The sequence below is a fragment of the Neoarius graeffei genome, chromosome 21 (assembly GCF_027579695.1).
Source record: "Neoarius graeffei isolate fNeoGra1 chromosome 21, fNeoGra1.pri, whole genome shotgun sequence".
Lineage (NCBI taxonomy): Eukaryota > Metazoa > Chordata > Actinopteri > Siluriformes > Ariidae > Neoarius > Neoarius graeffei.
Genome location: NC_083589.1, coordinates 5,702,632 through 5,774,720, shown reverse-complemented (window position 1 = coordinate 5,774,720; position 72,089 = coordinate 5,702,632). Strand labels below are relative to the sequence as shown.

General features: G+C 42.1%; 2 protein-coding genes across 2 annotated transcripts in view; one reads left to right on the top strand and one right to left on the bottom strand.

Annotated features, from left to right (window-relative positions):
* The first annotated feature begins 11,791 nt into the window (after positions 1 to 11,791).
* On the top strand, positions 11,792 to 62,325 carry cd36 (CD36 molecule (thrombospondin receptor)). Its single transcript, XM_060903549.1, has 12 exons — positions 11,792 to 11,908; positions 19,736 to 19,896; positions 39,960 to 40,104; positions 46,819 to 46,965; positions 47,581 to 47,672; positions 48,646 to 48,695; positions 48,962 to 49,031; positions 55,571 to 55,755; positions 57,733 to 57,851; positions 58,003 to 58,076; positions 61,489 to 61,543; positions 62,149 to 62,325. Exons 1-12 carry the CDS (start codon positions 11,792 to 11,794, stop codon positions 62,323 to 62,325), a joined length of 1,392 nt encoding a protein of 463 aa, XP_060759532.1.
* A 9,398-nt stretch (positions 62,326 to 71,723) lies between these two features.
* sema3c (sema domain, immunoglobulin domain (Ig), short basic domain, secreted, (semaphorin) 3C) overlaps positions 71,724 to 72,089 on the bottom strand; it is a 109,203-nt gene continuing 108,837 nt past the window's right edge. The window contains exon 18 of the mRNA XM_060903815.1: positions 71,724 to 72,089. This exon is cut by the window's right edge and continues 4,879 nt beyond it. The gene's annotated coding sequence lies outside the window, so the exon portion shown is untranslated.

Below are 72,089 nucleotides of genomic sequence, written 5' to 3'. Positions count from 1 at the left end.
GCTACTGGTTGATAGAACAGTCGCCCGAGACTGTAAGAAGAGACAGACCAACCTGTGCACTGCCTGGATTGACTACAAGAAAGCCTACGACTCAATGCCACACACATGGATACTGGAATGTCTGGAACTGTATAAGATCAACAGGAACCTAAGGACCTTCATCCAGAACTCAATGGAAATGTGGAAGACAACCCTAGAGGCCAACTCAAAACCCATTGCCCAAGTCAACATCAAGTGCGGCATATACCAAGGAGATGCGCTATCACCACTGCTGTTCTGCATAGGCCTGAACCCCCTCAGTCAGATCATCACGAAGAGCGGCTACGGGTACCGATTCCGTAGTGGGGCAACAATCAGCCACCTGCTCTACATGGATGACATCAAGCTGTATGCCAGGAACGAGCGAGAAATAGACTCGCTGATCCACACCACCTGGATCTACAGCGATGACATAGGGATGTCATTCGGATTGGACAAGTGTGGCCGGATGGTCTCAAAGAGAGGCAAGATGATCCGGACTGAGGGGATTGACCTACCAGAGGGCAACATAGGTGATATCCAAGACAGCTACAAGTACCTTGGCATCCCACAGGCTAATGGAAACCATGAAGAAGCCACAAGGAAGTCAACCACAGCCAAATACCTCCAGAGAGTAAGGCAGGTCCTGAAAAGTCAGCTGAATGGTAAGAACAAGGTCCAAGCCATCAACATGTACGCACTACCAGTCATCAGATACCCCGCTGGCATCATAAACTGGCCAAAGGAGGAGATAGAAGCCACAGATATCAAGACTAGAAAGCTCCTCACCATGCATGGAGGGTTCCACCCCAAGTCCAGCGCCCTGAGACTATACACTAAGCGGAAAGAGGGAGGCCGAGGGCTAGTGAGCATCAAGACCACGGTCCAGGATGAAACATCGAAAATCCGAGAATACATCAGAAAGATGGCCCCAAAGGATGAACTGCTAAGTGAATGTCTCAGGCAGCAGAACCCTGATGAGAGTGCAGAGGAGGAGGAGGAACAGACAACCTGGAGAGACAAACCCCTACATGGTATGTACCACCGTCAGATAGAGGAAGTGGCTGATATCAAGAAATCCTACCAGTGGCTGGATAATGCAGGACTGACAGACAGCACAGAGGCACTAATCATGGCAGCACAAGAACAGGCCATAAGCACAAGAGCCATAGAGGCCAGGATCTACCAGAGTAGATCAGACCCAAGATGCAGACTGTGCAAAGAAGCCCCTGAAACAGTCCAGCACATAGTAGCAGGGTGTAAGATGCTAGCTGGATCAGCGTACATGGAGAGGCACAACCAAGTGGCTGGGATAGTATACAGGAACATCTGCAACCAGTATGGAATAGAAGTACCCAAGTCCCAATGGGCCATACCACAGAAGGTGGCTGAGAACAACAGGGCCAAGGTTCTGTGGGACTTCAGCTTCCAGACTGACAAACAGATCCTGGCTAACCAACCGGACATAGTGGTGATGGACAAAGAGCAGAAGAGGGTGGTGGTGATAGATGTGGCGATCCCAGCTGACGCCAACATCAGGAAGAAGGAACATGAGAAACTTGAGAAGTATCAAGGGTTGAAAGAGCAGCTGGAATGGATGTGGAAGGTCAAGGGTTGCGTGGTCCCCGTGGTAGTGGGGGCACTTGGGGCAGTAATCCCCAAACTGGGAGAGTGGCTCCAGCAAATCCCAGGAACAACATCTGAAGCCTCAGTCCAGAAGAGCGCAGTCCTAGGAACATCGAAGATACTGCGCAGAACCCTCAAACTCCCAGGCCTCTGGTAGAGGACCCGAGCTTGAGGATGACATGGATACCACCCCCCCCGGGGGTGAGAAGGAGATTATATATATATATGTAGGACGTTCCCTATGTGTGGGTGGAGCACAGAGGATGGCAGGACAGATATCAGGTTTATAACTTGGCTTTATTGCCACACTTTTCAGTCTAACAATATCCAGTCTAGCACAGACACACACACACAACTGGCGTCTTGTTCAGGGCTGAGCTCCTTCTGCTCTCGCGCTCCCTCCTGATATAGGGCGCGGTCACTGGGAAGACACACAAACACAGGTTAATTGCTCTCAGGTGTAGTGATTCTGACACTTACCTTCCCTGACTCCGCCCTCCTGTCACAGACCGGCGCTTGACCACGCCCCTGCTGCCACATACCCCCCCCGCCCGACTCAGGCCGGGCGGCCGTCCGGCCTGCAGCCAACTCCCCCCCCCCCCCCCTTGACGGGAGAGGAAGTCCGCCACGACCATCTGCGCCCCCGGCCTGTGGACCACCTTGAAATTAAAGGGTTGGAGCACCAGATACCAACGGGTGATCCGCGCGTTGGCATCTTTCATGCGGTGGAGCCACTGGAGGGGCTCGTGGTCCAAACAGAGGGTGAAAGGGCGCCCCAGCAGGTAGTACCGGAGGGCGAGAACCACCCACTTGATGGCCAAACACTCTTTCTCTATGGTGCTGTAGCGCCCCTCACGCACCGACAGCTTCCTGCTGATATACAGGACAGGGCGGTCCTCCCCCTCCACCTCCTGGGACAAAACCGCCCCCAGCCCTCTGTCCGACGCATCGGTCTGCAACATAAAGGGGAGAGAAAAGTCAGGGGAGTGTAGAAGTGGCCCCCCACACAGTGCAGCCTTTACCTCTGAGAAAGCCCACTGGCATTGCTCCGTCCACTGGACCGGATCTGGTGCCCCCTTTTTAGTGAGATCAGTCAGCGGGCTGGTGATGTCCGAATAATTAGGTATAAACCTCCGATAATAGCCAGCCAGCCCCAGGAACTGTCTCACCCCCTTTTTGGTCTTGGGCCTCGGGCAGGCCACAATTGCTGCCGTCTTATTAATTTGGGGACGCACCTGCCCGTTGCCCAAGTGGAAGCCCAGATACCGTACTTCCACCCGCCCAATCGCACACTTCTTTGGGTTGGCTGTGAGCCCCACTCACCTCAGCGACCTAAGGATGGCCCTCAGATGTTCGAGGTGCTGCTGCCAGTCATTACTATAGATGATGATGCCATCTAAATACGCGGCCGCATAAGTGGCGTGAGGGCGGAGGACTCTGTCCATCAGCCGCTGAAATGGAGCGGGCCCCCCAAACAGCCCAAACGGAAGGGTGACGAATTGGTGTAAACCAAACGGTGTGGAAAAGGCCATTTTTTCTCGGGATAGTGGAGTCAAGGGGATCTGCCAATATCCCTTCGTCAAATCCAGCGTCGAATAAAAGCGAGCAGTGCCGAGTCGATCGAGCAACTCATCAATACGAGGCATTGGGTACGCGTCGAATTTAGACACCACGTTGACTTTTCTATAGTCCACACAGAACCAGACCGACCCGTCGGCCTTGGGTACCAAGACCACCGGGCTGCTCCAGTCACTGTGGGACTCCTCGACGATGCCCATTTCGAGCATGGTCTGAAGTTCTTCCCGAACCACCTTTTTTTTGTGTTCGAGTAGCCTGTAAGGGCGGCTACGCACTACCACCCCCGGGGGCGTCTCTATGTGGTGCTCTATGAGGTTAGCGCGACCGAGCAGGGGCGAGAACACATCCGAAAACTCGGTTTGCAACTGGGCGACCTCCGTGAGTTGGGTCGGGGAGAGGTGGTCTCCACAGGGGACCGGAGAAGTACGTGATGCCAATGTCCCTTTTTGAACCTCTGGCCCCAGCTCCGCCTTCTCTGGAACTACCGACACCAACACCACGGGGACCTCCTCGTTCCAGAGTTTAAGCAGATCGAGGTGGTAAATCTGTAGCGCCCCACCCCTGTCTGTTCGCCTCACCTCATAGTCGACGTCCCCGACTCGCCGTGTGACCTCAAAGGGTCCTTGCCACTTGGCGATCAATTTGGAGCTCGACGAGGGCAACAGTACGAGTACCTTATCTCCCGGTGTGAACTCTCTAAGGCGCGTACCCTTGTTGTACAGGCGGGCTTGCCATTCCTGGGCCTGCCGCAAATTCTCCTGAGTTAGGTGGGTGAGCGTGTGGAGTTTTGCGCGCAGGTCCATAACGTACTGAATTTCGTTCTTACTTTGTGAAGGTCCCTCCTCCCAATTTTCCCGCAGCACGTCCAGGATGCTGCGCGGCTTACGCCCATATAATAATTTGAACGGGGAGAACCCCGTGGAGGCTTGGGGGACCTCTCGCACTGAGAACAGCAAGGGTTCGAGCCACTTATCCCAATTACGTGCGTCCTCACTTACGAATTTCTTAATAATATTTTTGAGGGTGCGGTTGAACCGTTCCACTAAACCGTCCGTTTGTGGGTGATACACGCTGGTGTGGATCGGCTTAATCCCCAATAACCCATACAGTTCGCGCAGTGTTCGTGACATAAACGTAGTGCCTTGATCAGTCAGAATCTCTTTCGGGATTCCAACTCGGGAGATGATGCGGAAGAGTGCCTCTGCAATACTGCGTGCTGAGATATTGCGTAGAGGCACTGCTTCTGGGTATCGCGTTGCATAGTCCACCAGAACTAATATAAAGCGGTACCCTCGTGCTGACCGATCTAATGGCCCGACGAGATCCATCCCAATTCTCTCAAACGGGGTCTTGATTAACAGTAGAGGGTGCAAAGGCGCTTTTGGAATGGCCACTGGATTTACTAACTGGCATTCGCGGCATGCCGTACACCACCTACGGACATCGCCGCGAATCCCCGGCCAATAGAATCGGGCTATTATTCGGGCTAGTGTTTTATCCTGCCCTAAGTGTCCAGCCATGGGATTAAAGTGAACCGCCTGGAATACCAATTCCCAGCGGCTCTTCGGAATTAAAAGCTGCGTGACTTGCTTTTTAGTTTGAGTGTCCTGCGTCACTCGGTATAATCTATCCTTCATAATCGCGAAGTAGGGGAAGGACAGGGTGGCATTCGGCAGGAGCGTTTGACCATCGATTACTCTCACTTGGTCAAACGCATGCCGCAGAGTCTCGTCTCATGACTGCTCTAATGGGAAATCCGCGAGGGATTCCCCAATAGAGAGAGGAGGAGCCGGCGGCTCCTCACTCTGACGCGGAGATGACGTAGATGGCTCTGTGACAGCTGCTCCTGCCAAAGCGACACCGGGACCTCCCCCTGTCAAATGGCAGGACCCACTCTCTACTAGGTGCGTCATTAAACCCCAAAATCCCGGCCAATCAGTCCCCAAAATTAAAGAGTGGGTAAGGCGAGGATTAACCGCCGCCTTCACTATAAATTTTTCCCCTCTGAAAATAATGTGGACTGACACCAAAGGGTAGCGGTGAACATCCCCGTGCACACACAACACCTTCACCCCTTGTGCTCCCCCCAATGCCTCGTTTTGAACCAGGCTTTGGCGAATTGAGGTCTGATTACAACCAGAATCCACCAACGCCTGATATGTAGCCCCTTGGATACTCACCGGTATGCAATACGCTCCGGCCCGATCGAGGGCGGCCTCTGGCGCGTCGGGGATCCGAACCACCTCGCCCACTTCCATTGCTGTGCACTGCTGTTGAAGGTGGCCCGGCTCCCCGCAGCGCCAGCAAACCCGCCCGGGCTTTCCCTCTGCACCAGTGATCTGGGGCTCACTCACCTGAGGTGGGGGAGAGACAGACACAGAAGGGAGAAACGGGAGGGCACAGCGGGTGCGGCGGGCCAGCTGGGGTGGTGCCGGCCCCCGCCTCCGCAGTGGGGGAATGGGGCGAGGACGGGACACAGGAGGAGGGGGAGAGAGAGAGAGAGAAGAGGAGAGAAGAGAAGATGCCATCTGCTGTCCTGCCGCCGGGACAGCCGCCAGATGATCCTCCGCCAGCTCGACTGCCTGATCCAGCGACGCCGGGCGGTGGCACTGGACCCACTCCGCGGTTCCTGCTGGTAAGCGGGCGATGAACTGTTCCAGTACCACCTGGTCGACGATTTCCTCGGCGTCGCGATCATTGGCCCTCAACCACCGCCAGCAGGCGTCCAGGAGCTGCTGGCCAAATGCGAACGGCCGGCCGACTTCCTCCAATCGCAGCGCGCAGAAGCGCTGGCGCTGTTGTTCCGGTGTGTGCCCCACGCGCTGGAGGACGGCCCGGCGGAGGTCCACGTAGGCCAGCCGGCGGTCGGCAGGGAGCTGTAGCGCGGCCAGTTGCGCCTCTCCCGTTAGCAGGGGGAGGAGGCGCGCCGCGCTCTGCTTCATCGGCCACCCCGAGGCTTCGGCGACCTGTTCAAACAACGTGAGGAATGCCTCGGGGTCGTCCTGCGGGCCCATCTTGATGACAGTGAGGGGAGACGGGCCCGCGGCCGGAGCGCTGGTGGACCCCGCCGACGCGAGGAGATGCCGGAACGCCTCGCGATCTTCCTGCTGGGCCAGCACCAGGGCTTCGAAGCGCCGCTCTTGTTCCTTTCGGAGTGTGACGAGCACCTGGTGCTGGCTTTGCTGAGCCGTGGCGAGGGCGTGGACCAGGTCGGCGAACGGGGAGGATTCCATGGGGCTGCTGGGTTGGTGCTCCACTTTCCTGGGTTTCGGCACCACTGTAGGACGTTCCCTATGTGTGGGTGGAGCACAGAGGACGGCAGGACAGAGATCAGGTTTATAACTCGGCTTTATTGCCACACTTTTCAGTCTAACAATATCCAGTCTAGCACAGACACACACACACACAACTGGCGTCTTGTTCAGGGCCGAGCTCCTTCCGCTCTCGCTCTCCCTCCTGATATAGGGCGCGGTCACTGGGAAGACACACAAACACAGGTTAATTGCTCTCAGGTGTAGTGATTCTGACGCTTACCTTCCCTGACTCCGCCCTCCTGTCACAGACCGACGCTTGACCACGCCCCCGCTGCCACAATATATATATATATATATATATATATATATATATATATATAAGCAAAAGTCGTCTCACACCAAATACTGACTTTGTTTCATTTATTATCGCTTAGTGATTACTGTTTATAGTTTTTTTTTTTTAAATGTTGAAATGCAATACAATACTGTTACAATTACCATTAGCTAACAGTTTACAGTGTTGGTTTAAATCTTATAGTACTGAATAAGCACCTACAGTTGTGTTAACTCTTAACACGCTATAAACACACATTGTTGGGTTAATTTTTACAGAAGTGAACTAAAATCTACGGAATTCTTATATTGAATACCTACATTGTTGTGTTAACTCTTGCAGTATTTAAAAAAGACCTACAGTGCTAAAGAACATCCATCTATTATCTGTAGCCACTTATCCTGTGCAGGGTTGCAGGTGAGCTGGAGCCTATCCCAGCTGACTGTGGGCGAGAGGCGGGGTACACCTTGGACAAGTCGCGAGATCATCACAGGGCTGACATGCTGAAGAACATCTTAACTCTTGTTGTTTAACGAACACCTGCAGTGTTCATTGTTTGATTAACTCTCCTTTAATGCTGAAGGAACTCTTAGTATTGAATAAACACCTATAGTGTTTATTCAAACTCTTACAGGTTTTTTTAAAGACCTACATTACTGATGAACTTCATAACTTTTAATATTTAATAAACACCTGCAGTATTGGGTTCATTCTCTCAGTACTGAATAAACACCTATAGTTCCAGGTTAACTCTTCCAGTGTTAAACAAACACCTTCAGTGCTGAAGGGACTCATATTATTGAATAAACACCTACTGTGATGGATTTACCCTTACAGTATTGAATAAACACCTACAGTGCTATCGTCATGCTTACAATATTGAATAAACAGCACTGAACAGTATTCAATCAACAAGTGCAGTGTTAGATTTATTCATTCAGTATTAAATTAACATCTACACTATCAGGTTATAGTACTGAATAGACACAGACAGTGCAGAAGGATCTCTTATTATTTAACAAACACCTACAGTGTTGAGTCGACTCTTACAGTGTTGAATAAACACCTGCAGTGGTGAGTTAATTCTTACCCTGCTAAATAAACACCTACAAACATCTACAATGTTGGGATACAGCTTGCATTACTGAATAAACACCCACAGTGATGGGGCAACTTTTAAAGTATTAAATTAACACATAAAGTGCTGAAGCAACTCTTTGTAATGAATAAACACCTAGAGTTGATTAATTCAACATCGTATTAATGGTGTTGAGCCATTAGGGTTAATTATATGGGGTGAGATTGAATTCAACACTTGTATAGTCTTGTATAGTGTTACTAAAGTGAAGTAAGTGTTGGTGTTCAGTCAACACTATTACATTATTAATTCAACAGTAGTGGTGTTAATTCAATAGTGTTGGCATTAGTTTAACATTACAAGTGTTTATTTAACATACTGTATATGATGAAAGAATTAACACCTACAGTATAATGTTCAATAATCACCAGATGTTGAATTAAAAACGTATAATGTGTTAAGAATAAACACTTACGCTGCTGACACCTACAGTGTTGTTAAATCAACACATGTAATGTTGAACTAATGCCAGCGCTGTTGATTTAACACCTCTAATTTTGAATTAGTTAAGTCATAGTGTTGACTGAACACCGACACTGTATAGGGATCACTTATACAGAATTAAGTGTTGGTGTTTAGTCACTAGAAGAGTTAATTAATTCAACCTTAGAGGTGTTAATTCCGTAGTGCTGGTGTTAGATCAGTGTTGATTTGTTTAACATCTGTAGTTGTTTATTTTTAACACACTCGACACTTGGTGTTTATTGGTTTTTATTTATCATTATACTTATTAATGGCATCATCATATACATCATAATAACATTCTAGACAAATTCCTACTGAATTGAGTGTTGGTGTTTAGTTAACACTATAAGAGTGAATTCATTCAACATTAGAAAGTGTTGATTTAATAGTGTTGGTGTTAGTTCATTATTACAAGTGTTGATTTCACAACACTGAAGATGTCAACACTAAGTGTTTATTCATAACCTATTCAACCCTTGGAGTTTGCTGGTGTTTATTTCTCATTATAGGTGTTAATTCCTTCAGCATTATATATGTCACATGGGCATTATAGATGGATTCATTAAGTATTATTGTTTAGTCAACACTATAGAGTGAATTCATTCAACATTACACGGTGTTGATTTAATAGTGTTCAGAATTACAAGTGTTGTTATAACAGCACTGAAGGTATCAAAGCTATAAGTGTTTATTCATAACCCATTCAACACTTGGTGTTTTCTGGTGCTTAGTGTTAATTCCTTCATTGCCACATATGTTTGCTAATTCACTGTTTCTGAATTAAGTGTTGGTGTTCAGTCAACACAATGAGACTATAATTTTTAAACATTACAGGTGTTATTTCAGCAGTGTTTTTGTTAGTTCAATATTAGGTATAAGTGTTGATTTCACAACATTGTGTTTATTTGTAACCTATTCAATATTTGGCATTTGTTAGTGTTTCTTCTCCATTATAAGTGTTAATTCCTTCAGCATCGTATATGTCACATGAGCATTATACGGTAGTGGGATTCACTATTACTGAATTAAGTATTGGTGTTTAGTCAACACTATAGAGTTAATTCATTTAACATTACAAGGTGTTCATTTAACAGCACTGAAGATGTCAATGCTGTAAGTGTTTATTCATAACCCATTCAATATTTGGTGCTTATTGGTGTTAATTCTTTCATCGCCAGATATGTCTGCTACACAAGTGTTGGTGTTCAGTCAAAACTATGAGTTCATTCATTAAACATTAGAGGTGTTATTTTAACAGTGTTGGCATTAGTTCAGCATTAGGTACAAGTGTTGATTTCACAACACTGTAAGTGTTTATTCATAACCCATTCAATATTTGGTGTTTGTTGGTGTTTATTCCTTATTATAGGTGTTCAATATCTTCAGCATCATACGTGCCCCATGAGCATTATTGTTGGATTACTGAATTGAGTGTTGGTGTTTATTCAACACTATAAATTTAATTCGCTCAACATTCCAAGGTGTTGATTTAATAGTGTTCAGAATTGCAAGTGTTAATTTACCATCACTGAAGGTGTTTATTCATAACCCATACAGCATTTGGTGTTTGTTGGTGTTTATTTCTCTTTATAGGTGTTAATTCCTCCATCGCCACATATGTCTGCTACACAAGGGTTGGTGTTTAGTCAACACTATGAGACTATAATTCATTCAACATTGAGGTGTTATTTCAACAGTGTTGGCGTTAGTTCAACATTTGGTACGAGTGTTGATTTCACAATGCTACAAGTGAATGAATTAACTCTTCTAGTGACTAAACACCAACACTTAATTCTGTATAAGTGATCCCTATACAGTGTTGGTGTTCAGTCAACACTATGACTTAACTAATTCAAAATTAGAGGTGTTAAATCAACAGTGTTGGCATTAGTTCAACATTACGTGTTGATTTAACAACACTGTAGGTGTCAGCAGTGTAAGTGTTTATTCATAACCCATACAACATTTGGTGTTTGTTGGTGTTAATTTCTCATTATAGGTGTTAATTCCTTCATCGCCACATATGTCTGCTATACAAGTGTTGGTATTCAGAGTAACACTATGAGACTAATTCATTCAACATTGAGGTGTTATTTCAACAGTGTTGGTATTCGTTAATCTTTTGGATTTCACAGCACTACTGGTGTTTATTCATAACCCATTCAACATCTGGCGTTTGTTGGTGTTTATTTCTCAGTATAGGTCTTATCATTAACATTATGGTCTACTTCAGCATGAAAGGTGTTAATGCACTGAATATTGCAGGTGTTTATGAGTGACATCAGTGTTGGTATTCGTTAATCTTTTTGATCTCATAAGTCTTTTTCATAACCCCTTCAACATCTGGTGTTTGTTGGTGTTTATTTCTCATTATAGGCGTTAATTCATTCATCGCCACATATATCTGCTACACAAGTGTTGGTGTTCAGAGTAACACTGTGGGACTCTAATTCATTCATCATCGAGGTGTTATTTCAACAGTGTTGGTATTCATTAATCTTTTGGATTTCACAAGTGTTTATTCATAACCCATTCAACATCTGGTGTTTGTTGGTGTTTATTTCTCAGTATAGGTCTTATCATTAACGTTTTGGTCTAGTTCAGCATGAAAGGTGTTAATGCACTGAATATTGCAGGTGTTTATGAGTGACATCAGTGTTGGTCTTTACCAATCACTGTGGATTTTCTTTTTCCCTCGTCATGTCCTGATGCTGTTCAGCTGATGTTCTTGGGCTTCTCTCTCCCTCCCTCCTCTCTCTCTCCCTCCCTCCTCTCTCTCCCTCTCCCTCCTCTCTCTCTCTCTGTCCTCTCTCTCTCCATCCTCTCTTTCTCCCTCTCTCCCTCCTCTCTTTCTCTCTCTCCCTCTCCCTCCTCTCTATCTCCCTCTATCTCTCTCTCCTTCCTCTCTCTCTCCCTCCTATTTCTCCCTCTCTCCCTCCTCCCCTCCTCTCTTTCTCCCTTTCTCCCTCCTCTCTCTCTCCCTCTCTCTTTCTCCCTCTATCTCTCTCTCCCTCCTCTCTTTCTCCCTCCTCTCTCTCCCTCCTCTCTTTCTCCCTCTATCTCTCTCTCTCCCTCCCTCCTCTCTTTCTCCCTCTATCTCTCTCTCTCCCTCCTCTCTCTCTCTCCCTCCTCTCTTTCTCCCTCTCTCTCTCTCTCTCTCTCTCACGCCCTGCTGCTGATAGCGCGCGCAGTTGATAACCGGGCGTGTGCGCGCGCACTGTCGTTAACCTTGGAACTGTATCACAGTGCCGGTTCTCTCTCTCTCTCTCTCTCTCTCTCTGTCGCGCGCGCGCCTTCAGCTCCCCCTCCCCCCAACCACCACCACTTTTAATTCATTTCATTTTTTCTCATAATTGTTATTTTTATTTCTCCTCCATCATGAGCCGTCTGAAATGCGGCTTGATCGTCGGGACCGTCGTCGGCGCGGTCGCGTGCGCGCTCGGTCTCATCCTCATTCCAGTGGGCGACAATATCATCAGCACAACTGTCAAAAAGGTGAGATTTATTGCTTTTAAAATGTTTTTAAAATAAATAAATAAATAAGTGCCCGAGTTGACCCCCTGTGTTCATGGCTGTGTCCTGGGGCCCCACTGGCACCTGCTGGTGATCAGGAATAATTCAGCCCAGAATGAAATGGGCCCCAGTTATCTCTCCACAGCAAGTGCACCAGATGTGCAGAGACATTTACAGCAGTGTGAAGTTTGCTCCTCGAGTTTTGCACTCCAGTTCTCCGGTGATGTGCGCAGCTGATGGAAATGGCATTCTCAGTCACATTTCCTGTTTTTGTTTTGAGTTAAATGACTGAGGGGTGATTTTTAATGACATGCTCATGTTTACTTCTTTTATAAAGTATGAATTTAGCTGTTGCTACAGTAAAAAAAAAAACAGAAGGATACAATAATGTCCTGTCTCTCCATCAGTATACAGTGGCATGCAAAAGTTTGGGCACCCTTACAGGAAAATGTCTGTTACTGTGAATAGTTAAGTGAGCAGAAGATGAACAGGTCACCAAAAGGCATAAAGGCAAAGACGACACGTTTTTTTTCAGCGTTTTCTGCAAGATTTGTGTATTATTTTTGTTTTGTACAATTGGAGAGGGGCGGCATGGTGGTGTAGTGGTTAGTGCTGTCACCTCACAGCAAGAAGGTCCAGGTTCGAGCCCCGTGGCCGGCGAGGGCCTTTCTGTGCGGAGTTTGCATGTTCTCCCCGTGTCCGCGTGGGTTTCCTCCGGGTGCTCCGGTTTCCCCCACAGTCCAAAGACATGCAGGTTAGGTTAACTGGTGACTCTAAATTGACCGTAGGTGTGAATGTGAGTGTGAGTGGTTGTCTGTATCTATGTGTCAGCCCTGTGATGACCTGGCGACTTGTCCAGAGTGTACCCCGCCTTTCGCCCGTAGTCAGCTGGGATAGGCTCCAGCTTGCCTGCGACCCTGTAGAACAGGATAAAGCAGCTACAGATAATGAGATGAGACAATTGGAGAGTGGGGGGGGGAGGAACACCAGGTGAAAGTTTGGGCACCCCAATATATTCGAGTTCTCAGGTAGCTTTTACCAAGGTTCCAGACCTTAATTAGCTCATTGAGCTGTGGCTTGTTCAAATTCTTCATTAGGAAAGGTCGCAGATTTCAAAGCTATATAAATTCTCTGACTCCTCAAACTTGTCCCTAAAATCAACAGCCGTGGGCTCCTCTAAGCCAGGGGTCCCCAACCTTTTCAGCACTAGGGACCGGTTTGGTTCAGCATTGTTTTGCTGCGGCCCGGTGTGTGTGTGGGGGGCGTGGTCTCACACGCGCGAGCTGGGGGGCGGGGTGTCTACGTTTAGCAGACACTGGGAGAATGCATTTAGCTGACGCTTTTACAAATTAGAATAATTGATTATTTGAATTGGAGGACAATTTTGGTGATCGTTTTGGTTCCATATCTGGTGTTGTGCATGCGTTAAAAGTAGCGAACTTCAGCTATGAACAGTAAGTAAAACTGAATCAGGAACATAAACTTGAACGACAAAATTGAACTAGGAACATGAAAACAACATGCACAACACAATAGGAATAGGTGCTGAAACAAATTAAAGGCCTAATTTTATTATGGCATAAGCCGATTAAATTTTAATGTGAGCCCTGTGCTTGTTTCCCTGCAGCTAGAATGTCCCATCTGGGGGTGATGTTGGACAGTGACACTCTTAATGTATTTGAAATATCCAATCGGTTTCTCAGTTTTGTTTTGGTCACTGTCATTGCGGAAAACCCGGCCTCACAAAGATAAGTAGTTGGGAAGGGCAGCAACGTTTTGAGCGCTTTTACGGCTATTTCCGGATATTCCCGTTTGGCGTTTACCCAGAACGCAGGCAGAGAGTTTGTTTGGTCAAATTTAGTCTTAAGACCACCGTCATTTGCCAGCTCGATCAGCTGCGCTTCCTCCTGAACGGACAGGTGGTCAGGAATTCTTGCAAATGGATTGCGGATCCATTCATTCTTATCACGCGGATCTCGGGAGGCTGGGAAGTAGCGGTCGAATTCTTTCGACAGCCCAACGAGATGGTCACGAACCAACTGTGATAGAGCTGGCGCTGGCTCCGTTTCCCCCAATAGCCCCACTAATAAATGAAACATGTCAAATACACCCTTGTCTACGCGACGCCCCCACTGATCCAGCTTTGCTTTAAATGCAGCGACTTTGTCTGCTACTTTAAAGACAGTCGTCATTCTCCCCTGAAGTGTCAGGTTGAGCTCATTAAGCAAAGCAAAAATGTCACAGAGGTAGGCGAGTTTTGACACCCAGTGTTCATCACTGAAATGCGCAGCCAGATCAGACTGTTTTCCTGCCAGAAATGCCTGCAGAGGCTCTCTCAACTCGAACACTCTGGCCAGTGACTTCCCCCTCGACAGCCACCTGACCTCTGCGTGCAAGAGAAGGCGTTTGTGCTCTGCATTCATTTCTTCACAGAGCTGCTCAAACAACCGGGTGTTGAGTGCGTGTGCTTTGATGAAGTTGACCATTTTAACGACATCGTTCAATACAGCATTCAACTCCGGTGACAATTTACGGCTGGCCAGCATTTCTCTGTGAATGACAGTGTGTTCGCAGTCAGGTGCAACCTTGCTCAGCCTCGCAGTGAAACCAGACAGCCGCCCAGTCATCGCCGCAGCCCCATCAGTACATACACCGATGCAGAAGGACCAGTCTAATTTCCCTGACACGTAACCATCCAACGCCCGAAACAACTCTGCACCTGTGGTGTTTGTTGGAAGGGAGAGCACACACAACAGATCCTCCTCAACATCCTCCTCAAAAATGTACCGCACGAAAACGAGAAGTATTGCCCTGTTTTCCACATCAGTGGACTCGTCTACCTGAATTGCAAACCACGGCGACCCTTTTAGCCTCTGCAACAACTGCGCCTCAATATCCTCCGCTATATCATTAATGCGCCTCTGCACAGTACTGGCAGAAAGAGGTACCGAGCCTATCTTTTTGGCTGCTGCCTCCCCAAGCACTTCGTCGCACATGTCTTGGGCAGAAGGCAGAATTAGCTCTTCTCCAATAGTGAATGGTTTCTTTGACTTAGCTATTTGACACGCCACTCTGTACGAGGCTCTTAGCAAAGCCACGTTCACAGAAGTAGTTGTCTTTAGCATGAGTTTTTGTGAATCTTGCTCTTGCTTTTTGCGCTCAAAGAATTCAAGAGGTTTATTTTTAAGTGTGGGGTGTTTAGTTTCAAGGCGTCGAATGAGCTTTGATGGCTTCATAGACTCATTCGACAGCTTGTCCCCGCACACCACACACAACGGATTAGGAGCATGCGAGTCACCGGTCTGTGTAAAGCCGAATTTTAGGTAGGAATCATCATATCTCCTATTGAAAGATCCCTTCTTTTTCTTTGGGTTGCTTCCGGGATCATTATTGTCATCGATGCTGGACCTCTTTTCACCCTTACCCAAACCAAAGAAACTTTCTAAGGACGTTTGCTGCTTCTTGCTCATTGTAGCTAATATACACTGTCGCTGACCGTGAGAACTGAGCTGATCTGAGGCAGCGATGGGAAAATAGGCTACGTGTTGAGGGCGGGTCAGACAGTCATCATGATTGAAAAAAATAAAATGTGCTATCGGCCTCCGAATGCAATAGGCTATGCAGCGTCCACGCATACTTATCTAACGTGAAATGAACCCATGTTTTATTTACACCTCTCTCTCTCTCTCTCTCTCTCTCTCTCTCTCTCTCTCTTTTATATATAAAAAATCCCCCCCTTTTTTTGGCATTTCCCCCCAATGTCACGACCCGGTTCGGAATGTCTCGCGGACCGGTACCGGTCCGCAGACCGGTGGTTGCGGACCGCTGCTCTAAGCAACTCTGTTGCATTCTGAATAATAAAATAATTGATGCTCAGAAAGCAGGAGAAGGCTACAAGAACGTAGCAAAGTGTTTTCAGGTAGATGTTTCCTCAGATTGTAATGTTATTAAGAAATGGCAGTTAACAGAAACAGTGGAGATCAAGGTGAGGTCTGGAAGATGAAGAAAACTTTCTGAAAGAACTGCTCGCTGGATTGCTAGAAAGGCAAATAAAAAACCCTGTTTGACTGCAAAAGACCTTCAGAAAGATTGAGCAGACCCTGGAGTGGTGGTGCACTGTTCTACTATGCAGCGACACCTGAACAAATATGACCTTCATGGAAGAGTCATCAGAAGAAAACCTTTCCTGCGTCCGAGCCACAAAATTCAGCGTCTGAAGTTTGCAAATGAACATCTAAATAAGCCTGATGCATTTTGGAAACAAGTTCTGTGGACTGATGAAATCAAAATAGAACTTTTTGGCCACAATGTGCAAAGGTATGTTTGGAGAAAAAAGGGTGCCAAATTCCAGGAAAAGAACACCTCTCCAACTCTGTAGCATGGGTGTGGATCGATCATGCTTTGGGGTTGTGTTGCAGCCAGTGGCACAGGGCACATTTCATTGGTCGAGGGAAGCATGAATTTGAATAAATACCAGCAAATTCTGGAAGCAAACATCACACCATCTGTAAAAAAGTTGAAGTTAAAAAGAGGATGGGTCCTACAATAAGACGATGATCCAAAACACACCTCAAAATCTACAATGGAATACCTCAAGAGGCCCGAGCTGAAGGTTTTGCCCGGGCCCTCACAGTCCCCTGACCTAAACATCATTGAAAATCTGTGGATAGATCTCAAAAGAGCAGCGCATGCAAGACAGCCCAAGAAACTTGTAGAACTAGAATCCTTTTGCAAGGACGAATGTGTGAAAATCCCCCACGTAAGAACTGAAAGATTATTAGCTGGCTACAAAAAGTGTTTACAAGCTGTGATACTTGCCAAAGCGGGTGTTACTAGGTACTAACCATGCAGGGTGCCCAAATTTTTGCTTCGGGCCCTTTTCCTTTTTTGACATTTTGAAAATGTAAAAGATGAAAATAAAAAATTGTTTTTGCTTAAAATATAAAGGGAATGAGTCATCTTTAACTTTATTTCTTTTGGAGATCATTTCATCTTCAACTTGCTGAACTGTTCACAGTAACAGCAGTTTTGACCAGGGGTGCCCAAACTTTTGCATACCACTGTATAGTGATGGAAGGAGTCTCCAGTGTCAGAGCTTTCTCACAGTCAGAGATAAAGCTGGAACTTTCCAACATCTTCAGAACAGAGCAGTTTACACTCGGCAGTTTTTCACGAACAAGTGGCGTTTCTTTCGTTGCTTTCGGTAAGCTCTGCTACAATTTCATCTTCAAATAAACAATTGTATAAACAGCACAGAGAAATCATAGATACATGTTTACAGCCAATGGATAATGATACTGTATGTTATGTATTATCCCAGTTATATTATTATACATTCGCTAAATTTGGAGAAGTGGCTCAAATCATGTGATGTGTGTGATAATAAAGTTCCACTTTAAAATTAAATGCATAACTTGTTTTTTCCCCTGAAAATCTTGAAATAATGTACGATGCAAACCCAAAGATGAAGCCAAACATGTTTTCACTAATCAGCTTAGTACTGTCAAAACTGGTATCATTTTTTTCCACTTTGGATATTGTATTGATTATCACATGACTCTTTATTCCATCAATGAACTACTTGTTTATCTGTAGTCCCTCTAATCTACAACATGCCATAATTTTGCATATTGCATATTGCAAAATTATATTTGAATATTGCTGAATATTACAGAAGTGATTATCAGCACATATTTGTTTATTATTTTATTGCTAAGTGCTCATATGATGTCATTATTGGTACGTCAGAATTTGTGTGTTAAAAAAAACAAGTTTTAAAGTTGGGGTTTGTAATATTTAAACATGCATCTAGATCTGTAAAAATTATCCAATTTTTAAAATAATTTACAAAAAGCCACAACTTTGCAATTACCGTATTTTCTGGACTATACGTCGCTCCGGAGTTTAAGTCGCATCAGCCAAAAAATGCATTATGAAGACGAAAAAAACATATATACGTCGCACCGGACTATAAGTCGCACTTTTTTGAAGGGTTATTCTATCCATAGAATCTGTGATTGTATCTGATAAGCGGCGCGTGGTTACTGCGCGACTGCATTGTTTATTTAATAAACGAACAGCTGAGCAGTGATAACGCACCCTTTGCCCTGTAAGTAGCCTCATCTGATTATTTTAAATATCTACTACTATCTTTAATACTATCACTATCGTTATTACTAATAGCCTATATTATTATTATTATAACTAATATTAGTAGCCTATTACTGATGCATTAATCAGTTTGCTTTTAGAATATTTTTAGCGGTAGGGCTTATTATCGCCCCATGGCTCTTTCATCTGTGTTATTAAAGCTGTAGTCATCATCGAGGAGTGTCATTCTTCATTTTTGTCGAATTTTATTTCATTAAATCAGAGGTCAAGTAGGCTATAGGTATATCATCTCCAAAGACAACCGTCTAGTGAAAAAAAAACAACCGCTTTTAAATCCCCTACTTAAATCCTTAAAAAGAGTAATTTAACTCATGTCTTGTGTGATCTGATCTCCAATGGTGAAATAAACCGGTTGTGATATGAGTAGTCTGTTATTTTAGAAGATAAATTTAATATATAATTTAATATGTAGCCTAATAAAAATAATATTTTATAACATATCACGACATATTACTGTCTGTAACTGTTCGTCACTAAAGCGTTTTCTAAGATCATAATGTCTGATATTATTATTATTTTTTTACACACACAATAAGCGCGTGTGCGTAAAGTTATAGTAAACCATCCCCCACCTTTTTTTTTTTTGAGTCACCGGACCCACCCACCTCCTGCGTTCCGGGACCTCCCACTTCACAAATTAAGCACTGCCTAAAATCATTACATAACTTATTTAAATAACTATAGCCCTGTCATTAATAATAAAACACAGGTCAATCAAGTTGATCAAGCTGGCGATTTCACTCCAAATCAGCAAATCCATTGAATTCCTCATCCTCGGTGTCGCTTCTGAACAACTCTGCCAACTCCAGCGGCAGACGAAGCGCCGTTTCCTCTTCTTCTGCGTGGCTGTCGTCAGACTCAGCATCAGCTCGTTATTCCGCGGTGAAAAAAAAAAAACATATATACGTCGCAACGGAGTATAAGTCGCATGGCTAGCCGAACCATGAAAAAAAGTGCGACTTATAGTCCGAAAAATACGGTAATTTTACTGAAGTTGCTAGGGTTTTTGTTTGTTTGTTTGTTTTTTGGCTGATTTTTTTTAATTTTTTTATTTTTCTGGCCCTGAAATTAGCTTCACTTCCAGCAGGATAAAAGCTGTTCAGCTTATTTTCCCTTAAAAGGCGAAGTACAAGGCATTTGTATTTGTAACAGAAGGGGAGAGTCATTTTATTGTTTGCTTGTTTATTCATTTATTTATATATATTTTTTGAAATTGTAATTTGCCTCACAACCAATAGAGGGCTCTGAACATTCCTTACTGCTCCTTTAATGTTAAGAAGCGACTGATAGGTGACGTAGTATAAAAATGTGAATTTGTGATTGTATATTTGAACATTCTGATGGAAAAACAAAGGAATAACCTTTACTGCTAATTATCTTGCTACCGAAGAGGCTACCAGGTAGGTACTGACATGGCTACGATTTGTTACACACTCTTTCATGTTTTGTCATCTTTTTTATTAGAGCGAATGCTAAGAAGTGGGTCTTTGTTAAACCCTGGCGTTGGGACACAGCCCAGAATCACAGTTGGCTAAACACTTGGTCTTACGTGTATGATTCAGCTCATCGGGTTCTGTTTTTTCTTGCAAAATAAGTCCAAAAATAACATGAAGCTATGATAACGTTGTGCTTTGACAGGAAGCTGTCCTGGAGGAAGGAACCACGGCGTACGAGAACTGGATCTCGGCCGGCGCGCCGGTGTACAGGCAGTTCTGGCTGTTTGAAGTGCAAAATCCAGATGAGGTGGTGAAAAACGGCAGCGTTCCTCAGGTCCAACAAAAAGGACCGTACACGTACAGGTGAGGCTGGAGATCAGTGTGGTGTGTTCGTGTTACTTGACGGTGAACCGGCCTCAGTTATGCCAGTCTCAGAGAACCGTCCCTCAGATGTCTGTAATGAACAGAAGGAGAGAACAAGAAACCATCTGACATCAGTCTGATGCAACCAACAGCAAATGTTCCCTCTCCCCCTTTCCTCTCCCCCTTTCCCCCAGTCTCAGTGCTGTTAAATTCTGGATTCTAATTGGTCACAAGGTGTTGATTAATTTTCTCTCAAGTCAAGTAGCTGTAAATCACAGGTTTACGTTAATCTACTCGTTCCCTCTTATATGCCATCATTTGCATAGTAACAGCTCGTTCACAGGGACTTGTTCAGCGTATGATGTGTTTATTACATGCTGATGGATGGAGTCTTCAATGTCAGAGCTTTCTCATAGCCAGACGTAAAGCTGTAATTTGCAGTTTGCAGTTTCTTGGTAACATGACAGTCGGCGGGGGCGGTTTTTTGTTTGTCTTATTAACTTCGATATTCTATAATGTACTGTAAATGAGAACAGGAACTAACTTGTTTCACTGAACATTAAATGTAACTAGCCTTTTGTTAGTAGTTTACCAACACATTTGAGGTAAATGTTGACATTTCTGATAGTTTTGGCCCATTTCCATTGTCACGGTGTCTGTAAATTTTCTGTATAGAAGAATTATCCGCTACATGCTAGCTAGATACATCCTAATTTTAGCCGTGTTATGTATTTTCTTTATAACTTACCAACACATTTGAGGTAAATATTGACATTTCTGATAGTTTTGGCCCATTTCCATTGTCACGGTGTCTGTAAATTTTCTGTATAGAAGAATTATCCGCTACATGCTAGCTAGATACATCCTAATTTTAGACGTGTTATGTATTTTCTTTATAACTTACCAACACATTTGAGGTAAATGTTGATATTTCTGATAGTTTTGGCCCATTTCCATTGTCACGGTGTCTGTAAATTTTCTGTATAGAAGAATTATCCGCTACATGCTAGCTAGATACATGCTAATTTTAGCCGTGTTATGTATTTTCTTTATAACTTACCAACACATTTGAGGTAAATGTTGACATTTCTGATAGTTTTGGCCCATTTCCATTGTCACGGTGTCTGTAAATTTTGTCATTCTGTATAGAAGAACTATCCGCTACATGCTAGCTAGATACATCCTAATTTTAGCCGTGTTATGTATTTTCTTTATAACTTACCAACACATTTGAGGTAAATATTGACATTTCTGATAGTTTTGGCCCATTTCCATTGTCACGGTGTCTGTAAATTTTCTGTATAGAAGAATTATCCACTACATGCTTGCTAGATACATCCTAATTTTAGCCGTATTATGTATTTTCTTTATAACTTACCAACACATTTGAGGTAAATGTTGACATTCCAGATAGTTTTCTTATTTCTACCATCACTGAGCCTTTACACTGTCTGTATATAAGAATTAACAGCTACATGCAGGCTAGACAAATCCAAATTTTAGCCATATTGTGTATTTTCTTTTTAATTTACCAACACATCTGAGGTAAATGCTGGTATTCTGGATAGTTTTGTCTCATTTCTACTGTCACTGTCCCTTTACATTCTCTGCATATAAGAATTAACAGATGCATGCTAGCTAGATATATCCAAATTTTCACCATATTATGTATTTTCTTTATAAATTGCCAACACTTCTGAGGTAAATGTTGGCATTCCAAATAGTTTTGTCTCATTTCTTCTATCACTATTCCTTTATAGTCTCTGAATATAAGAATTAACAGCTACATGGTAGGTAGTTGAATCATAATTTTAGCCAAATACAAAGTTTTCTTTGTAATTTAACAGCACATCTGAGGTAAATGTTGGTATTCCTGATAGTTTTGTCTCATTCTTGCAGTCATTGTGCCTTTACACTGTCTGTACTAAATACTTAGCAGCTGAATGCTAGCTAGATAAGTCCAAATTTTAGCAGTATTCCATATTTCCTTAATAATCCTGACTCATTTACCAACACATCTGAGGTAAATGTAGATATTCTAGATAGTTTTGCCTCATTTTTTCTATCACTATCCCTTTACATTCTCTGTATAAAAGAATTAACAGCTGAATGCTGGCTAGATGAATCCTAATTTTAGCCGTATTATGTATTTTCTTTATAATTTACCAACACATTTGAGGTAATTGTTGGTATTCCAGATAGTTTTGTCTCATTTCTACTGTCACTGTCCCTTTACAGTCTCTGTATAAAAGAAATAACAGTGACACGGTAGCTCGATAAATCCTAATTTTAACCATATCATGTATTTTCCATATAATTTGCTAACACTTATTCTGAATAATTTTGTTTCATTTCTATTGTACCCTCTCTTAAAAATAATTATAGGTACATGCTAGCTAGATAAATCCAAAACATAACCACACAGAGGGTTTTATTAGTAATTTACTAGCATATCTGAGGGAATGTAGTGCTGAGTGCTTGCTACAAAGCACTGACACTGGAGACTCCTTCCATAAATGTTTCTGAGCAGCAGAATCTCATCTCATCTCATTATCTGTAGCCACTTTATCCTGTTCTACAGGGTCGCAGGCAAGCTGGAGCCTATCCCAGCTGACTACGGGCGAAAGGCGGGGTACACCCTGGACAAGTCGCCAGGTCATCACAGGGCTGACACATAGACACAGACAACCATTCACACTCACATTCACACCTACGGTCAATTTAGAGTCACCAGTTAACCTAACCTGCATGTCTTTGGACTGTGGGGGAAACCGGAGCACCCAGAGGAAACCCACGTGGACACGGGGAGAACATGCAAACTCCGCACAGAAAGGCCCTCGCCGGCCACGGGGCTCGAACCCGGACCTTCTTGCTGTGAGGCGACAGTGCTAACCACTACACCACCGTGCCGCCCGAGCAGCAGAATAGTTTTACAAAATATTTTCTGTTTATCGCAGTCATAATAAAAAGAGTGAACAATCCAAACTGTCTCTTCCCATCAAATACATCATACAGTATCAAGTTATTGTTTAATCACTCCAATAATCTGACCTGATTATCTTTATATTCTCAGGCGGGTTCAAAAGTCTCCGTCAGGCATCATGAACAGTATTTATTTCACTGGTTATCAAAGACCAAGATAATTTTGTTGAATTGCACTTCTCAGACACCCCTCTCAAGGGGTTTTCTGATTGGTTGAGAGCAGGTGGAACGATAATTATAACACGCAGAAGAGTGTAATAACCGCGTGTGTAAAATAAAATCATGTTTTGAGGTAAAATTAATCAGGGTCTGGGACAGGAATCAGAATGAATGATGTTTTTTCTTAAAGGTCTTTGGGAGATATCATCCCTTTACGTCAGTTACAGGTTTTGGTGTCATTAATTCATAAACAATTAATTTTTTTAATCTTAAATTGTAGTATTAAGATCTTTTACCAATCATCCTTATTGTGGTTGCTTGTTTAGCTTTTAGGTTTTTTTCTTTATATATTTTTTTAATTTAAAAAAATATATATGTTATTTACCAGCTGGGAGGTCCGTATCGTGAAATACCGTGACCGAGGTCTTGAAAGTACTGAGCGAGGCCCTCTGGGCCGAGGTCAGTGTTCAAGGCCAAGGTCACAGTATTTCACCATATGGACCGACCTTAAGCTGGAAAATAATTGTAACAGTTCTAACGAAGGGTGGAGCACAGAGGACGGCAGGACAGAGATCAGGTTTGCAAAACACGGCTTTTATTGCCACACTTTTCAATGAAACATTATTGGCTAACACAGACACACACACAACTGGCATCTGGTTCGGGGATGAGCTACTCTGCTCTCTGCTCTCCCTCCTTATATAGGGCGCAGTCACTGGGAAGACACACACAAACACAGGTTAATTGACATCAGGTGTAGTGATTCTGCCACTTACCTTCCCTGACTCCGCCCCCCTGTCACAGACCGGCACTTGACCATGCCCCCGCTGCCACAATAATATATTTATTTTTTTCTTGACCAAATTAACAGAAAATGAGAGCACCCAAAAGGGAAAACTGAGCCAAGCCGCCATTTTGAATCCTCATTCACGGCTGTAATGCAAATGGCTTCCTCCTCAGTATACAAGTGCACTTCCATGGCAGAAAAAAACTACATTTTGCCGCCTATGTAGTTCCCTATTTATACAAATAGGAGTCATTCAGGATTCAGCCATGTTTTTGCTCGGCGTTAGCAACAGTTAGAGGTTTTTAGCTTTCTCCTGAAATGTTTTCTTTTATTTCTTCTTCCTCAGGGTAGTAAAACTCGCTTTCGCTGTAAAGACTGTCGTTATCACTAGCCATGCTGTAAAATTAATGCTATTCTCCTGAGAAATGCTGGCAAAAATTTATAAGATTTTTGATAATCTTATAAATAAATCTTATTAAAAAAAGATAAATGTTGACAACAAATTCTACTGAGTTTGTTGTTGTTGTGAACAAACGAATCGCCAGAGGTCCATAACCAGGGTCCTTAACTGGGGTCCGTATTGTAAGATACGGACCCGCTCGCCAGCCAGTCAGAGCGCAGGATTTGATGGAAACCGCACCGCAAAAAAAAAAAAATTATTTATTTACTTACTTACTTACTTGTTTGCTTACTTATTTCATTTCCTTGTCTGATTTTTATTTTTATGGAAAGTACTTGGAGATTTTTAATCAAAATCTAAAAAAAGTGCTATTATTATTATTATTATTATTATTATTATTATCAGTAGTAGTTGTAGTCGTGTCTGATGTCAGTATTGTCTAATGTCCATACTCATAGACAGTGGCTGTTTAGCACTGCAGTACACAGTCACCGGCCACTTTAATAAGAACTTGTTCTTGACTCTAAGATCCTTGTTCTTGGCTGCAGGAGTGGAACCCAATGTGTTCTTCTGCTGTTGCATGCTGAGATGCTTTTCTGCTCACCGCAGTTGTAAAGAGTGATTATATGAGTTACTATATCCTTCCTGGCAGCTCGAACCAATCTGTCCATTTTCCTCTGACCCTCTCTTATCAGCAAGGTGTTTGTTTCCACCCACAGAACTGTCGCTCACTCAATGTTTTTTGGTTTTTGCACCATTCTGTGTAAACTCTAGAGACTGATGTGTGTGAAAACCCCAGGAGATCAGCAGGTTCTGAAATACTCAAACCAGTCCATCTGGCTCAAACCAACACCCATACCACAGTGAAAGAAAGTCACACTTTGAGATCACAATTTTTCCCATTCTGATGTTTGAAGTGAACATTAACTGAAGCACTTGATTTGGATCTGCATGATTTGATGCATCGTGCTGCTGTCAAGGGATCGGCTGATTAGAGAACTGCATAAAACAGCAGGTGGAGGTGTGGGTGTTCTTAATAGAGTGACTGGTGAGTGTATTTCAGTTCATAAAATGAAGTGAATTTTTATTTATTTTTTTTGTAGAAAATGCTGAAACATTCACCACAAGCTGACTATTTAAACATTCTAGCTAGCTAATGTTAGCCAAGCTCTCACTAAAAGTTGCTAACTTTCATATAGTTTTTATTTCCAGTTCACAATACTTAAAAAGCTTCTTTATTATTTATTGTTTTTGGAATATTTTGAATCTGTATCACCAGAACATGGTATGTATAACTGACTATCCTGCTAATCTACCATTAGCTAGCTACACTCTTCTCAAGCAGCTACACTCAGGAGCAGTGTTGTTTTTGTTAACGATGACGATGACGAAATGATTTCGTCAACGCACCTTCTTTTATGACTAAAACAAGACAGTGACGAGCTAAACATAACTCTTTGATCACGAAAATATGACGAGACGTATCTGTTGTTTTCGTTGACGAGACGAAAATGTTAGTGGGTTGGCTGTAGGACTATCAAAATGCATGGCATTTCCTCCAACGGTGCGTGCAACCTGTCTACCAAATGCTGAAAATATCAGCAATGCACTGCATCCCGTCCTTGTTTGGCCACGCCCACCAGGCACAGTGCACACAGTTCATGGACCATGGCAGCTGCAACGCCAGCACAAGGGCTTGGTGGGCGGAAAAGACATGATGATTTATGGACATACTTTACACATAATCCAGCAGAAATAAAATGGAATGCCTTATAGTGGGAGACAGAGGTACACGCTGTCAGGCCCGCTGACAGGGGGGGACAAATGGGTATGTTGTCCCGGGCCCAGGAATGGGGGGGGGCCCAGAACTGGGCTCTCATGAAGTTGCGATTATTTTATTTCATTTCAAAATGTGTTGATTTGGGGGAGAAATGTGCTATATTTGCATTCAATAAATAATTTCTAGATCTTTTGCCTTTATTCTCTTTGAAAAAGGTGTCAAGAACCCCCTACCACCCCAATGCAAAAATGGTTTGGTCTGACTCTTTCAGCCCGTCCCTTCTGCGTGTGTGTGAGAGAGCGAGCAGCCCCTCCCCCAACCCGCGCGCTGCGAGCAGAGTGTCACAGAATTTTCTCAGAGCGCTCCCTCCAAACAACGGGGATTTACACGAAAACGGAAGGAGATATTCACAATATTCTTTCACAGTGAGCGCCACAAGGCTCTCCTGAACACACTGATGTAATTTATTTTGTCTGTAGTGTAAAAAATGAGGTCACTAGAGCGAGTTAAAAATGAGTGACTTTTCTGCCAAGTTTATAATGGCAGTCTATGGGGCTGCGTGCCTGTCCTCTCCTCACTTTCAGGCTTCTCATTCAAAAACTGCAAGTCCTATTGTGTAGGTAGACACATTGTGTGAATCAGGACAAGTGTGGCTACTACTTTTGAGAAAATTGTGTGTGTGGAGTGAAAATTGGGGCTGAAAACACAGTTTAAATGAGAAAGTTTGAGCTATTTTTCCAAGCTCTCTACACTCTGCTCCACTGGTGTGTAACGCAATAGACACCCATTATAAAGGCTGACTTTCTCAGGCTTTATAAGGGGGAGGAGGGGTGGAGACGCGGGGGTTGGGAGCATGGCGAGGGCGGGCATGTTTCTTTTCAAAATATGGCTTGCAGAACCGTTATTCCAAAATCTCGTACTCCACCTTTAAGGGGAAAAAAACGACATCGATCGGTCATAGCGCTTCGACAATCAGCATGCGTGCCATTTGCCAACATGCACAAGTCAGGAGCACAGAAAAGAGAAAAAGAGAGGAAGAAACCAAGAGACTCAGGGGCTCACTGCATAAATATTTTAAAAAAGATTCGGATGATGCAGCAGGTACTAGCAAAGGCAGTGGGGCAGCTGAGCCAGGTAAGACACAGCCAACTTTTTCCAGCCCCGTAAAGTAACCCCAACCAAGGCACACGCGGCACGCAATTCATGTTACAAACGAGGGGAGAGCAAGTCACACTGAACACCATATCAAACGCACAGGGCATTGAATCATTTCATAACCACAACGGCTTAATAACATTGTGTTTCATATATCTGATTGAAGCTAAGAATATTCACATTAGCCCGCAATCATATCCCGCCATTTCTCGAGCGGTGTGTTCTTCTCTGCTTTTCACACTGGACAGTACACACGCACAGTATACTATAGTGTGTATACATATATATATATATATATATATATATATATATATATATATATATATATATATATAGTGGTGCTTGAAAGTTTGTGAACCCTTTAGAATTTTCTATATTTCTGCATAAATATGACCTAAAACAACATCAGATTTTCACACAAGTCCTAAAAGTAGATAAAGAGAACCCAGTTAAACAAATGAGACAAAAATAATATACTTGGTCATTTATTTATTGAGGAAAATGATCAAATATTACATATCTGTGAGTGGCAAAAGTATGTGAACCTTAAGGATTAACAGTTAATTTGAAGGTGAAATTAGAGTCAGGTGTTTCCAATCAATGGGATGACAATCAGGTGTGAGTGGACACCCTGTTTTATTTAAAGAACAGGGGTCGATCAAAATCTGATCTTCACAACACATGTTTGTGGAAGTGTATCATGGCACAAACAAAGGAGATTTCTGAGGACCTCAGAAAAAGCATTGATGAAGCTCCTCAGGCTGGAAAAGGTTACAAAACCATCTCTAAAGAGTTTGGACTCCACCAATCCACAGTCAGACAGATTGTGTACAAATGGAGGAAATTCAAGACCAATATTACCCTCCCCAGGAGTGGTCGACCAACAAAGATCACTCCAAGAGCAAGGCGTGTAATAGTCGGCGAGGTCACAAAGGACCCCAGGGTAACTTCTAAGCAACTGAAGGCCTCTCTCACATTGGCTAATGTTAATGTTCATGAGTCCACCATCAGGAAAACACTGAACAACAATGGTGTGCATGGCAGGGTTTCAAGGAGAAAGCCACTGCTCTCCAAAAAGAACATTGCTGCTCATCTGCAGTTTGCTAAAGATCACGTGGACAAGCCAGAAGGCTATTGGAAAAATATTTTGTGGAAGGATGAGACCAAAATAGAACTTTTTGGTTTAAATGAGAAGCGTTATGTTTGGAGAAAGGAAAACACTGCATTCCAGCATAAGAACCTTATCCCATCTGTGAAACATGGTGGTGGTAGTATCATGGTTTGGGCCTGTTTTGCTGCATCTGGGCCAGGATGGCTTGCCATCATTGATGGAACAATGAATTCTGAATTATACCAGTGAATTCTAAAGGAAAATGTCAGGACATCTGTCCATGAACTGAATCTCAAGAGAAGGTGGGTCATGCAGCAAGACAACGACCTTAAGCACACAAGTCGTTCTACCAAAGAATGGTTAAAGAAGAAGAAAGTTAATGTTTTGGAATGGCCAAGTCAAAGTCCTGACCTTAATCCAATCAAAATGTTGTGGAAGGACCTGAAGCGAGCAGTTCATGTGAGGAAACCCACCAACATCTTAGAGTTGAAGCTGTTCTGTATGGAAGAATGGGCTAAAATTCCTCCAAGCCAGTGTGCAGGACTGATCAACAGTTACCGGAAATGTTTAGTTGCAGTTATTGCTGCACAAGGGGATCACACCAGATACTGAAAGCAAAGGTTCACATACTTTTGCCACTCACAGATATGTAATTTTGGATCATTTTCCTCAATAAATAAATGACCAAATCTAATATTTTTGTCTCATTTGTTTAACTGGGTTCTCTTCATCTACTTTTAGGACTTGTGTGAAAATCTGATGATGTTTTAGGTCATATTTATGCAGAAATATAGAAAATGTTAAAGGGTTCACAAACTTTCAGGCACCACTGTGTATATATATATATATATATATATATATATATATATATATATATATATATATATATATATATACCCACACATACAGTATACATATATGTTCGCCCCCAGCCCTGCCCGAAATCCCCCGTCCATCGCTGCTCCTTCAAAAGCACCCCAATCGCGTGAGTAGAGACTAGGATAAGAGAGGTGTGTGTGTATGTGTGTGGGTTGACCCGGGGGGGGGGGCCCATTCAGAGCATTTTGTCCCGGGCCCAGCCAAAGCTGTCAGCGGCCCTGCACGCTGTGGCTGTAAACTACGTGGCAAAAATATGGCTGACCTCAAGAGTCATCTAAAGGCTCACCATGCTGCTATTTCTGCGACGGTAAGTTAACGTTACAAGAAGTCCTGTTAACGGATCATGCATACGTTTGCTAGCTTTGGTTAAGGTCACTCAACAATCAGGCTGTGATGAATTTCCTATGAAGTTTTCCAAAACACTGTGACCTGGTGAAAATGAATGGGACCGCTAGCTTCATGCTAAAGTTGGCTTGGTTAAGCTAACTTAAATTCAATTAACATGTCATGAGTAAAACTTGTCCTGCAGGGATTATTGGTGGGACAGCAACTGAATGCTTTGTCATATATTGACCCATATTTGAGTTACTGTGAAACATACGGGGGAAATGTAGCTTTTCAAACCTGTTGCTGTGCCTTAATATATTGCGACATGTTAAACGGACGCAGAAACACGAGTCTGTGAACAATGGAGCATGCGCACTAGCAGACATCCCAGCCTGCAGAAACTCATTTCAGGGAGGTGTCGTGACGCATGACTTTTTTCCCATCAGCAAGGGGGGTGTCATGACACCTCCCTGAAATGAGTTTGGTAAACCAATCAGGATGCTCTTTGTTGTAAGTACAACAGCACCACAGTCTCTTTAAGAACTACAACTCCCATCAACTAACTTCCGCGTTGACCTACGTCACGCCTGGGCAGGATCACCTACGTCACGTCCTCCATGACGTCACTTCCTCCCTGAAGGCATACGTAACGGAACAAAGCTTCCGTCTCTCTCTCTCTCTCGTCATGGATGTCAAGCCATCTGGACACAAAGAGATACCCTGCACCAGAAAACCCAAGAAAAGACGTCTTTCTGGCAAGAAACAAAATTTAGCGCTTTTCTTTCATACCCTTGGCCAAGGTAGACTCCAGAATCGCGCGATTTTTAACTCAGTCGAGTTACAACCGTTTTTTATTCATTATAAGTATGTACAAAACTGCAGCCCAAAGCAGTTTAATTTAAAGTTAAGAAGTGGCCGGATCCCTTCTAACTAAAGTGCTGTGCACATTGTTTAATCAGAGATTTTCTTCCCACGAACTACGAAGCGTCGGACCAAGAAATTCTCTGTGCTTCACGGAGGTCTCCACAACGGTGAAACTCCAAAAGTCTCGGAACACCTCTATAATCTTGCACTGGAAGCGAGATACTAAGTAAGACTGGTAATTTTGGGCATAAAGACTAGTCTTAGGAATTAGCTTTATTGAAGTAGTGTGAATTTAAACTCAGGAATGGTTTAATTGTTTACACTGTAGACACGCAGCATGTTGAATTGATTGTTCTATTTTGCTTTGATCTCTCAATTGCTTAATAGATAGGCTTTTGCATGCTGTCCTCTATTCCTTTCTAACCCTTAATTTCATTATTACACATATTTTGACCTCATCAAGATTTCACTGGATTTACAGTAGTAGTGTTATAAGCTAGCTTAGCTAGCAACACATGGCTAATTAAGCTAGGCTAACCTCTTGTTTAGGCCACAAGGCCTACACCACGTCGTCACAAGACCTCACACCCACGAACACACCTTAGTTAGCAACAGAGCTAATCCTTTGTTCTACTTAGATAACATTCCTTTGTCTTAGCTAGCAACCAAGCTAGGCCTCCACCACGTGGACACCCACACACAAACACATCTTAGCTAGCAACTAAAGCTAACTCTTTTGTTCTACTTAGAAACATGTGGTCACCTCCCCCTACACTCTCACACACACACACACACACACACACACACACACACACACACACACACGCTCATCAAGTATATGTCATATTTGTATATATTTCAACTGCCATTATTCATTTTTCTTTGTTATAATAAATTCAATTATTATTGAAACTGTGTGTTTATTTGTTGTGCCTAATATTTTTGTAGCCCAATCTCAAAAGAATTCCAAGGTGCATATGAGTTATGTAATACGGTAAGTGATCATAATAATTTGGAATATATCATTTAGCTGTTTGGTAATTTATTATTAAGCACCAAAATTAATGGTATTGATTAATGAGACCGATTCAATGAGACTAATTTAATGAGATTATCAATGAGACTGATTTAATGAGATTATTAATGAGACTGATTTAATTAGATTGATCACTTAAAACTAATTGCACCTACATTGTCTAGCATGAGCTACATGAACAGTCTCTCTCGCTCTCCCTTGCGCACTCCGTCATATGCGCGATGCAGACATTAATGTTTTGCGTGCACGCTCTTGCTCGCTTGCTCTAGATTCCGGGAGATATTCTCCAATTTGTGGGCATCAGGGAGCCACTATCAATATGCAGGAGACTCCCGGAACTTCCGGGAGACTTGGGATGTCTGCACTAGACAGTGTTTATGGAGAGAGCATGTGCACTTCAATCAATCAATCAATCAATCAATCAATCAATCAATCAATCAATCAATCAATCAATCAATCAATCAATCAATCAATCAATCAATCAATCAATCAATCAATCAATCAATCAATCAATCAATCAATCAATCAAGGCAAGGCAAGGCAAGGCAAGGCAAGGCAAGGCAAGTTTATTTATATAGCACATTTCATACACAATGGCAGTTCAATGTGCTTTACAGAAGTAAAAACAAAAACAGTAAACAATAGAGAAATAAAATTACATAAAATAATTTTATCTTTATTCTAAAATAATTAATTAAAAGAATTAAAAGAAAATAATAAGAATTAAACAATAGTAGAAATAAAATATTAAAATGCCAAAAAGAAAAAGAAAGAAAGAAAGAAAGAAAGAAAGAAAGAAAGAAAGAAAAAGAAACTAGCAGAATAAAATAGAAGTTAAAGTAAATTTAAAACATGCAGAGAAAGTAAAGATTATAAAAAATGTAAAAATATTAATTATTTAACAGAAAGCATCTGAAAACAGCTTGGTCTTTAACCTAGATTTAAAACTGCTAACAGCAGGAGCATTTTTAATGTCCTCTGGCAGTTGGTTCCATAGCTGTACTGCATAGTAGCTAAAAGCTGCTTCACCACACTTTGTTTTAACAACTGGTTTTAATAGTAAATTTTGCTGCTGCGATCTGGTAGATCTGATTGGGTTAGGCCGCTGCAACATATCAGAGAGGTAATTGGGCCCTGTACCATTTAGAGATTTGTACACCAGCAGCAATACTTTAAAGTCAATTCTGTAGCTTACTGGAAGCCAGTAAAGGGACCTTAGAATTGGAGTAATGCGCTCTGTTCTTTTTGTTCGTGTGAGAACCCTAGCCGCTGCATTTTGCACCAGCTGAAGTCGTTTGATGGTCTTTTTTGGCAGGCCTGTGAAAAGGCCATTGCAGTAATCAACCCTACTAGAGATGAAGGCATGTATTAGTTTTTCCAGATCATGTTTTGACATAAGTCCTCTTAGTTTGGAAATGTTTTTTAGGTGATAAAATGCCGTTTTAGTGATTGCTTTCATGTGACTGTCAAAGTTTAGCTCGCTGTCAATGAAAACACCAAGATTTTTAACCATTTCTTTAGTTTTAATCCCTTTTGTGTCAAGAATAGTGGTAATCCTGAGTCTTTCATCTTTTTTTCCAAATAGAATTACTTCTGTTTTATCTGTGTTCAGCTGAAGAAAATTTTGTGACATCCAGCTATTGATTTGATCGATACACTGGTAGAGACATTCAAGGGGGGCATAATCATTTGGTGATAGAGCAAAAATAAATTTGGGTATCATCTGCATAGCAGTGATACAAAATTGAATTTTTATTGATAATTTGCCCAAGTGGGAGCATATAAAGGTTGAAAAGTAATGGTCCAAGAATCGACCCCTGGGGGACACCACAGGTCAAGGGCATTGACGTTGAGGAACAATTTCCCAGGGTAACAAAGAAGCTTCTATCTTTTAAGTATGATTTTAACCAATTGATAACTTTACCAGTCAATCCAACCCAGTGTTCAAGTCGATATAGCAGTATGTTGTGATCAACAGTATCAAAAGCTGCACTGAGGTCCAGTAATACCAGGACCAATGTTTTGCCTGCATCAGTATTAAGACATATGTCATTTATAACTTTAATCAGCGCTGTTTCAGTGCTATGATTGGCACAAAATCCTGACTGAAAATTATCAAAACGGCTGTTTGATATCAAGAAGGCAGTTAATTGATTGAAGACAATTTTTTCAAGGATTTTCCCGATGAATGGTAGATTTGATATTGGCCTGTAATTATTTAACACTGAAGGATCCAGATTATTTTTTTTTAAGAAGGGGCTTTACAACAGCTTTTTTTAGGGACACAGGAACAACACCAGTCTCCAAGGATGTATTTATAATTTGAAGCACATCTGTAATTATAAGATGAAGAACAGACTTAAAAAAGTTGGTGGGCAGAATGTCCAGATTCAGATGTTGAGGAACTGAGATTTTGTACAGTTTTTTCAAGAGTCTCATAATCAATTAAACAAAATTCTGACATTGTGTTAAAGTTATCTATCTGTGTCATTGGTGATTGCAGTTTTTCAATTTTTTGCAACTGAGATATATTATGAGAAATATTCTGCCGCATTTTATCAATTTTACCTTTGAAGAAAGATGCAAACTCATTGCATTTATTAACTGAGAGAAGTTCAGGTGCTAATTGTGGTGGGGCATTAGTTAGCTTCTCTACTGTTGAAAATAGCACACGGGCATTGTTCATATTCCTGCTGATGATATTGGAGAAGAAAGACTGTCTTGCTTTACGAATTTCATAATTATAATTACAAAGCATCTCTTTATGGATTTGATAATGGATGTGAAGTTTAGATTTGCGCCATTTTCTTTCAGTCTTTCTACATTCTCTCTTTAGCAGTTTAACAGCCGGGTACTGCTTCCATGGTGCTTTCTGCTTATCATTGACTCTTTTTATTTTGAATGGAGCAATATCATCCATAATTTGGGTCATATTTAAATTAAAAAATTCCAGTAAATCATCTACAGAGTCTGACATTTTGGTTGAGTTCTGAGAGAGAGCTTGCTTAAAAAGAGCACATGTGTTGTCGTTTATGACTCTCCTGCCTATAGTCGTTGAGCTATTCTGAATGTGAGGAGACATAGAAACTTCGAAGAAAACACAGAAATGATCAGATAAGGCCAGGTCAACAACAGTATAAGAAACAGTAAGACCCTTTGTGATGACGAGGTCAAGAGTATGACCACGAGAGTGGGTCAGTCCCTGTACATGTTGTACTAGGTTAAAGTTATCAATAATTGCAAATAGTTCTTTGGCATAAATGTTATCAGTATTATCTACATGCAAGTTAAAATCCCCAGATATAATAAGACAATCAAACTCTAAGCAAATGACTGATAACAATTCACCAAACTCTTCAAGAAAGACTTTGGCTGAATGTCTCGGAGGCCTGTAAATAGTTAATAATAATATGTTAGGAGAGCATGTAACAAGTGCACATAAGTGTTCAAAGGACATAAAATCACCAAGTGAGGATTGTTTACATTGAAAAGAGACTTTGAATATATTTGCGATCCCTCCACCTTTCCTTTGTCGGGTAACATTCAAAAAATTAAAATTTGGGGGAGCTGCTTCGATAAGGGTGGTAGCACTATTTGCTTGATCCAGCCAGGTTTCAGTTAGAAGCAAAAAATCAAGATTGTGTTTACAAATAAGATCATTAATTAAAAAATGACTTGTTTAAAAGTGATCTAATGTTCAGAAGGGCTAGTTTTACAGTAATATTTGGTTGTGCACTCTGATGCTGTTTTAAAACAGGAAGGAGATTAGATTGGTTCACCCCCAGGGTTAAATGTGCTCTATGTTTTCTGTTTCTTATCAACACAGGAATAGTGTCAACATCGGGTCCCAGCTTTTTTCTACATCCATTTGCAGGGACCCAGAGTACATCAAACAAGACTTTCTAAATGTTCCATTTGGTTTGAGGGTGAAAGGACTGGAGATGACATGTATCTTTTGGATGGTGAAAAAGATTTGTAGCCAGCTGAAAGTCCTGGACGAACACAATTTTGATGAACTGGGTACACTGCTTGTCGCGACAAATTTGGGCTGGAAAAAGAGAGTGTAGCCATTGGGAGCAATTTTTTCATGCTATTTGGGAAATCCATCCGAGGAGAAGTGGAGTCGTCTGTCCTTGAATGTTGGGAGGCCTGCAAGTCAGATGTTTGTGTGTCCTTGATGACGACTTGCAAAGATGATTGTTTAGGCTTTGTAACTATGTCAGTCTGCGACATCTTATCAACTGTTTTCCTCGGTGCTGGCTGAGAAAAGATTGCAAGTTTGTAGTGGTCTGCTAAGAATTTTGGCTCCAATCCAGCTGAGTTCAGTGCTATTTGGCTTGTAGAATTCTTTGCGATTCCAAAAAAGATTAAAATTGTCTATGAAATTCATACCAAATGAAGAACAAGTTTTTCCAAGCCAGGTGTTAAGACTGAAGAGTCGAGAAAAAGCAAAACTTCCTCTTGCTGGGAGTGGGCCACTGATAAAAGATTGAATTCCAGTCTTATAGAGCTCAGAAAAAAGTTTTCTGAAATCATCTTGGACAAACAGCTGTTCTCTGAAAACATCATTTGCTCCCACATGTACAACAATACGCTTAATCGTTTTATGCTCGGACATGAGTTTCAAAATGCTGTCTTTGGTGTCAGAGATGGATGCATTTGGAAGACAACAAATAATCATCTCATAACCTTTTAATTGTCTTAAGTCCTCTGCATGCTTGTGCGACAAGGCTTTCGCAGATAGCTTTTCGCAGACAGTTGTAATTTATTGTTGAGCGGGGGAATAGGCGTGCGCGATGTTATTCACCGGCACAACGCAAGGGGGCGAGAAGTCGCTAGGAGTAGTTGGTGGGTGTGGTTAATGGAGTGTTTATCCTCCGGTTACTTATAATGACTAGAACTTTTTTATAATGACTAGAACTGGAGTCGTATAGATGTCCGTACTTCTTCACTTCCTCAATCAATCGCTCTTCATGCTGCTCCATCTTCACTCGTGTTTTTAAAAATGCCGGTCGTGAAAACAAAACAAACCGGGAAAGTAGGGAAGCGGAAGTGCGTGTACAGCGGGTAGAGTGGACCAATCAGAGCCCTCTTGTCTGCGAGGCTTCTGCGGTGGTCACAATTTTTGGGAGGTGTGCGCAGAGCGTCTGCGAAGGTGGGGGGGCTACGCAGACACTGTCTGCGACACCGTCTGCGAGGACTGGGTTGTCAGCATAAATTGGCCTTTACAGTGGAATCACCAAGAACAAGGGTTGTGGGATCAGGTGGTGTTACGAGCTGCTTTTTGCCTCTTCTCACAGCTCTTCGATCTTGGTGCGATCTCTTTTTACTATGTGTTTGTCCACTTGACAAATCCTCTTCCACATCCCTGAGGCATTCAAATTTGTTCTGAAGCTTTATGGGCTGTGGATTTTCCATAGGATTGTAGATCCTATTGTAATTTGTAGAACGAGCTGGTGTTGAAGTAATTATTCTTCTGTTTTTGTTTTTGGGCTTAGCACCCATCATTTGCCAGTTTTCAGTACTCACATTTTGTACAGCTTGAGTTATGAATTCTTCCACTTGGTCTGCAATGTCCTCAGTCTGTCGGAGCGCAATCTCTGCATTTTCAGCCACTGTTTCTGTACTCCTTTCCTGAGATATCGCTTTTAATTCATCCGTCTTTGGCAAAGCATTAATCTTTGATTCCAGAATAGAAATCCTCTGTTCTAATTCCATGCATTTTCTGCAGGATTTTTTGCTTCCTGGCATTTAAAAAAAAAAAAAGTGGAAATTAAAATTAAATTAAAAGCTTATAAAGATGAAGAAAAGAGAAAAAAAAGTGGAAATTCAATGAGAAAGTAAAGTATAGAAATAAAGATTAAGAAAGCAGGAGCAAAGCAAAGAAGCGTCCTACTCGCTTGAGTAGGAGGAGCAGAAAGGAGCTTTATGGGCAATCAATCAATCTTTTATTTCAATTACATATAAACATATAATAGACTACACAAGTCTGCAAATAGCGCACTGCTAATCAAGGCAGACTCATGTTTATAAAGAAAAAATATTTTATATGAATTAATATAATACTTAAATATGTATGAAAAAGATAATAAAACATGCTTGACAAATTAACAACAATTTGGTCACAAAAAAGAGGAGGCAATACTTGTTATTCAATATAAAGGTACAGTAATAGATCATTCAATAACATTGAAAAAAATATATATAGAGAGAGAGAGGTATACTTGTCATACTGATAATAATTCATGCATGGTATTAAAGAATATTTAAAGTTAAAACTAAGATAGATAAATAAATAAAAAAAAATCTCCTTCTCACCCCCGGCGGGGGGGTGGTATCCATGTCATCCTCAAGCTCGGGTCCTCTACCAGAGGCCTGGGAGTTTGAGGGTTCTGCGCAGTATCTTCGATGTTCCTAGGACTGCGCTCTTCTGGACTGAGGCTTCAGATGTTGTTCCTGGGATTTGCTGGAGCCACTCTCCCAGTTTGGGGGTTACTGCCCCAAGTGCCCCCACTACCACGGGGACCACACAACCCTTGACCTTCCACATCCGTTCCAGCTGCTCTTTCAACCCTTGATACTTCTCAAGTTTCTCATGTTCCTTCTTCCTGATGTTGGCGTCAGCTGGGATCGCCACATCTATCACCACCACCCTCTTCTGCTCTTTGTCCACCACCACTATGTCCGGTTGGTTAGCCAGGATCTGTTTGTCAGTCTGGAAGCTGAAGTCCCACAGAATCTTGGCCCTGTTGTTCTCAGCCACCTTCTGTGGTATGGCCCATTGGGACTTGGGCATTTCTATTCCATACTGGTTGCAGATGTTCCTGTATACTATCCCAGCCACTTGGTTGTGCCTCTCCATGTATGCTGATCCAGCTAGCATCTTACACCCTGCTACTATGTGCTGGACTGTTTCAGGGGCTTCTTTGCACAGTCTGCATCTTGGGTCTGATCTACTCTGGTAGATCCTGGCCTCTATGGCTCTTGTGCTTATGGCCTGTTCTTGTGCTGCCATGATTAGTGCCTCTGTGCTGTCTGTCAGTCCTGCATTATCCAGCCACTGGTAGGATTTCTTGATATCAGCCACTTCCTCTATCTGATATATATCCTCTCTCTCTCTCTCTCTCTCTCTCTCTCTCTCTCTCTCTATATATATATATATATATATATATATATATATATATATATATATATATATATATATAAAGTTATGTAGAAAGAAAGAGTTTGGAGATGTCAACATCATATCCATATCTACTTAAATCAGAAAAAAGGTTGTGTCTGACTTTTTTCTTGAACGACAATTTAGATGAAGATCTTATAGAAGTTGGAATCTGGTTCCATACCCTAACACCAACATGGGAAAATGAGTTCTTTTGTAGATTTCTACAAGAATACTGAGTATATAAGTTCTTGGAGTAAGATGACCTAGTGTTATAAGAATGGATACTAGAAATAGAAGAAAATAATTTACAGATGTTTGAGGGTGCACTTTGATTAACAACGTCATACATTAATTTAGAAATACATTCATAGAAAAGAAGATTTACTGGTAAAATATTAGTTTTGGAAAACAATGGAAGGGCACTTTCTCTATTATCAACAAAATGGATTAATCTTAAAGCTCGTTTTTGTAGGATTAATACTTTATTTATATGAGTTTTACAAGCCTGTCCCCAAGAACTAAGACCATATGTTAAATAAGGTTGAATCAGAGAGCGATATAATGTCATAAGGGTATGTAGTAGAATAAAATGTCTAAGCTTGGCCAAAAGGCCGACAACCTTGCTGATTGTCTTGCAAATAAAATCAATATGAGGCTTCCAAGAAAGATTGTCATCGATTATTAAACCCAAATATTTGACATACTTTTTACGTTCAAGTGAAACAAGTTTGTTTTGAGACACTGTTTTGAGAGTATGTTATGCACAACCTGTCAACCTCAACTACAGTTTCCTATCTCTGTATTGGCCTAATTTAATGTTTTAAAGTAATTATTTTTTTGACTAAAATGAATGGCTAAAACTGGACTAAAACCCTTTTAGTTTTCGTCGACTAAAACTAGACCAAAACTATCAAGGATGGAATTGACTAAAATGTGACTAAAACTAATAAGCATTTTGTCCAAAAGACTAAGACTAAAACTAAATCAAAAATGGCTGCCAAAAACAACACTGCTCAGGAGTGGGTGGTGCAAGTGGTGCACATTAATGACATCATATCATATCATGTATCATATCATATAGCACCAATCCAAGTTCTCCCTGTGTTTGCCTGGGTTTCCTCCAGGTGCTCCAGTTTCCCCCACAGTCCAAAGACATGCGGTTAGGTTAACATGGGGCAGCCATGGCCTGAGGTTGGGCTGAAGTGCCCTTGAGCAAGGCACCTAGCCCACAACTGCTCCCCAGGTGCTGTAGCATAGCTGCCCACTGCTCTGTGTGCTCATTGCTCACTTGTGTGCATGCGTGTGTTCACTGCTTCAGATGGGTTAAATGCAGAGGAGGAATTTTGCTGTGCTTGAGTGTGCATGGGACAAATAAAGGCTTCTTCTTCTTCCCTTTTGTGTGTTCCTGCGTTCTTCAGGACAAGGTACATCCCCAAAGAGAATGTGACGTTCTGCCAGAACCAGACCGTGTCCTTTGTGCTGCCATCAGGAGCCATCTTTGAGCCGGACATGTCTGTGGGAGCAGAGGAGGACATGGTGACCACACTGAACCTCGGTGTGGTTGTGCGTTACCTTCTCTCCTAAACACACACACACACACACACACACACACACACACACACACACACACAAATGTACATACACATTCTGTATACTCTCTCCCTCTCTTTCTGTAGTTGTGTTCATGGTCATGTTGTGATGTTACAGCAGTGCATTCTGGGTAAGGTTATACCGTATGTGAGACTTTATGGCGTAATGTCTCATAATAAACACAGAAAGGATGGAAATCATTCACAGAGCTGTTCAGCTTTTATCTCTCACATGTGCATCATCGTTAAAGAGGCTGTGTGTCAAACGTGTGTGTGTGTGTGTGTGTGTGTGAGAGAGAGAGAGAGAGAGAGAGATGCTAACGTTACAAAAAGTAGTCTTTAAATGCTAAATAAATAAATAATTGTAATTATTATTTTTTCATTATTCAGATAAAATTAGGCATATCAGGTATAAATTCAAATTCAATTTAAATTGCTTGAAACTGCTCTCATCGAATTCAGAATTGAATGCAGAACAACATTCTTTTTACAGAATTAAAATCTGTTTATCCGTTCTTGAGATCTTACAAATCAAAGATTGAAAAAAAAAGGCTTAATTTTTTGAAAATTGCCGTAATATTCTGTATGAGGATCACATGGTCCAAAATGGGCCTCATTAACCAATGAGATCAAATGTTTTTTCTTCATAACTGTAATAAGTCCCTGATGTGGGTGGGGTACAGAAGCACGGCAGGCGGGAGCTGATGTTCACACAAACACTCCTTATTTTTCTCCTTTTCAGCTTTACTCACTCGCTGCTCACATACAGTCACGCACGCAACACACACACACACACGTGTTCTGGTCAGGAGAGCTTCTCTCTCTCTCTGCTCTCTCCCTCCTTTTCTATCCTCTGTCACTGCAGCAACACAGACACAAGATTAATTAACCACAGGTGCATTGACTTTGCCACTCACCTTCCCTGGCCCCGCCCTCCATTCACAAACTGATGCTAAGCCATGCTCCTGCTGCCACATACCCCCACCCCCCCACTCAGGCTGGGGAGCCGTCCGGCCTGCAACGGACTCCCCCCCCGACAGGACAGGAAGTCTGCCACTACCATCTGCGCCCCCGGCCTGTAGACCACCTTGAATTTAAATGTCTGGAGGGCTAGATACCAACAGGTGATCCGCACATTGGCATCTTTCATGTGGTGGAGCCACTGGAGGGGCGTGTTGTCTGAACAGAGGGTGAAAGGGTGCCCCAGCAGGCAATAACGGAGGGTGAGGTCCACCCACTTGATGGCCAAGCACTCTTTCTTGATGGTGCTGTACTTATTCTCATGCATCGAGAGCTTGCGGGAGTTACTCGCCCTCCGCCTTCTGGGACAAAATGGCCCCCAGCCCTCTGTCCGATGCATCTGTCTGCAAAATAAAGGGGAGAGAGAAGTCAGGGGAGTGTAAGAGTGGCCTCTCACACAGTGCAGCTTTTACCGTGGTGAAAACCTGTTGGCACTGCTCCGTCCACTGGACTGGATCTGGTGCTCCCTTTTTAGTGAGATCAGTCAGCGGGCTGGTGACATCCCAATAATTAGGCATGAACTTATGATAGTAGCCAGCCAGCCCCAAGAACTGTCTCACCCCCTTTTTGGTCTCAGGCCTCGGGAAGGCTGCAGTTGCTGCTGTCTTGTCAATTTGGGGATGCACCTGCCCATGACCCAGTTGGAAATCCAGATACCATACTTCCACCCACTCAATTGCACACTCTTTTGGGTTAGCTGTGAGACCCACCTGCTTCAGCGACTCTAGGATGGCCGTAAGGTGTTCTATGTGCCACGGCCAATCACTGCTGTATATGATGATATCATCTAAGTAGGCTGCCAGATAGGTGGTGTGGGGGCAGAGGATCTTGTCCATGAGCCGCTGGAACGTAGTGGGAGACCCAAGCAACCCAAAAAGAAGCATGACAAACTGGTGAAATCCAAACAGTGTGGAAAAAGCCATTTTCTCTCATGATAAAGGAGTCAAGGGTATCTGCCAATATCCCTTCATCAAATCCAGTGTCGAATAAAATTGAGCAGCGCCTAATCGATTGAGCAACTCATCAATGCAAGACACTGGGTACGCGTCGAATTTAGACACCGCATTGACTTTTCCATAGTCCACACAGAACCAGACCGACCAGTTGACCTTGGGTACCAGGACCACCGGGCTGCTCGAGTCACTGTGTGATTCCTTGATTATGCCCATGCCGAGCATGGCCTTGAGTTCATCCCAAACCGCCCTTTTTTTGTGTTCGGGTAAGTGGTAAGTGCAGCTACACACCACCACCCTTGGGGGCGTTTCAATGTGGTGTTCTATGAGGTGGGTGTGGCCGGGAAGGGGCAAGAACACTTTTGAAAATTCCTCCTGCAACTTGGCCACCTCTGTGAGTTGGGCCGGTGAGAGGTGGTCTCCACAAGGGACCGGAGTGGTTCAGGTTGTGGTTTTGGTTGTTTTTACCTCGGGCCCCAGCTCCGCCTTATGGGTGGCATGGTGGTGTAGTGGTTTGCACGGTTGCCTCACAGCAAGAAGGTTCTGGGTTTGAACCCAGTGGCTAGCAAGGGCCTTTCGGTGTGGAGTTTGCATGTTCTCCCCGTGTCTGCGTGGGTTTGCTCCAGTTTCCCCCACAGTTCAAAGACATGCGGTTAGGTTAATATGGGATGGCCTTGGGCTGGGGTGCCCTTGAGCGAGGCACCTAACTCCCGATTGCTCCCCACTGCTCTGGGTATGTGTGTGTGCATGTGTGTGTTCACTGCTTCAGATGGGTTAAATGCAGAGAGGAAATTTCACAAGTGTGTGATGAATAAAGTTGTGCTTTCTTTCTTTCTTCTTTGGAACTGCCAATGTCACAGGGACCCCCTCATTCCAGCATTTTAATAGGTTAAGGTGGTATATTTGTGGAGCCCCACCCTCATCCGTTCACCTCACCTCATAGTCAACGTCCCTGACTTGCTGTGTGACCTCGAAAGGCCCTTGCCACTTGGCGACTAATTTAAAACTCGATGTGGGCAATAACACAAGTACTTTGTCTCCTGGAGTGAACTCTCTAAGGCACATGCCCCTGGTGTACAGCCGGGCTTGACCTTTTTGTGCCTGCCACAAATTCTCCTGGGTTAAGTGCGTGAAGGTGTGGAGCTTTGCACACAGGTCGAGAACATATTGAATTTCATTCTTACTAGGCGAAGGTCCCGCCTCTCAATTTTCCTGCAGCACGTCTAACATGCCACATGGCTTTTGCCCATATAATAATTCAAAGAGAGAAAACCCCATGGAGGCTTGTGGGACCTCTTGTTACTGCAAATAACAGGGGCTCGAGCCATTTGTCCCAATTACGTGCGTCTTCACTTACAAACTTTTGAATTAAATTTTTAAGTGTTTGATTAAACCTCTCTACCAAACCATCTGTTTGTGGGTGATAAATGCTGGTGCGGATAGATTTAATCCCCAGTAACTCATACAGTTCGCGCAGTGTGCGTGACATAAACAAAGTGGCTTGGTCTGTCAGGATTTCTTTTGGAATCCCAACCTGGGAGATAATATGGAAGAGTACTTCTGCAATACTGCGTGCTGAGATATTGCAGAGAGGCACTGTTTCTGGATATTGCGTTGCATAGTCCACGAGAACTAAAATAAAGCGATATCCTTGTGCTGACCGATCTAATGGCCCAACGAGATCCATACCAATTCTCTCGAAGGGGTCTCGATTAGAGGGAGAGGGTGCAAAGGCACTTTTGGAGTGGCCGCAGGATTTACTAATTGGCATTCACGGCCCACCACACACCACCGACGAATATCCCCCGAATCCCTGGCCAATAGAACTGGGCCATTATTCAGACTAGTGTTTTATCCTGCCCTAAGTGTCCAGCCATGGGATTACAGTGAGCCGCATGGAACACTAGTTCCCTACGGCTCTTAAGGATTAACAACTGGGTTATTTGTTCACTGGTTTGAGTGTCCTGTGTCACTTGATACAGTCTATCTTTAATAACCGCGAAGTACGGGAAGGCGGGTGTCGCATTTGCTGGAGAGTTTGACCATCGATTACTCTCACTTGGTCAAACGCATGCTGCAGAGTCTCATCTTGTGACTGCTCTAAAAGGAAATCCTTGAGGGAATCCCCGAGAGCGGGAGGAAGCGCGAACTGCTCCTCACTCCTCGTATCGCCCTGACACAGTGATGATGTGGACGGCTCTGTGACAGCTTCTCCAGTCATGGGGATCCCCCCATGGCGTTTTACTGCAAGACCCACTCCCTACAACGTATTCCATTAAGGTTCGAAACCCTGGCCAATCAGTTCCCAAAATCAGTGAGTGGGTGAGATGAGGATTAACCGCTGCCTTTATTCTATGCTTTTGGCCCCGGAATAGAATATGGACAGACACTAGAGGATAATTGTGAACATCCCCATGCACACACAACACCTTCACTGCTTGTGCTCTCCCCAGTGCCTCACCTTGCACCAGGCTTTGGTGAATTGAGGTCTGATTACAACCAGAATCAACCAACGTGTGATAGGTATCCCCTTGAACACTTAACGGTATGTGATACATTCCGGCCCAATCAGGGTCGGTCTCTGGCATGTCGGGGATCTGGATCACAGCTCCCACCTCCATTACAGAGCCCTGACTCTGGAGATGCTCCGGCTCCCCGCCGCGCCAGCACATCGGCCCATACTTTCTCTCTGCACCAGCATTATGGGCGTCACTCACCTGAGGGGGAGAAGACACAGATACGGAAGAGAGAGATGGGAGGACACCACGGGTATGACAGGCTGGCTGGGGAGAGGCTGGCTCCTGCCTCCACAGTGGGGGAATGGGGCACGGAAAGGAAAGAGAGAGAGGGGGGAAAAGGAGAGAAAAGAAATGAGGAGAGATGCTTCATCTGCCTGCCATCAGAACCGCCACCAGATGATCCTCCGCCAACTCGATAGCTCGTTCTAGCGTCGCCGGGCGATGACACTAAACCCGTTCTGCCGTTCCTTCTGGAAGTCGAGAGATGAACTGTTCCAGTGCCATCAGATCAATGATCCCGTCGGCATCACAGTCTTCCGCCCTCAGCCACTGCCGGCAGGTGTCCTGGAGTTGTTGGCTGAATGCAAACAGCTGGCTGACCTCCTCCAATGTCAGTGTCTGGAAGCACTGGCAATGTTGTTCCGGGGAGCAGGCAACACATTGCAGGATGGCTCTCTTTAGGTCGGTGTTTGTCAGGGAGTTGCTGTGCTGTGAGCTGTGCCTCGCCAGTCAGGAGTGGGAGGAGGTGCGCTGCATGCTGCTTGAGCGGCTACCCCCACATTTCAGCCCCTTGCCCAAAGAGAGTGAGAAAAGATTCTGGATCGTCATGTGGGCCCATCTTCGTGATGGTGACGTGAGGAGGGTCCACTGTGGTGGCGGTCAAAACCCCCGCCGATGTGAGCAGACGCTGGAATGCCTGGCAATCTTCCTGCTGGGCCAGCATCAAGGCTTCAAAGCGTTGTCTTGCTCCTTCCGGAGGGTGGTCAGCGCTTGATGCTGGTTCTGCTGGGTGGTAACGAGGGCATGGATGAGCTCCTTAAATGGGGAGGACTCCATGTGGTGGTTCCCTTCTGTACTCCCAGGTTTCGGCACCACTGTAATAAGTCCTTGATGTGGGTGGAGTACAGAAGCACGCCAGGCGGGAGCTGATGTTCACACACACACACACACACTATTTTCCTTATTTTTCTCCTTTTCAGCTTTACTCACTCGCTGCTCACACACAGTCACACACGCAACACGCACACTTTTTCTGGTCTGGAGATCTTCTCTCTCTCTACTCTCTCCCTCCTTTTCAGACTAGTTCCTCCTTGTGAACATTAACTGAAGCTCTTGATTTGTATCTGCATGAATTGATGCATCGTGCCGTTGTCGAGGGATCGGCTGAGTAGAGAACTGCAGAAAACAGCAGCTGGATGGGTGTTTCTAATAAAGTGGTCAGTGTGTGTGTGTATATATATATATATATATATATATATATATATATACACACACACACAGCGCCCTCCACAATTATTGGCACCCTTCATTAAGATATGTTCTTCGGCTTCTAATAAATTCTTTTTTTTTAAAAATAATATAGGATAACAATGCAAAAAGGGTGGCACGGTGGTGTAGTGGTTAGCGCTGTCGCCTCACAGCAAGAAGGTCCGGGTTCGAGCCCCGTGGCCGGCGAGGGCCTTTCTGTGCGGAGTTTGCATGTTCTCCCCGTGTCCGCGTGGGTTTCCTCCGGGTGCTCCGGTTTCCCCCACAGTCCAAAGACATGCAGGTTAGGTTAACTGGTGACTCTAAATTGAGCGTAGGTGTGAATGTGAGTGTGAATGGTTGTCTGTGTCTATGTGTCAGCCCTGTGATGACCTGGCGACTTGTCCAGGGTGTACCCCACCTTTCACCCGTAGTCAGCTGGGATAGGCTCCAGCTTGCCTGCGACCCTGTAGAACAGGATAAAGCGACTAGAGATGATGAGATGAGATGAGATGACACTTATGTAATTTACTGCTATGCACTTCTGGTTAGATGCAATCTGCATTTTGTTGCCTTGTACCTGTGACATGTGCAATGACAAAGTTGAATTTAATCTAATCTAAAGAAAAAGGTCAGGTCAGGACACAGCACGGCTGAGGACTGAACCTGACAAAGCGTTGAACTTCTGACTCTAACAGTCCTGACGAGGGCTTTTTTTTTTGTCCATTTCAGGGTATCTACAATCTGGGAGATAACAAATTTTCTGATTTCCTGATCCAGAAGAACGGCTCGTCTCTGTTTCAGAACAGAACCGTGAAGGAGCTGTTATGGGGCTACAATGACCCCATACTGAAGTTTAAGATGGGAGTTTTTTACCCAGTATGAGACTTTACGCAGTGTTTAGATGGTTTAAGAATAAAACAATAAAAATCATCATAATAGTAATCTGCAAAGTTAAACAAAGTTGATTATTTTCCTATAACAGCATGTCCACAGGTGTTTTATTCCTCTTTTCCTCTTATGCCATGGCGATTTCCCGACAATTAACATTTTTTATTGATTAAAGAAGACACGTCATTGTTTTGGTCCATTAATTATAGTAGCGATAAACAGTCCTTCCCTCACCAGCTTCTCTTTTTTTTATTTCTGTAAAGTGTAAACTCGTCTGTCCTGAAGATGTCGGAAGACTTAAAGTGTCAGCTTTACCTCTGACTATTACCAAGCGCTGGAACTAAATTAGAGAAAAATTAATCGTCTCAACCGTTAGTTTAATCTGTTTATCATCAGTGGAGCATCCGCTGTATGAGTCCAGCTGCTATAGAAACGATGGCGTATAGAACGGGCGCATTAATATAAACTTGCGCTACTGCCAGAGGTGCTGTTATAGAGAATAAATCAACACCTTCTTCTGACCAATCAGAGTTCAGCAGTACTGTGGTGGACGTGATGTTAAGGTTGTATAGACAGACAGATAATGTGTGTTTGTGTGATCAGTATAACGGAAGCGACGACGGACTCTACAACGTATTCACAGGCAAAGGCGACATCAGCAGAGTAAACAGCATCAGCTCCTGGAATTACACGAAGTGAGTGTCTTTACCCACACACGCACAGTTATAATGCTAGAATTGTTTAAATGTTTCAATTTTGTGTTGTTCGCCACAGGTAGAGCAGAACTCTAGCGCCCCTAGAGGACAAAACTCTCCTGACATAAAGATAGACAGACGAATTAATGGACAGATGAATAGACAGACAGATAGAGAAATGGATGAACATACATGCATACAGATAGATAGAGTGAGAGACAGAAAGACAGACAAATAGAGAGACAAACGGATGAAGAGACAGACAGACAGACAGACAGACAGACAGATGGATCAACAACAGATGAACGAACGGTCACAGACAGATGGACAGACAGAGAGACGGCTTAACAACAGATGAATGGACAGACCAAGGCACAGACAAAGAGATGGATGGACAAACAGACAGACAGATGGATGGATGGATAGATGGCAGATGAATGGACAGACAGACTGACAAATGGATACAGACTGAGAGGCAGATAGAAAGATGGACAGATAAATAGATGCAGGAAGATAAATTCATATTATTCTTATCAGACAGACAGGCAGGCACGCAGACAGACAGGAAGACAGACAGACATAAACAGGTAGATAAACTCTTGGATAAATATGTAATCGACAGACACACAGGCAGGCAGACAGATAGATGGACAAATAGAGAGCTAGACAGATGGATAGATGAATAGATAAAACGGGCAGACAGACATAAATGATGAACAGAACTATTTATCAGATCTACAGACAAAAGAACAGATAAAAAGACAGACAAATGAACAGACAGACAGATGGAGATGTTTGGTTTGTCTTCCTGCATACTAATGTTGTGATCAGAACTGGGTGGACTGTTGTCATGGCAACTGTAGCAGTGACACATGCAGAAGAAGGAAACAAACAAACAGCAGTTAATGCGCCTTTAGAGAGAGGGGGTGATTGACAGTGTGTGTGTGTGTGTGTGTGTGTGTGTGTTTTTTAGGTCTCTGCCCTATTGGAATGATGCATACTGTAATATGATTAACGGCACAGGTGAGCTTTCATTCTCTCACACTCACAGCTGCGTCCCAAACATCAACGTTCTAGATGATTCTAGGGATCTTTAAAGAACGTGTGGTTTGGGACGGTGCCTGAGGTTCTCCTCAGAACCCTAGGGTTCAGAACAGAAGCATAATTACCGTAAGCAATTATTTAAAGGTGTGTTGGAGCAGAAAGCACACGTTTATGTCTGTTGATGGAGAGTTAGAGATTGATCTCTCTGTGTGTGTGTGTGTGTGTGTGTGTGTGTGTGTGCACAGATGGCTCGTCCTTCTCTCCGTTCCTTGACAAGAAGGTGCCATTGTACTTCTTCTCCTCCGATATCTGCAGGTGTGTTTTATTCATCAGTAATCTCACCTTTTACTCACCTGGTTATCTTTCACTCACTTTATTCACGAGCTTTTGTTTGTTAGTAAGTTTGTTTGCTCAGACGTTTAGGCCCACTTTACACGGGGACGGTATAAAACAAAAACGCAAAAGTCCGTTTTCGTTCTCACTTTTTTCCGCGTCTACACGACCGTTTTCAAGGAGGAAATCTGCGTCTATACGGTGACGCATAAATGTCTCCGCTATGTCTGCACGCATGCGCAACGTCTTCCGTCTTGTCTGATCTGCACATCTGCGCCGCTGTTCTGTCAAGTTATCCTACCAAGCCTACTACGCATGCGCGAAATCCAGGAGGGTAGGAAAATTTAACAGTAGTTTTGTCCCACCGATCAGCTGGGCTGATAGAAAATCGGTGAGAATTTCACGCATTTGCCGATTTTTATGTTTTGTGCGTATTGGTCGAGTCTTTGGCCGAGTCAAATAATTTGTAATGACTTGTTTTAAATAATAAAACGGTCTGTATGAGAACTTGCTAGGATAACTTTACCGAACACCGGTCCGGCTGAGGTACTGTAGTGCTCGAGGGAGGAGCAGGAGCAAACCGAAACTCTTTTAATCTGCCTTTATTAAGTAACACTCACTCTTGTTTCGGTGAAGAAGAGAAAAGGCAGTGTCCATCTCAGCAAAATAAATCCATTCAGCTGCTAGTTTTGTTTTCAGTCTCGGGTTTATGGTTTCACGAGCGGCTTGAATAGGCGGCGCGCGCGTGCGTGTGTGTGTAACTTGGCGACACCAAACTGAGGAGCTCCAGTCGGGCGAGTGAGCAGGAAAACACATCTACTGCATTAAAACACAGGGCAGCTTGAAGGTCCGTTGGATCGATGTAATCAGACATGCTCTTACTTTTTTACTTACTTTCTTACTTCCCGGGCTGGCATGTGTATGACATATGACATATGTATGACGTAAACGCGTACCCGACGTGAGCAGATCCGAGCAGAGTTTCGCGTATTGGGTAGTTTAGACGGATATGCAACGGGGGCCGTTTTTAACTTATCCACTTTGGAAGGCGTTTTCAATTTTATCCGTTTTTCAGCCTCGGAAACGCCATCCCCGTGTAAACGAAAGGCACTTCTGATAAAATATTTAGTCGTTTTTACCCGACAGTGTCCTCGTGTAAACGGGCCCTTAAGCTTTTGTTTACTGCGTTAGTTAAAATTTTAGGTTAGTTTCTGCTACATTAGTTATTAGTTTTCACTTGCCAGTACGAATTTGTTCTGCAGGGTATTTTTCATAGCTTTCGTGTGTTAGGCAAGCGTTTGCCTGCCAGTTTTCTTTCAGTTTGCTAGGTTAGCATTAATTCACTAGTTTTATGCTAGCATGTGTTAGTTCCTTTTTGTGTTCTCTAGGTGAGCTGTGACTTGTTAGGTTTTTGTTTGAGATTCTTGTTTGTTTACTCAGTTTGCATTCTTTTTCTAGGTGAGCTTTCATTTTCTAGTTTGTTTGCTAGATTAGCTTTCACTTGCTAGCTTTGGTTCACTTAATTTATATGATGAAATTGAATTACAACCCCGATTCCAAAAAAGTTGGGACAAAGTACAAATTGTAAATAAAAACGGAATGCAATAATTTACAAATCTCAAAAACTGATATTGTATTCACAATCGAACATAGACAACATATCAAATGTCGAAAGTGAGACATTTTGAAATTTCATGCCAAATATTGGCTCATTTGAAATTTCATGACAGCAACACATCTCAAAAAAGTTGGGACAGGGGCAATAAGAGGCTGGAAAAGTTAAAGGTACAAAAAAGGAACAGCTGGAGGACCAAATTGCAACTCATTAGGTCAATTGGCAATAGGTCATTAACATGACTGGGTATAAAAAGAGCATCTTGGAGTGGCAGCGGCTCTCAGAAGTAAAGATGGGAAGAGGATCACCAATCCCCCTAATTCTGCGCCGACAAATAGTGGAGCAATATCAGAAAGGAGTTCGACAGTGTAAAATTGCAAAGAGTTTGAACATATCATCTACAGTGCATAATATCATCAAAAGATTCAGAGAATCTGGAAGAATCTCTTTGCGTAAGGGTCAAGGCCGGAAAACCATACTGGGTGCCCGTGATCTTCGGGCCCTTAGACGGCACTGCATCACATACAGGCATGCTTCTGTATTGGAAATCACAAAATGGGCTCAGGAATATTTCCAGAGAACATTATCTGTGAACACAATTCACCGTGCCAACCGCCGTTGCCAGCTAAAGCTCTATAGTTGAAAGAAGAAGCCGTATCTAAACATGATCCAGAAGCGCAGACGTCTTCTCTGGGCCAAGGCTCATTTAAAATGGACTGTGGCAAAGTGGAAAACTGTTCTGTGGTTAGACGAATCAAAATTTGAAGTTCTTTATGGAAATCAGGGACGCCGTGTCATTCGGACTAAAGAGGAGAAGGACGACCCAAGTTGTTATCAGTGCTCAGTTCAGAAGCCTGCATCTCTGATGGTATGGGGTTGCATTAGTGCGTGCGGCATGGGCAGCTTACACATCTGGAAAGACACCATCAATGCTGAAAGGTATATCCAGGTTCTAGAGCAACATATGCTCCCATCCAGACGACATCTCTTTCAGGGAAGACCTTGCATTTTCCAACATGACAATGCCAAACCACATACTGCATCAATTACAGCATCATGGCTGCGTAGAAGAAGGGTCCGGGTACTGAACTGGCCAGCCTGCAGTCCAGATCTTTCACCCATTTGGCGCATCATAAAATGGAAGATACGACAAAAAAGACCTAAGACAGTTGAGCAACTAGAATCCTACATTAGACGAGAATGGGTTAACATTCCTATCCCTAAACTTGAGCAACTTGTCTCCTCAGTCCCCAGACGTTTACAGACTGTTGTAAAGAGAAAAGGGGATGTCTCACAGTGGGAAACATGGCCTTGTCCCAACTTTTTTGGAATCGGGGTTGTAGTTTGTTTCATGCCAGTTGGTTTGTTCGGTAGATTAGCTTTTGTTTGCTAGCTTGCTCGGCTAGCTTTCATTCACTTGATTAGTTTATGTGATAAAGTTGAATTAAGCATTTCACTTACTAGTTTGTGTTCTTTTGCTAAGCTTGTGTTTGCTTGCTAGGTTTTTGGCTGATCTCCTCGTCGAAACCTACTTTGTTTCTGACTCTTTCATTTGACAGCCGCCATTTTGTATCTAAACGCGCGTTTGAGATGTCACGTGAGGTGTCAGTAATAGTGATCACTTTCACCAGTGTCCACCATTATCAACACCCTGTGGGATTAAGTGACATTTACAACTGTTATGGATCGATCTTTGTGTAACATTGTTGAAGTAATTGAAGTACTTTAAAAAAATAAAAGTGCTGTGATTTTTTTTTTCTGATTCATAACAGAATGGAATGTTTATCGAGTATTTGGAATCCGACTGTGATAAATAGAATTAGAGCAGAATTAAATTCCTACCATAAAAAAAAATTATATTAGACTAGGTCAGAATTGCAAAAAGGGGCTTAAATAAGGAGTTGCAGGCATTTGTGAGTAAAAGTTGGCAAACAAACTTTTCTAAAGGTATTTTTTGCGCTGAATCCATTTTTGCTGTTTGCCAAGCTGTATCTCATACGTGGAGCCCAGTAGAGGGCACATTTGCATATAATTTGCATATTTCGAGTATTTCAATATAAAACTCTTCAATGTTGTACAGTATGAAAAAAGTAAAATAGCAGAAAGTTGCATATACCTCTTGGCTAAATAAGTACCAAATTTGGCTTCAATTGGGTGAAAGGAACTCTCAAAAACAGACTTTAGGTAGTGTGTGTGGTCCAAATTACCATATTAAATTATAAAATTCGTGGTCTTGAGTTTATAGACTATATAATAGACTATATAAAGGGTAATTCTTTCTGCTGAATCCATTTAGGCAGTCTTTTTATTTGTAACTCAGTAGAGTGGCAGTCTCATAGGCTAAAAAAATAAACAAATTTCTCAGCTGCCAGTATTCGATCACTCATGTTCAGTGTTGTGACCATGGAAACTTTAAACTTTGAGTTCACTTCCTGGCAGAACATGCAGGCATCCCAATTCATGGTTGCAACAGAACTCCTTGTCATTGTTGGTAGTGTTCTTGCTCTCTTGCTTGGACCAGCACCTTCATCCAGATCTGCAGAACTGTCACAGGATTTTTATTGCAGCCTAGAAATGTGGTTTTTACTGGTAAACGAAGCATAGCACATACGGTGCCAGAAGACATTCTGTATGTTCTGAACAAGAAGCACTCTTTGGATAGCATCTCTGTAATTAGTGTCGTGAAGCCTTTTTCTGTCTTCTGCAGCTGCTTTTAATGTGAGAAGGCCCTGTTCAGTTGCTTTGAATACCTGATCTCTCTTGGACTCTTTGCATATAATGCAGGTATCCAATGGTATTGACTGGTCTAGCTTCAAGCTACACACAGCTTCCATAATGATGTTCTTACAATCTGACAGACTTCATGGATGATCTTACCGACAGAAATATTTCAAATACTACCAGAAATGTTGGCTTATATAGCTCTTTGGATAGAGTTTTATGGTGATGAACTAGGGCTGGGCGATATGGAGGAAAAACATATCTCGATTTCTTCTATATCTCGATATACGATATATATCTCGATATTTTCAAATCCCCCTAAATAAATAAAAAATAAGTAAAACTTCTGCTAGTAGGGACAGAACTGTATCAGTTTTTAAACTGCTGTGGGACAAAACTGTCTGTGCTGCTGCTCCGCAGTAAGATGTTTGCCTACTGCAGCATGGGCGATCGAAGCACGGGCAGTCTGAGTGAAGTCGCTGGAGTAGCCAACCGAAGGCATGCAGTGGAAATATGTGAAAACGCAATCAAGTAAATGCTACTGCACAATATTAAATGCTACTTATCTTTCAACCAACAGTGTTTTGAGGTGTTACAGAGTGATAGGGTGACCAAACCTCTGTAATTCCAAAAAGTAATTTTTTTTCTCGATTAATTTGACATCTCAAAATCCATATCGAGATACTTGTCCATCTCGATACATCTTAAATATCAATACATTGCCCAGCCCTATGATTAGCAATATTTAAACACTGTATGGAAATAGAAATGATGGCAAAAAGTGATTTTATTTTGAATTAAAGTTCTTGTGGATAAGTTTGAAGTTAATTTACAAACTCTGATGTGATGGCAACAGTTATCTTGCATCCTCAATGAAATGACTCAAGAATGTAAGATTTTCTATTTGTCTGCTTGAAATATAGGGATAAAAGAAGACATATTCAGGACAACAATAAGAAATGAAAGTGCAATTGTCCTTGTCACATACAAGTACCATAATTCTCACTACAAATAAACCTCCTAGACTTGATCATTATTGTTGTACATGATGTAAAATAAAAAAAATGGAATTTACTGAAATTTTAGAGGTTGTCTTAGATTTTGTGCTCTACAGACTTCCACATAAGAGATACAGCTTGGCAAACAGCAAAAATGGATTCAGCACAAAAAATACTTTTAGAAAAGTTTGTTTGCCAACTTTTACTCAAAAATGCCTGGGGGTGTCACATTATCTGAAAATCGACCTAGTCTATATACTTGAAATATTCAGATTTTTCTATCCCATTCAGAAATTTTTTCTTTTTTTTGCAGTTTGTTGTAAATCTCTACCACATATTACAATATCAATCGACATTTTATATTTTGGTTCGAGGAATACCATGCAACCTTTGACCTGGATTTTCATGCGGTTACAATGTCAGTTGCCTGTTGACATTTACTGGTAAACACCGACATCGATATATTTATATAAAAGATATTTTGTACTAAATATAAGTCTATGGAAAACAAATTTTAAATAAAAACTATGTTTTGTTAACTTAATACCACACACCGATTATTTTTTATAAATAAAAAATATCTGGGTGTCGATAATTGTGGAACGCTGTCGATAACTGTGGACAAAGGTGTCGATAATTGTGGAACGGTGTCACGTGATCTGATACGCTAAGTAATCGGGAATCAACTCTTTTTTTTTTTCCCCAGTGGAAGTTTGAGTAATTTTTCATGCACAATTTGCGTACCGAAAGTCTTTTCTACTTTTGCAACGGCCAAAAGATCGTTAAGGTGTCAGTAATTATAGCCGCCGCTCTAGTGTTTACTTGTAATTTGACTTTTTGCTCACTAGTTTTCTTTCACTCGCTAGTTTGTGTTATTTCACGAGATTAGCTTTCAGTTTCGCTTGGTTCCTTTTTTAGGTTAGCGTTTGCTAGTTTTCTTTTGTTGAAGATGAGATTATGAGATTTTTGGGGTGAATCCCAAATTGAGATTTTGAGAAAAAAAAAATTGTGTCGTGATTGTGAAGCTACACTTGACATGATTAAAAGTATATTTGAACTGTGGGTCTAGCCGAGCTCAGGCTTCACCACATCAGCATTTAAACAGGCTGGATGGCGAAAAGTTTCCTCACTTTTTTATCCATCTCTTCATCCTTCTTTCTTTCTGTCGCTCGTGTCTTTTGTCTCAGGTCCGTCTCAGCCGAGTTCAGTGACCGTTTGGATTTGAAAGGGATCATGGTGAATCGCTACATGCTGCCGCCACAAACGTTCGCGTCCCCCGTGGACAATCCAGACAACCGGTGCTACTGCACAAACTCTGAAGTCACCATGAACTGCACCTTGGCCGGCGTGCTCGGCGTCTCGGTGTGCAAAGGTGTGTGTTTCACAGCAAGAGTAGGACAACGACAGAAATCCAGGAAAGGACTTGCAAACTATGAACTGAAACTGTGACAAACAAACAAATAGACTGACTAATAAATACTAAGAAGATTAAACAACACCAGTATCCAGTTACAGCTAATGAGGAAATTACCAAACCTGGGTGTTTCCCAAGTCACTAACAACCATGTGGAATGTCACTTGCTGGGTTAGTTTTCACTCATGAGTGTGCATATAGAGAGCGTGCACGTGACGTCACGAGGTCACGTGATATTTGTTTATCTGCCATCTTGGATGGCATGGCCACGCATAGAACTTAGACGAACCCGTTCTAATTATCAAGTGTGTGGGAGTAGATCTTTCGAGAATGGTTATATCTTGTTCAGCATTTGGTTGTACCAATAGACAGGGCCAAAAGGAGGGCCTGCCATTTTATAGATTCCCCGCAGACGAGGAGAGACGCTGTTTTTAATCACTGCACACTTTATTGGACCATCGGGGTCTTTTCAAAATATTAGTTAGAACTTGCTGTATAATTGTAGTATACTGCACCACCTATCACCAAGTTGTGATAAAAAAAATATAACTGGTTTTCACATGGACGTGTAATATTAATGTTCTTAATACAGGGATGCAAACGGCTCGCCTTTTGGCGGATGCCGCCTTTTTCACGGCTGAATCGTGCAGATCCGATTTTTTTTTAGGGGGGGCGTTGGAATGTCTGAATAATTTCATCAAAGTAAATTCTGTATTAAAATTACTAAATGAGCAAATGCCGTTACAGTCCATGAAACATAGGAAGTATAAGTATGAGAAGAAAACAGTAAATCAGAAAGCTGCGCACATTTGCACAGCTTCCGCGCAAACGTGCGCAGATTTCTGATTTACTGTTTTTCAGACAAAAACATACATATTTATAACCCTGTCATTATCTGGAACTGAGTTTAGATTTCGAACATTCTTACGATAAAACGTCCTGCATAGTCTCTTTATGATAAACGTCTTAATGCCACTTACCCATGAGGTCATCAAGTAGACATTCTTCTTTGGGAACTTCCAGAGGTATAGTTGGGATACCCATCCCGCAACAAAATATTTATAAGCTTCCAGGCTCTTGTAAGCTTTGAGGGCTTTGCCAGTGTAACACGATTCACGATTAACAAGAAAATTGTAAATGTCGTGGTAGGCCAGATCGGGCAAATCGCCGGCACCGCAGCTCCGAATTTCCCTGAACAAGGATTGCGGCAAGTTGTACGGATCTGCAATCCCCAACCTGGAACACTTTTCCACGTAACGCTGCCTCACATCACCTTCAAGATGCTGAACAAACATAGACAAGTTATCGCGCGATGTAGATGGGGTATTTTCCGAATTTTCTTGGGGATTACTCCCTGGATCCATTACGCTCGCGCAAGGTGAACAATCCTGAAGCCGTCCAATATGGCGGAGTAAACACGGACGGGTCACGTGACTGCACATCCTCTATACTACCTCTGTAAGCTTTTGTTCACTAGGTTAGCTTTTACTTGCTAGGTTTTTCCTTTGCTAGTTTGTAGTTGGTTGCTCAGTCTTAAGCTTCTAGGTTCAACTTGCTAGTTTGCGCTTCTGTCTGATAAGTATTTATTTATAAACTTCCTGTTAGTTTCGATTTTGTTTGCTCCAGAAGCTTTCACTTGGTAGGTTAGTTTTCATTTGCTACTTTGTGCTGATGTACTAGCGTAGCGTTTGCGTGGTAGATTAGTTTTTCACTTGCTACATGAGTGTTTCTTCACTTGGTTACCTTTAAAAAAAACAGACAAAACAGACAGACGCCAATTGCATGAACTCAGACGTAGCTCCAGCTAGTAACGCATGTAACACCTTGTCTGAACAGTTACGTTTGAATTTATCTCCCTGTAGTGAGACGTGTGTGTGTGTGTGTGTGTGTGTGTGTGTGTGTGTGTGTGTGTGTGTGTGTGTGTGTGTGTTTTAGGTTCTCCTGTGTACATCTCCCTCCCTCATTTCCTGCACGGCAGTAAGGAGCTGCTGGAACGTGTTCATGGTCTAAACCCGAACCCTGAGGAACACTCCACCTATCTGGATGTTGAACCTGTAAAAGTTGACACTAGAGCATTATTTATTTTTATTTAATTTTATTCTGAATGCCAAATCTATTCAGTGCATCGTGTGTAATACTCACCTTGCCTCGGTGATCAGAATAAGCGTGTGAGTGGTGACCTGTTCTGTTCTAATTGTGTCTCAGATCACAGGCTTCACGCTGAGGTTCGCCAAACGCCTTCAGATCAACATGATGTACGGCCCTGCCAAGAACATCCAGTATGTTTCAGAACATGATCACAAAACACCGCTGCTGATTTTTTTTACAGAACACGGATAGATTTCTACAGCACATGTTTCTCTTTCAAAAGAACCCATGGATTTCTACAGGACACATGGAGTTTTCTGAAAACTTAGATTTTTACAGGACACGTACATTTCTACAGGATACGCATAGATTTCTAGAGCACATGTATCGATTTCTGTAGGACATATGTCGAGTTCTACAAGATGTTTATAGATTTCTATAAGACGCGTGTAGATTTCTATAGGACATGTACGGATTTCTGAAAATGTGTAGATTTCGACAGGATGTTTATAGATTTCTACAGGACGTGCGCAGATTTCTACAGGACACGTGTAGATTTCTACAGGCACATCTAGATTTCTACAGGATGGTTATAGATTTCTACAGGACACGTGTAGACTTCTATAAGACGCGTGTAGATTTCTACAGGGCACGTGTAGATTTCTATAAGATGGGTGTAGATTTCTACAGGACACATCTAGATTTCTACAGGATATGCATAATTTCTACAAGACACGTAGATTTCTACAGGATGTTTATAGATTTCTACAAGACGCACAGATTTCGACAGTACATGTGTATATTTCTATAAGACGTACATTTCTACAGGATGTTTATAGATTTCTACAGGGCACGCATAGATTTCTACAGGACGTGTATATTTCTATAAGACGTGTACATTTCTACAGGATGTTTATAGATTTCTCCAGGACACATGTAGATTTCTACAGGATGTTTATACATTTTTACAGGACACGCATAGATTTCTACAGGACACATGTGGAGTTCTGCAAGATGTTTATAGATTTCTATAAGATGCGTGTAGATTTCTATAGGACATGTATGGAGTTCTGAAAACGTGTAGGATGTTTATAGATTTCTACAGGACGTGTAAAATTTCTACAGGATGGTTATACATTTCTACAGGACGTGTGTAGACTTCTATAAGACGCGTGTAGATTTCTATAGGACGTGTAGATTTCTACAGGATGGTTATAGATTTCAACAGGACACGTGTAGATTTCTATAAGACGTAGATTTCTACAGAATGGTTATAGATTTCTACAGGACATGTGTAGATTTCTACAGGACACGTGTAGACTTCTATAAGACGCATGTAGATTTCTACAGGGCACGTGTAGAAATCTATAAGATGGGTGTAGATTTCTACAGGACACATCTAGATTTCTACAGGATATGCATAGATTTCTACAAGACGTATATTTCTACAGGATATTTATAGATTTCTACAAGACGCACAAATTTCTACAGTACATGTGTATATTTCAATAAGACGTACATTTCTACAGGACACGTAGATTTCTACAGGACATGTAGATTTCTACAGGACGTGCAGATTTCTACAGGATGTTTATAGATTTCTACAGGACATGCATAGATTTCTACAGGATGTGTATATTTCTATAAGACGTGTACATTTCTACAGCATGTTTATAGATTTCTCCAGGACACGTAGATTTCTACAGGATGTTTATACATTTTTACAGGACACACATAGATTTCTACAGGACACGTGGAGTTCTACAAGATGTTTATAGATTTCTGTAAGACACGTGTAGATTTCTATAGGACATGTATGGATTTCTGAAAATGTGTAGATTTCAACAGGATGGTTATAGATTTCTACAGGACGTGTGTAGATTTCTATAAGACGCGTGTAGATTTCTATAGGATGTGTAGATTTCTACAGGGTGGTTACACATGTCCTGTAGAAATCTATAACCACCCTGTAGAAATCTACACATCCTGTAGAAATCTACACACATCTTATAGAAATCTACACATGTCCTGTAGAAATCTATAGATTTCTACAGGACACGTAGATTTCTACAGGACATGTGTAGATTCCTATAAGATGTGTAGATTTCTACAGGATGGTTATAGATTTCTACAAGACGTGTAGATTTCTACAGGACACGTGTAGACTTCTATAAGATGCATGTAGATTTCTACAGGGCACATGTAGATTTCTATAAGATGGGTGTAGATTTCTACAGGACACATCTTGATTTCTACAGGATATGCATAGATTTCTACAAGACGTATATTTCTACAGGATGTTTATAGATTTCTACAAGATACACAGATTTGTACAGTACATGTGTATATTTCAATAAGACGTACGTTTCTACAGGATGTTTATAGATTTCTACAGGACACGTAGATTTCTACAGGACGTGCAGATTTCTACAGGATGTTTATAGATTTCTACAGGACACGCATAGATTTCTACAGGACGTGTATATTTCTGTAAGACGTGTACATTTCTACAGGATGTTTATAGATTTCTCCAGGACACGTAGATTTCTACAGGATGTTCATACATTTTTACAGGACACACATAGATTTCTACAGGACACATGTAGAGTTCTACAAGATGTTTATAGATTTCTATAAGACGCGTGTAGATTTCTATAGGACATGTACATATTTCTGAAAAGATGTAGATTTCAACAGGATGCTTATAGATTTCTACAGGACATGTGTAAAATTTCTACAGGATGGTTATACATGTACAGGATGGTTAGATGTGTACATTTCTACAGGACGTGTGTAGATTTCTATAAGATGCATGTAGATTTCTAAGATGTGTGTAGATTTCTACAGGACATGTATAGATTTCTACAGGGTGGTTATAGATTTCTACAGGACGTGTAGATTTCTACAGGACATGTAGATTTCTACAGGACACGTGTAGATTCCTATAAGACGTGTAGATTTATACAGGATGGTTATAGATTTCTACAGGACATGTATAGATTTCTACAGGACACGTGTAGACTTCTATGAGACGCATGTAGATTTCTACAAGACACGTGTAGACTTCTATAAGACGCGTGTAGATTTCTACAGGGCATGTGTAGATTTCTATAAGATGGGTGTAGATTTCTACAGGACACATCTAGATTTCTACAGGATATGCATAGATTTCTACAAGATGTAGATTTCTACAGGATGTTTATAGATTTCTACAAGATGCACAGATTTCTACAGTACATGTGTATATTTCTATAAGACGTACATTTCTACAGGATGTTTATAGATTTCTACAGGACACGCATAGATTTCTACAGGACGTGTATATTTCTATAAGATGTGTACATTTCTACAGGATTTTTATAGATTTCTACAGGACACATGTAGATTTCTACAGAATGTTTATACATTTTTTCAGGACATGCATAGATTTCTACAGGACACATGTAGAGTTCTAGAGGATATGTGTAGATTTTTGAAAACGTATAGATTTCTACAGGTCATGTGTAGATTTCTACAGGGCCTGTGTAGATTTCTGAAAACGTATAGATTTCTACAGGACACATATGTAGATTTCTGTATGATCTCCCTGTTTCTCTGTCTCAGGCTCTTTAGTAAAGTGAAGGAGAACACTTTCTTCCCCATCCTGTGGTTAAATGAGGTCAGTGATAGTCAAAAGTGGAGGAAAAGACTCATTATCCTCAACTCATCATTTACTTTTCATTTACCATCCTAACATCCCTGTCATTCTGTCTGTTTTTCTATCTATATGTCCAACTGTCTATCTGTCTGCCTGCCTGTATGTTTGGGTGTCTGTACATTCTGTCTGTCTGTCTGTCTGTCTGTCTGTCTGTTGCCTGCATGTCTCTATTTTTGTTTTTCTGTCTGTATGTTCTGTTTCTCTCTACATGCCATTACATCATTATTGTCTGGACATCTAAATGTTCTGTTGGTATGTGTCTGTCTGTCTGTCTGTCTGGCTGTATATCTATTCATTCTGTCTGTGTATCCATATGTCTATATGTTCTGTTTATCTGTCGATATGTTTGCCTATACATTGTATCTGTCTGTACATCCATACATCGTATCAGTATATTATTTGTGTCAATAACTGTCTGTCTCTCTGTTCTAACTTTACACCTGTCTGTCTGTCAGTCTGTTATTCTCGTTCATGATTTATTTCTTTAACAGGTGAGATCTCACCATATGTAAGCATCAGTGTGATGTGTGTGTGTGTGTGTTTGTGTGTGTGTGTGTGTGACTCAGACGGCGATACTGGATGATGACACGGCAAACAGGTTTAAGGCGGAGCTCTTCTCCCGGATCGACACTCTGGAGATGGTGCAGATCGTTCTGTCCTCGGTCGGAGCGGCGATATTGGCGCTGTCTGTGATCGGACTGTGTGTGGTGAACCGCCAGAATCACACATCGTACGTAGCGTAAAGCGTAATGTTTACACGCTAATCATTTCTGATTAACATCAGGACTGGAGCAAACGCTCCAGCTCAGGAAACTACATGGCGCTGAAGTGCAGCAACACTAATGGGACAAATACTCAATTGTACTAATCCACTAGGGGGTGCTGGAGGGTCAGGACTAACTTTAAGGAAAATTTGTATGTTAATGATGTAACGTATATGGATTTACTTTCAGTAAATACTTTCCATTTAAACATTTTATTTAAACCTCTATAAAGTAAAAGAGCAAAAATGACCCAAATTTTCTCAAATTTCACATTTCAGACAAGACTTGTTTAGTGTGTGAAGTCTTTAGTTTCACACTGGAGCTAACAGGCTACCCGCTAACGTAGCTAACAAGAAAGGGAAGCTTTATAGCTACCATTTTAACATTAATCAAACTGATTTGTGTATTTAATTCTGTTATTTTATTATGTTGAAATATAATTTGTGTTACTGAGACAAACATTTTCTGAAGCGAGCATGTGATGATTTAGCCATGCAGTTTGCACAATGCTAACGTGGTGCCTATAATCTTACATTGAGCTCCAGTGCAAAATGAAAGAAGCAAAATTCTGGATAAATATTGCCTTTAATGCTGTATTTTTTTATAGTACAACCCAAATTCCAAAAAAGTTGGGATGCTGTGTAAACTGTAAATAAAAACAGAATGCGATAATTTGCAAATCATGGAAACCCTATATTTCATTGAAAATAGTACAAAGATAAAATATCAAATGTTGGAACTGAGAAATTTTTATTGGTTTTTGAAAAATATATGTTCATTTTGGATTTGATGTCAGCAACACGTTTCAGAAAAGTTGGAACAGGGGCGTGTTTACCACTGTGTTGCATCCCCTCTACTTTTAACAACACTCTGTAAATATTTGGGAACTGAGGAGACCAACTGTAGTTTTGAAAGAGAAATGTTGTCCCGTTCTTGCCCGATATATAATTTCAGTTGCTCAACAGTTCAGGGTCTCCTTTGTCCTATTTCGCACTTCATAATGCACCAAGTGTTTAGTGCTAGGTGACAGGTCTGGACTGCAGCAGGCCAGTTTAGCACCTGGACTCTTACTACAGAGCCATGCAGTTTTAATATGTGCAGAAAGTGGTTTGGCATTGTCTTGCTGAAAGAAGGAAGGCCTTCCCTGAAAAGGATTTAGTCTGGATGGTAGCATATTGCTCTGAAATGTATATATACAGTACCATTCAGCATTAATGATGCCTTCCTAGATGTACAAGCTACCCATGTCATGTGCACTAATGCACCCTCATACCATCACAGATGCTGCTTTTGAACTGTGCACTGATAACAAGCCGGATGGTCCCTCTCCTCTTTAGCCTGGAGGACGTGGTGGCCATGATTTCTAAAAAGAATTTCTACTTTTGATTCGTCAGACCTCGGGACAGTTTTCCACTTCAACTCAGTCCATCGTAAAAGAGTTTGGGCCCAGAGAAGGGAGCGGGGTTTCTGGATATTGTTTATATCTGGTTTTAACTTGCATTTGTGGATGCAGTAATGAAGTGTTTTCACAGATGATGGTTTTCTGAAGTGTTCCTGAGCCCATACAGTGATTTCCACTGCAGACACGTGTCTGCTTTTAATGCAGTGTCTCCTGAGGGCCTGAAGATCACAGGCATCCAATGTCAGTTTTCAGCCTTGTCTCTTGCATACAGAGATTTCTCCAGATTCTCTGAATCTTTTCATGATATTATGGACCATAGATGATGTGATCCACAAATTCTTCGCAGTTTTACATTGAGGAACGTTATTCTTAAACTGTTGCACTGTTTGCCCACACAGTCTTTCACAGAGTGGTGAACCCCTCCCCGTCTTTACTTCTGAGAGACTCCCCCTCTCTGGGATGCTCTTTTTATACCCAATCATCTTACTGACCTGTTGCCAATTAACCTAATATTAGGGGGTTTTTTTTAGCATTACGCAATTTTTCAGTCTTTTGTTGCCCCATCCCAACTTTTCTGAAACGTGTTGCTGACATCAAATTCAAAATCAGCATACAGTATCTTGCAAAAGTATTCATCCCCCTTGGTGTTTGTCCTGTTTTGTTGCATTACAAGCTGGAATTAAAATGAATTTTTGGAGGGTTAGCACCATTTGATTTACACAACACGCCGACCACTTTAAAGGTGCAAATTGCTGTTTTATTGTGACACAAACGATAATTAAGATGAAAAAACAGAAATCTGGAGTGTGCATAAGTATTCGCCCCCTTTCATATGAAACCTCTAAATAAGAGCTGGTCCAAACAATTCACTTGATAAGTCACATAATTAGTTGATTAAGATCCACCTGCGTGCAATTAAAGTGTCACATGATCTGTCACATGATGTTGGTATAAATCAACCAGTTCTGGAAGGACCCTGACTCTGCAACACTACTAAACAAGCAACATGAAAACCGAGGCACTAAATACAGGGCAGTTCTGGAGAAAATCCTGTTTGAGTCGGCTAGAGGTTTGAGACTGGGACGAAGGTTCACGTTCCAGCAGGACAATGTCCCTAAACATACTGCTAAAGCGACACTGGAGTGGTTTAAAGGGAAACATTTAAATGTCTTGAAATGGCCTAATCAAAGCCCAGACCTCAATTCAGTTGAGAATCTGTGGCATAACTTGAAGATTGCTGTACACCAACGCAACTCATCTAACTTGAAGGAATTGGAGTAGTTTTGCCTTGAGGAATGGGCAAAAATCCCAGTGGCTAGATGTGCTAAGCTAATAGAGACATACCCCAAGAGACTCGCAGCTGTAATTGTAGCAAAAGGTGGTTCTACAAAGTATTGACTTTGGGGGATGGGGGTGAATACCTATGCACACTCCAGATTTCTGGGGTTTTTTTTTCCCATCTTAATTATTGTTTGTGTCACAATAAAACAACAATTTTCACCTTTAAAGTGGTAGGCATGTTGTGTAACTCAAATGGTGCTAACCCTCCAAAAATCCATTTTAATTCCAGCTAGTAATGCGACAAAACAGGACAAACACCAAGGGGGATGAATACTTTTGCAAGGCACTGTATATTTTTCAAAAAGCAATAAAATTTCTCAGTTTCAACATTTGATATGTTGTATTTGTACTATTTTCAATGAAATATAAAGTTTCCATGATTTGTAAATTGTCACATTCTGTTTTTTATTTCTGTTTTCTAGTGTCCCAACTTTTTGTGGAATTGGAGTTGTATACGTTTATGGTACTTATTCAGTACTGTACTTCATGAATTCTTTAAAGAATGAATATTACACAATAGATTTTATTCCAGTTTAAATCCAATAAAAGGAAGAATGTAAAAAGAAAAGTTGCAGACCTTTATTTTTTTTGTCTCAGTGAATGTTGCTTGTTTGTGTTAATTTTAATTTAAAAAAAAAGCTTCGTAAATAATTATTTATTTGTCTGTTTCTTAATGTTTGCTTGTTTAGTTTACTGTATGCCATTTAGTTTAATTTAATTTTGAAGAGGTAACTGAACAGTCTGGAGTGTCGCTACAGTACTTCAGGGTCCAGTTGGTCCAGCATGTTTCCCCTCAAACAACATCGCCACCTACTGGACATATTTAAAACACCACTAACAAACAAACCTACTGCAATGAAAGTAATGAAAATACTATGAAAGTTAATAATATTTTAAATTGTTGTTATTAATGGTGTTTTGTTTGCCAGTGAATCAGTTATCAAGCCTCACAGTGCCTGTTTTTCCAATTTCCTCACTTCATTTTAAGAAATAAGTGTGTTTTTTGGGCAGCAGGACTGAATGATGAAACGTATGATTGGTCAAAAGGTCTACAAAACATTTGTAGGATTCTGGTTTAATAATTAGATGAATATAACATGAAATAAACACCTTTATCACTGCTGGACAGCACGGAGGGATTGGTTAATGGGATTTCCAGATCTGGGCGGCACGGTGGTGTAGTGGTTAGCGCTGTCACCTCACAGCAAGAAGGTTCGGGTTTGAGCCCAGCGGCCGGCGAGGGCCTTTCTGTGCGGAGTTTGCATGTTCTCCCCGTGTCCGCGTGGGTTTCCTCCGGGTGCTCCGGTTTCCCCCACAGTCCAAAGACATGCAGGTTAGGTTAACTGGTGACTCTAAATTGACCGTAGATTAGGGTGACCAGACGTCCCGGTTTTACCGGGACAGTCCCGATTTGGGGTTGTGTGTCCCGAGTCCCGACAAAAGTCTGTCAGGACACGGATATGCCCCGGTTTTCGCCACTCGCGACGTTTGTGACTGAGCAGCGTGGGAATCATTAGCGGAGAAATGTCTGCATTTACTATTTTGATGAATTGACAGGAATCGCAAACTTTCCTGGTTACTGCCCCCTGGCCCTGTGGCATGGGTGTTTATTTAGCCACATTATTCCAGACAACAGAACGTGTTGCCATGCAACAATAAAATAAATATTAACTGGCGCGAATGTTCTTTGTCGAGCAGCTAGCAGCAGTAATGCCGCAGCAATTATGCCGAAAAGAAAATGTACCTTTTCCAAAGATTTACAGGGCACCTACCCCTTCCTCCGAGAGGTGCAGAACAATGCGCACGAAGCCGACTGCACACACTGTAAGTGTTTTGTTCTTGTACTGAGTTGGGTAGCCTATGCTGCAAATGCTGTGCGCTCCTGTGGGGGCTTTCCTCGGGCTGTCGCCCCTCTCCTCCTTTACTGCTGTTTTGTTTGAGTGTATATTTACGGAAGCCGCGAGAGGCCCTTCATATAATCTTTTTTTTATTCACCTTGTTATCTCGAGATAACGACATAATTAATTCAGGATCTCGAGAAAACAACACAACTAATTCGAGATCTCGAGAAAACAAAACAATTATTTCATGATCTCAGCTGGATCACTGTATCTCCGTCGGTAGAGACGAAGCCGGGCCAGTCTTCTGCGGAGGTGCCGTGGACTAATTTTGAAATTATCCCTTATTAAAAGGCTTAATGCAATCTCTCCCTGTGTCAACCCCTGATCAAAATATTGCCTTATTAGGTGATCGATTATTCCAGACATTCTAATGACCAAAGTTGCGTCTATACAGAATGAGAAATAGCCCCAAAGTCAGCATATCACAAGTCTCTTGGCACACCTGAATGAACCATTTCTCAGCTGTTTACTCGAGATCACGGAATAATTGTTTTGTTTTCTCGAGATCACGGAATAATTGTTTTGTTTTCTCGAGATCTCGAAATAACGGTTTTGTTTTCTCGAGATCTCGAATTAGTTTTGTTGTTTTCTCAAGATCCTGAATTAATTATGTCGTTATCTCGGGATAACAAGGTGAATAAAAAAAAGGATTATATGAAGGGCCTCTCTCGGCTTCCGTAGTATATATTCTCAAATCACTTGTCTCTTTTTTGTTTCTGTTTAACATACCATTCTGACAGTTTATTGCTGTGTTGAACAGCTTGTTGCACCTTCCATTAAAGTGTTCACTTTTGTGCACATCTTCTTGCTTTATTCATTCAGTTGTGGGGAATGGTTAGTAAGGTTGATTCTGACCGAGGCTATGTTGAGGTCACATATCTACTTTTTAAGTTCATGCTATAGTGCATACAATTTTAGAGATATAGCCTACATGCGCATATGCATTCTTCTTGGTGTTCTCACAAACAGGTGAAATAAATCAGTGTAAATGTGGCCTATGGACATAGCCTGGCCTATTCTCAGCCATTACAAAATCTGTTGTCTGACCATAATTTAACTGATCTGTATACCACTATGCTACTAGAAAACAAAATGCCTGTTTGTTTTATTTCATGTGAGATGTTGATAAATGTGGGCTCCAACAAAATGATGAAAATGATGAACAAAACACTCTCTGAGTGTCACGTTTATGTAAAAAAAAAAGGTGTGCGTGCACGAGCATGGTCGCGCGCAAAAGTGTCCCGGTTTCAGACTAGGGAAATCTGGTCACCCTACCGTAGGTGTAAGTGTGAGTGTGAATGGTTGTCTGTGTCTATGTGTCAGCCCTGTGATGACCTGGCGACTTGTCCAGGGTGTACCCCGCCTCTCGCCCGTAGTCAGCTGGGATAGGCTCCAGCTCGCCTGCGACCCTGTAGAACAGGATAAAGCGGCTAGAGATAATGAGATGAGATGAGATGAGATTTCCAGATCTTAGCCACAAGATGGAAGTCTCTACACGAAAGACAGTCAGTTATTAAACAGTGTGAGCTGAGTAACTGAGACACCATGTTTGATGATGTAGACGCCATCACAGGTTGAACAGCTTAAAGTGCTCGTCTTACGAAAACGACATCACTCTTGGAAATGATGCCTTATACAACTAGACATGTTAAATAGTTTACTGTCGAAATTGTATTTTAATTTGGCTCTTTGAGTCCACCATTACACGAATGCGTTCCTGGTAAGTTATTGTTAATTCAAAGGAAGCGACGTCATACGCGCAACGCTTGAAAGTTCGTGGCATTTCTGGCTTCGTCTGCTTTGCAAAGTGTAGCACGTTTTTAACATTTTTTCCCCCCCCCAAAACAAAACTAAAACCAAAGCATGTCTCCTAAGAGGTGTGTCGTTCAAGGCTGTTCAAGTGTAGCCAGAAAAAAAAAGTGGAATTTAGATCCATATAGCCCAAAGTCAGCAGGAATTAATGGGTTTGATTTGTACGGACAGGGAGAGGTAACGTCAAGCCGACAGGACGGTTTGGTGTCTGCTCCATACATTTTGAAAAAGATAAATTTGTGAGGCAAATTCACATAGAAGGATTTGAGCGACGTCTGGGACGCGGAGCAGTTCCTACGATCTGGAAACAGAAGTCAGAAGCGCCATCCCAAAGAGCTCACCGCCGCACAGGAAGTGTCGAGCTCGTGTTTAGCCTGTCGCTTGAATTGATTAGTTGTCCTGAGTCAGATCAATAACGTTCTGAGGTAGTTTCTATGTGGCTAAATAGAACGCTTAGATAGACGACAGACAACTACTGATCTAAAAGTAAACCAGAACACGCTTATTCACTCTGAGTCACTTCTTCGTCCTTGCTTTCGTAAAGTTGTGTAGAGAGTTTTACAAAAGAAGGCAGTTGCGCACATGATGTCACACATGCAGCGCCGCTGATCAATAAATCGCTGCGATCTAATGGCCGACAAGTTTTAGTGATTTTTGGAACAGAATTCCGATGCAAAAAAATGTCTTTTTCGAACCAGTTTTTTATTTATTGGTGAACTTTACAACCTATTTGAGCAGATCACATACGGAAAACCTGGGATTTTATGATGTAATTTTCGCAAGACTAGCACTTTAAGGGTTACTTGTGTATGAACCTCACCTGAGAAAAGCCCGTCATGAGAATTAAATAAAGTGTTTTTCTGCATGGAGATGCCAAAAAGGCCAGCAAAAAGAACCTGAAGATTCTGAGTTCAACCTTTTTCTTTGCTACAAATATTGATGATGATGATGGAGTTCTTATCAGGGAATCAGAGACACACAATAACATCTCATCTCATTATCTGTAGCCGCTTTATCCTGTTCTACAGGGTCGCAGGCAAGCTGGAGCCTATCCCGGCTGACTACGGGCGAAAGGCGGGGTACACCCTGGACAAGTCGCCAGGTCATCACAGGGCTGACACATAGACACAGACAACCATTCACACTCACATTCACACCTACGCTCAATTTAGAGTCACCAGTTAACCTAACCTGCATGTCTTTGGACTGTGGGGGAAACCGGAGCACCCGGAGGAAACCCACGCGGACACGGGGAGAACATGCAAACTCCGCACAGAAAGGCCCTCGCCGGCCCCGGGGCTCGAACCCGGACCTTCTTGCTGTGAGGCGACAGCGCTAACCACTACACCACCGTGCCGCCCATGGTGGTTCCATTCCATCTTATTAACAGACCTCATTAAATGGTGTAAACTGTGTTGAAAATTCATAAATATTGTCTCGTCTCGATCCAATATTAGCTCAGAGAAAGATTCTGTGGTGTGACGGTGTTGACAGGAAAACTCTACATGGTGCATTATTACACACTTACACCTGGATGGTGATTGGTCAGAAGGTGTTGATTAATTTTCTTAGTTTTCTCGAAGGTAAGGAAGCGTTTATTTTCAGCACTTTGTAAACATAGTCAGAAGTCAAAACTTTACAAGTTTACGGTTTTTCAGTAACAAAAGACAACAAACTGTGTGTTTTGAGGTCACGGCTGTTTACAGCTGCTATAATGTAAGAAATAACATTAATGTAGTGTAAGACGAGTAAAACACTTAGGGATGTGCTGTTATAGGAAAGTAATCAACAGATAATCAGAGAGGTAACAGGAACTCCACTAGATCACATTAAACACTCGGCTGTTTGTTATTTTATTCTAACAGCACCACACACATAGCGTGAACGTGATGAACGTGACGTGAACATTGTTACCATCAGGCTGGGGCTGATAGGAAACGTCTGTGCTGCTGTACCGTGAAGAAAAAAAAAACCCACACTGCGCTCATTTTACTGACTGTTTAATGCAAATATTCAGGCTGATAACATTAATAAATAGAAATACACAACATTTATGACAGCATTGAAAAAAAACATCGACATTCAAACCACTTTTCATCGACAGAAATATTACAAGAGCACGATGCTGTTCGTTCACTGAGCCACGTGTTAAAGTCAATCCTCTGCAGAATCGCAGATTGTGTCCGAAATGGAGAGAGAAATGAGTAAAGCGTTGTGAATGAGTGTTCAGGAGTGTTTCACACCCCCGGCTCAGGAGACCAGTTTAACCCTTTGACTCTAATCACATCCACACTGAGTCCTGTTCTACACGTGGGGCTTTAATTACAGTGTCAATGCTGCGTGATTATTTTTCAAACTTTATCTCACACAAAACTTTTTTATAAAACTACAAACCGTTAGCTCTGGGTCACATGACCTCCTGCTGTTATCTGTAAAATTGAATGCTATTGGTCATGTAATCAACATGTTTATCAAATAAATATAAGTACATTATAGTATTATGTCTTTCAATCTATCAAACTCTGTGAGTCTGTCTGATAATCTGTCTGTCTGTCTCTCTATTGGTATTACTGACTGTCTGTCTGTGTCCATCTCTGTCTGTCTGTCTGTCTGTGTCCATCTCTATCTATCTATCTATCTATCTATCTATCTATCTATCTATCTATCTATCTATCTATCTATCTATCTATCTATCTGATAATCTGTCTGCATGTCCATTTCTCTCTCTCTCTCTCTATTGATATGACTTTGTCTGTCTACAAGCTTGTTTGTCTGTCTTTCTGTGTCCATCTCTATCTATCTGTCTGATAATCTGTCTGCATGTCCATTTCTCTCTCTCTCTCTCTCTCTCTCTCTCTCTCTCTCTATTGATATGACTTTTTGTCTGTCTACAAGTTTGTCTGTCTGTCTCTCTGTCTGCGTATCTATGCCTGTCTATCTGTTGAAGCGTCCGTTTGTCTACATATCTCCGTCTTTATTTATTTCTGTTTATCTGCCCAACTTCCTGTCTGTCTATCTGTTTGTTTATCGCTCTGTCTATCCTCTCCTTCACCCGTCTGACTGTCTATCTATCTGACCTTTGACCCCTGGCCCTTAATACTGTCTGGTTGCCACATTGTGCAGATCATAAACGAATAATAGAAGATAATAAATGAAAATAAAATCTCGAGACAGAAACACACTTCAGTAGACGTTGTATGAATGGATTAGTGCGAAGGTGAATGTCATTCCGTATCAAATAAACCTACATCATTCCTAAATTCCCAAATCCAAGTAGTTGTAGATGT

Bases quoted from the DNA above. Each gene is read 5' to 3' on its own strand.
- cd36 (XM_060903549.1), top strand. From the start codon at position 11,792: ATGAGCCGTCTGAAATGCGGCTTGATCGTCGGGACCGTCGTCGGCGCG. The intron at 19,897-39,959 runs GTGAGGCTGGAG...TGCGTTCTTCAG, and splicing joins AAAGGACCGTACACGTACAG to GACAAGGTACATCCCCAAAG. The intron at 47,673-48,645 runs GTGAGTGTCTTT...TGTGTTTTTTAG, and splicing joins AGCTCCTGGAATTACACGAA to GTCTCTGCCCTATTGGAATG.